Consider the following 68264-nt stretch of genomic DNA (forward strand, 5'->3'; position numbering starts at 1 on the left):
CGAAGGATATGGGATATCCATACATGACAAACAAGCACTTACATGCAACATAAAAACCAAAGAACCGCGCTTTTATACATAACAGTGAGGCTTTCAATCCGGACTCTCACTTCACTGCAAGTTAACGTTCCCTGGCACAGGCTTGAGTTTTATTTCATTCTTAAATTTGTTGTAAAATTATTATTTATACATCTGTGCACTGTTTCTTATAGTAACTTATTATTTTCAAAGTGAAAAAATGTAGAGCTATTTACATGTATATCAATGTCACGTCTTTGAGATAGGGAAACCAATTTGGTATAATTGCAAAATAAGGTACATGTGTTATTGATTTAAAAATAAAATGAACTATTTCAAGCGATGTAAGAACATGTAATTGATTAAATGGCCATGGACAACTTAAATACTTTTGTAATATTCTTGGCGTATTAATTTTTTCAATAGTATTTTAATTTATTTATATTTACTACAAAAGGTTTTGAAAATGTATTTATTGGTAATGATAAATTTGGAGTGCGTTAGTGGAGCTCCGTCCAACATGAGGATATCTACTTCATTGTAGTATATTCACAAAGCTGAGTCTATTTAATATTTATGAATGTCGTATATCAATTTTATGCTAATGTTGGGAAAACACATTATAAAATAGTGAGTGTTGAATTCTACTTACAGAAATGTCTTCCTGTAAGTTGTCGCAAATGTTATGGCCCATGTGTCCCTGTATACTCTTTGTATTGACACTGTAATACTAGAAAGAGTGTGGTTTGGTCATTACAGGGTGATTGCAGATACTTAATTTATAGAAGCTGACTTATTTTGGCGTAAACATATTACTGCTACAGGCGTTCGCCTTTTAAGTTAATAACTTTATTATTTATTGAAAACACAAAGGAGCTTTGTTAATATAAAAATTATGAGATGTGATATGATCACCAATGAAACAAACTATCCACCAACAAAATCAACAAAATGTAGGCCTTCATCAACGAGTAATGAAAAGTTCTATAACGAGCTATAAAAGACAGCGAAATGACAAATTTAATACATTTCAAACGAAACGAAAAAAAAAAAAAAAAAAGATACAGCCTGATTGGTGTTCAAAAAAATGAACGATAAACAAATATGATATACATGAAAAAACGAAAACAACTGAATTAGAAGCACCTGACATGGCCCAGACACATACAGAATGTGGCGGGGTTATATACAAAATATAAGTTTGCTTGCGCAAATCCTTTCCTGACCATATATATATTTATGTTTAATTCGAAATAAGATACACTTCATTGTAAGCCGAGATTTCCACCACCTTTTGATATTTATAAAATTAATATTATTAACATTGATATGAAATAATACTTTTTTTTAAAGAACATATGATATAAAACAACTATATCTAATAAGTTTTTTTAGTGGCTTGTAGTAACCAAATGCACTAAAGATATTTCGTGTTGTTGTAAAAAAGGTTTTATTGGTATAAATAGATAAAAGTTATTTCTTATTCTATTGTTTAAAAAACCCACACCAACAATATTAATCATATCAATTGAAAAGGAATGATTTAAATAGATAATTCAATGGCCGCAGCTGGTAAAAAAAGTGAGAAAATTAGGCAGCACACTTTCTTATTAAATTTTTCTACTTACTCCTCTTTGATACAGTTGAAAATTGATACATTTAATAATCAGTGCCCTCCCACCACCACCACCCCCACCCCCTAAAAAAGAACATATTTTTACAGTTCACAAGCAGTGGTTTATAACTTAAAAGAAAGGAGTACAGAAAATCCCCAAAACCGAATTGATCACGTGTTCCCCCCACATGCATACGAGTTCTGGCACACTCCGTGTTACTCAATTGGATTGCACAATTATTTCAAGAATGTAAGAAGACGGAAGAAACCCTTCTACACATAATTAATCTGTGATTTGTAGATGACGAGAATAAATGCGTTTCTAGATTGCTTATTTTCTTCTTTGTATACTTTATAAGATAACTACATGAACAGTCTACCAAGGCGGACAGTAAACTAAATAACGCAGAAGACTTCTAATAGCTATTCAAATTTAGTAAAGTATTCTCTAATTAAAAGGGTTTTTTAATTAGTTTTGATACACCTTAGTTGTATCCTAGTTGAAAACTGGTCATATTTCTATACCAGTTTTAACGAAAGCCTTTAACTTCAATTTTAGTAAGTACTGTCATAGCAATTCTTTGTAGAAAACATATACATTGAATGGTCACCCATTGATAACACTTGACTATAAACACAGGCACCAATAACATAAGTGCATCAATTACCTAAAGCCAGTAATCATTATACTGCATGATCTGGATAAATAGAGATACTGAACTTAAGTAGACATACCTTACTAAGTTGATTAAACAGGCCACTACCATGAACGTCATTATCAGTAGGTAACGCCTCTAATCCGCAAACAATTAAAAATAACATTCCAACGCTAAAATGGAAATGAAGCATTTTATGGTGTATTATCAAAACTTTCTTGTACATAAACCGTGCCTGTAAAAGTCATAAACTGAGGCCGTGTCTTGCCTTTATTGTCTTTTTATAGTGACAAATTCCTGCGCAATATTTCTTGCGTGTGACTGTCATCCAGACAATCTTCACGTTTCTCCAAGTAATTAATTAAGAACCATAAATCCCACAATTTATAATAAATCTTTATAAGCCTATTGTTTAATAATTGAAGCATTTCTAATAAGTTTGAGGGAACGGTGCGTTGAATCTAGCCTCTACTTCAGACTCCCTTACGGAAACAATTAGCAAAGTTTAGTAAACTAGTTGGCAGAAATATCTTTTGATTTCCCCCGAGGACTATTTTTTATCTTTAATAATCTTTGTAATGTCATTTGAAACGTGGCAAGCATATTTTCGGGATTTCGTGTATGCTTACAGTACACTAAGGTTTAAGAGTAAAACTTGTTTTCAAATTTTTAATTTAGCTTTAAAATGTTTTGAAATCTGTTAGTCCGAAACATAATAATATTATTTTAAATAATTGTATACAATCAAAGTTTAACGACGAATTAATGGAGATAAGTCTGTCAATTACAGATCAATATTTTAGTTCTGATTTTTTTTTATCTAAAAACTGTGGCAGACTAAAAAGAAAACAAGATATACAATCAAATTATTTTCAATTTGACGAAATGCGTCTTCAATTTACTAAATTAGAGTCGACCGAAAAATACTAAATGTTTTCAAGTTATAATCCCAAATACTCTGTGATCTATGTATTTTAAGTGAAATATTTATTTGAAGAAAAAAAAATTATAAGCGATATTTGGACGTAAAACAAAAATAACAGAAAAAAAATAAAAAATCAAATGGGACCTTTTTCATTATCTTTCTTCAATTGTTCTTTAAATATTGTATATATATTATAGAACTATAGCCTTTGTATGAGGTCGATACAAGGAAATATTTACTGAGGACGAAGTCCGAGGTCGATATTTTTCTTTGGGTCGATATATCCTGTATTGACATCATAAATAGGCTATAATTGTTATATTATTAATTTCCGACCATATGTGTATCAAAATCGTCTTTTGATTTTGTTGGAATTTTATAGATATCATATTGTCTCCTAGACAATAACAACATATTAGTTGTATTTCATTTACTATTTTTGTTGTTTGTTTTTTTTTTTTTTTTTTTTTTACATCTTGTGTAATTTGAATAAGATATTTTTTTATAAAACTTTTAACATTATCACGAAATTCATTTCATGACGTCACAAAGTATATCGGTTTTTAGATATTCTAAAATTAACCGTGCAATATGCTTTTTGATGTGCAATATGCTTTTTGCTATCCGCCGTTTTCTATCTACTTTCGAAAATATAGTTTAACATGTGACTATCCCTGAACGAATCAAATTAGTTAAAATATACGATTTGATAATATTATTCTGTACACTATTACGTTTTGATATGCATTATGGTATTTAATTAATGATTCCTTAACTATCTATGAATTTTTTCATATAGTTCCTATTCAGATTCATCTTGGCTTTGAATATTTTTACTGAATACACTAACTTAAAATTTAATTATAAAAAACACAGCTGTCATTCTAATAAATGAGATATCTGCACTTTATCATCAATTTTAGGATTGAGAGTAATTACAAAAATCCTGATTTTTCAGTTGTTCATCAAATTTAAATTAGCACTGTATCACCAAGGATATGTTTTCCTCTAAACAATAATTGAATTTACATACGTGACACCTGAATGCATGTAGTTTTTAATAATGTTCAACTAATGAAGTTCCAAATGTTAAATCAAATTTACACAGCATTCAATTCTTTATTCCAACACTTCAATATTGCATTGTGTTATGATGTCAAGGTTGGATTACAAAAAAGTTTAAATACTTTATCATATAAGTTTTTCGTGTATTGTTGTTAGTCTTTTTGTCTCTTTTACTTTTTTTGCCATGGCATTGTCAGTTTTTCTACGTTTGAGTTTGACTATCCATTAGGTATGCTTAACCTTTATATTATTCCTCCTTTTCAAATGACTTAAATGTTTTTGACTTCACTGTTACTAAAACCAGCATCAATTGACATTTTTACCCCCCATCTGAACCTTGATGTTTAATTTCTCATGATAATCTGCAAAATAATATATATGAAATTTGAAAAAATGGACAACTTTTTTCTCAGCTGCCTCTTATCAAGTGAACATAACTCAAAAGGTAGTGTATGTACCTATCGATATTGGATTATGAGTATTTAGTCTAATCGTTACAGGAAGTTATGATGATCTGAAAAAACTGATACGGACAATAAAATAAACACTTTCAGAGTTCAACCTTTTTTGGGGGAAGTTGATGCAAGCATACAATCTGTATTGTTTCTTATACTGTAAAGGGCATATAATGTTTAAAAAACATATCATATTAATGTGTTAAAACTATTGTTACCAAAGTTCCAAATGGTGAAGTTGAAATTATCGGACGCCATCACGAGTTTGTTGAATATTGTGTAAAATCCGTTTCAAAGATGATATCGGATATGTTCCTTATGCCGTAACTACAATCCTGTTTCCTTTCACGAATATGACCTGTCGTATCAGACAATCTACCGGATTTGTAATAACATGAGAAACACGACGGTGCCACATTTGAAGCAGGATATGACTACCCTTCCAGAGCACTTAAAATTCCTCTTGGTGGGGTTCGTGTTACTTAGTCTTTAGTTTTTTTATGTTGCACCTTGTGTACTATTATTTGTCTGTTTGTCTGTTTTCCTTTTTAACCTTGGCGTTGTGAAGGTTCATCATAATAAATGGACAAATATGGCCGTTTTTTCACCTCAAAAACTTCTCTGTGTACAGACTTACCTGTAAAGTTTGGAAAGTTTTAATGCCTAGCATCAACTAGATATATAAAAGTTAAATGCATTTTGTGTTAAGAAAAATCAAGTAAAATTACAAAGATAACGAACTCCAAGGAAAATTTCAAAACGAAAAATCTCTTTTCAAATGGCAAACTCAAATGCTCACACACATCAAACGTATCAAAACCAACTGTCATATTCCTGACTTGGTACAGACATTTCTTGCAATAGAAAATGGTGGATTAAACCTGGTTTTATAGTTTGCCGCATCTCTCACTTGAATTCATATTTCAATTTAGGAAAAGGCACGCGTTTTGCTCTCGCTATAATTTTCTTTGTTGTTACATGTATGGCTTCCGTTTTCTCTAATTTACATTTGTTACATTTGACTATTTAACATCAAGTTTGTTTTTATCAATAGTTTGATATGTCTAGAACATAACAATTTTCATTCAGTCGTGATAAGAAAAAGACAAAAATGTACATGCACTGTAAGTTTACTAAGTAAACCTTCTTTAGTCGTATTCCCTATTGTAACTTTAAGGTACTCAACTTAATGTAAACTAAAGAAAATAATTGTGTTGTTTGTACAAATAATCCCAGACTGAGACTTTTTATAACTTTTATTACGTTGTTTCATGCAATTGCTTTAAAGTACAACAGTATATAAACGAGGGTTCAGAAAGCTTTATTTCGTGTCAGCAGATTAAATTTTACGAATTTGCGTTCAGGTTTTGCGAAAATTCGCTATAAAATTGTGTGTTGAAGTAATTGTTTTACACCATTATTATGATACGTATAACTTGTCAATCTTTTGTTGTACGTATTTTTTATATGTTATTTTTTATTGCACTGCCCCGGACTAAAACTGATAGATTAATGATTTACAAATGGAATATCTTGGTAAATAATAGATAAACAACGGGTATACATGTATCTGTTTAATTACTAGTGGTTGTCTCATGTAATATCTTTATGTTCTTGGGAAATGAGAACAACCACATCCTAATATGATTTTTGATCGTGTTTATAACTATCACCGACATATCATTTATAATTAATTAAAAAATAAATTATCAAAATCAACTACATCTTTTAAAGCCAATGCATCTATAGTATCATCAGCAAAACCATGGATTCAAAAATATACTAATAGAAAATTGTACATTACTTAAGATATACATCAGAGAAAACAAATGAAATCGAACAAAATCGCAAGATTCATTAAAGGTGTTTAATATAATGCATATAACAAGTTAAGGAATCATATGTCTGCCAAAATTTTAAATTCAAATACCTCATTTTGAGAATTTGTTTTACAATATTTAGTTTGCTTTCGTGATACGATTTAATCAAGAAAAGGTTACAATTGGAACCATCAGTTTTTATTTGAAGACAAATCGCTCGATTAGAATTGAAAACAATTCTACTGGCACTGAAAACCAGATGTACAGCCGATTACCTAAACATCTTTAATCATCATAAACGGTAAAGGTTTAGTGATAATATTATTAACTGCCCCAAAGACGTAACGATGACTTGCGAAATGTGTTAGAAGTCTACAACCAATATTTAATTTTGATAATACAAATTTCTTGGTATTAGATGTATTGTTTATTCATATTTACCTAAATTTAAAACAAGTTACTGTATCTGAATAAGATAAAACTCAAGTTTTAAGCGTCAAATTATTTTATGAATTTAATTACACTCCATTTTCGAACACCTAAACAAGAGTTATAATACTAAAGCTGATATTGCAACATCTTAAACCAAAGTTTGCATTGGACTCTGTTACGATCCTCGTATGATCGGAAGTAAACTTCATTTTGTTTTCACCTAAATTATCATGAACTGATTTTTTTATTACACGAAACTAAATAAAGGCAACAGTAGTATACCGCTGTTCAAAATTCATAAATCGATAAAGAAAAAACAAATCCGGGTTACAAACTAAAACTAAGGGAAACGTATCAAATATAAGAGAACTACGACACAACAGAGACACAACAACGAAATTTAACACACACAGAAACGAGCTATAATATAACAATGGCCATTTTCCTGACTTGGTACAGGTCATTTTATGGATAAATTGGGGGTTGAACCTGGTTTTGTGGCATGCCAATCCTCCCGCTTTAATGGCAGTGTTAATTATAAAATTAAAATGACAACATTACACGACAGGGTTACAATAAATAAACAGATAAATGGGAGAAAATATAGATCAGAGAAGCAAACGAATAATTTGACTAAACACGACAAATTGTTCATAACTTTTTACCAGTTCTAAGTTTTGAAAATAGAAAATAAATCAAAACAATTTGTTATATCTTACCAAAATTATCATGATATTTTGGTTATGTTTACGGTGAACCATGTAAATAAAACACAAGTAACACATTTTAATGTAGGATATTACTTGGACTGTTTCAGAAACTTTGGTAATGGTAGTGTGACAGTTATGTATTTAAGATATTTACAATACAAATATGACATGATTCTACTGTCTTTAGATCTTAGGACGATCAGACCATCGGCGAACTTCATATAGATATGTCGTAATACCTGATATATTTATTTTATATATTAATGAAAATTAGAAATAATAGTAAGAAGACAAAAGTTGAAACAACAGCAGACATAGCTTGCTTTAAATGTATGGCTTGCTGTTTGGTGTGAGCCAAGGTTTTAGCGTTGAAGGCTGTACTTTCACTTATAATGGTTTACTTTTATAAATTGTGACTTGGATAGAGAGTTGTCTCGTTGGAACTCATACCACAGCTCCATATATCTATATTATGCTTGATTTTTTTTATCCTTTTTACGGTGTACCTTTTCTTGTCTTTTATAAGACTATAAAATATCAGAAAACTATGATGAATACTACTGTCGATGATTCAAATCTTCAAGATTGCATTTTTATACAATTTTACAATTTATGAAAACAATTGTTTTACCGCAAATTTACGACTAGTGCAAACAAATTTAATATAAACATATACAAATTTAAAAAATCACAATCTCTCTATGCAATTAGTAATTGGTCAAATTGATTCTTTCAATCTACTTACATTAAATTATAGAACAATTGAGGAAAATTATCATGATTATCAGTATATGCTTATAAAACATCACTAGTGTAATTGGGGCAGTTATTTCTACCCAATATTGATCACGTGGTTTTGATATTTATGACCATTCGTTATGTGGGTAGTTAAAAAATCACCATCACAACAAATGAATGAGTCTAGCCTAATGAGAAATGTTTTGGATATTGTTAAGACAATTAGCATTTTAAACGAAGAAATAGTTGACATGAAATTCAATTTCAACATGTTAATTACATTTTTACAAGATATAATCTGTTTATCAACATTCATTCTTGTGGATGACTATTAGATTATAAGGGCATGAAATAAATTCAAATCTGAAAACATTGAACAAACAAGTATAGTTTTAAACGATGAAACTCATATAACCACAAATCTGGTAAATTTGGCAAATACGGTTAGATTTGCACAGCCGTCAACATTACTGGTCTCACGTGGTTATTTGCATGACAAATATATATCTCGCCATTACCATGATTACTGTCCTAAAATATGCATATCTTTTTATTTATATTGAACGAATTAAAAACAATATTTTTACAGTGTATTGTTCTTTTGTATACACTAACGTACAATGCTTGTTGTATTTCAAAGGGAATGAGAACCAAATGTATTTCTTTAACGTTCAGTCATATGAAAGTAAACGCAATTCGATTACCAGAAAATATCGCAAAATAACACCCCGGTTTAAGTTTGTATATAGTAAGGTACAACAGACCTGTGTTAAGTCTACATAATTCTATCTAGACTCCTTTGAAAAACAGCTAAAGCCTTAATTAAACTTGTAGTTAAAAAGCCCCAAAAACGAACAATCCGAAAAGTTATGACAAATACAACTAACGTTATAGATGCCAGCTGGTGTTGAAAATCTTAGTGTTTCGTAAATTTCAGGTTTATCACAACAGTCACTATATTCGATATATATGTATATTAATAGTAATTTCGGATGACTAATAGAATAGTGATGCACTCGAGGACGAAACGTTGACCAGCTGTGAAATAACTAGCATATGAATTTGTTTTTGTGTCCTGCTTATAAAGTCCGTATAATACGGACAGACTCGAGAGAACTGTGTCAATTTAGATATGTAAACAGCATTAAATTGAACAGAGAGTATGTTTCTGCTGAGAAAATGAAAGCGGACAATTGGAAAATTTAAATGATCAAATTTGTCATGTATTTGAAGATGAAGTCTTCATTAGTGGCCAATATCGAGAAAAACATATATTAAGCAGTTTATCGTGCGGTTTTAGCCTTTATCTCAAATACACCATACAAATGTTTTAGGTTTATATTGCTTCACAATCAATGCTTCTATTGAGGAAATATTATATTGTTCATACAGAGATATGAAAAAGAAGATATGGTAGGATTGCCAAGGATACAACTCTCAACAAGAGACCAAAATGACACAGAAATTAACATTATAGGCTATCGTGCGGCCTTCAGCAATGAACAAGGTCCATACCGCAAAGTCAGCTATAAAAGGCCTCGAAATGATCATGTAAAACAATTCAAACGAGAAAACTTACGACCTAATGGAAGAACAAAAAATGAAAAAAAAAACAAGTATATAACACATCAATAAACGAAAACCACTGAATTACAGGCTCCTGACTTGGGACAGCCACATTCATAGAGAATGTGGAGGGGTTAAATATGTTAGCGGGATCTAAACCTTCCCATAACCTAGGACAGTAGTGTAACAGAACAACATAAGAACGAACTATGAAAATCAGTTGGAAAAGGCTTAACTGATCAGATGGATTCAAATACAAATATACTACACAAGTGGACGTAGTTGTTTTGTTTACGTTCTGGTTACCAAATATTATCTCTGTGTTTCATCTCATAGAAAAATAACTAAGGAATGTTACAAGTATATATACACATGGTTTGATGCGAATTTTGAGTTCTGATGGTCATCAAAGTGTATGGAGGGATACAGAGTTTTAAGTATAAGAAAGTTCGGGTCATATAAATGAAGAAAGTATGTCACATCGTCCTATGTTTTGATCTTTGAATAAAATAGTAGTATATATCAACTTTAAATTCTACACAAATTTCATAGTAAAAGTGGCACAGTTTTAGCTGTATAAAAAGGAGTTCATATGGGAAATTGCAATATATATTTTCAGAAATACAACCTTAAGTGTGTTTCCCTCGGTTTTATCTTATAACCAGGATTTGCTTTCTCTCATTCGATTTATGACTTTTGAACAACGGTATACTACTGTTGCCATTATTTAACAAAATCAAACGTCTTGAAGTTTTTTTAAATAGACATTATTCATTACAAATTAGTAAAATGAAAACACAGAAAGAATTTGATTATTAATCATTCAAGACAAAATTGAATATCATTTTTTAAATCAGTAATACATTTACTTGATATAACATTATACATTAGTTCCTTGGTTGAAATGAATTATTTTACATCGATTGTTAAATATGTTCCTTACGTCGTAACTACCACCCGTCTTCCCTTTTCATGAATGTGACCTACCGATTAGACCATTTACCGGGTTTGTAATAACATTAGCAACACGACGTGTGCCACATGGAGAGCAGGATCTGCTTACCCTTCCGGAGCACCTGAAATAACCCCTAGTTTTTGGTGGAGTTTGTGTTGCTTAGTCTTTAGTTTTATGTGTTGTGTCATGTGTACTGTTGTTTGTCTGTTCGCCATGACGTTGTCATTTTATTTCGATCTATGAGTTTGAATGTCCCTCTGGTATCTTTCGCCCCTCTTTTTGAAGCTTTTTGTACCTGTAAATTCTTCAAAGATATTTACTGAAAGAGTAATAAATATGTATCAATGTAGCTTATTGAAGTTCTAGTTTACTATGTTATACTGTCATAACCATTCAATATCCAGAATCGTATGTTTACTAGTGAAATATTTAATACTTTAGGTATAAACCTAGTTTTTGACACCCCTACAACCATTCACGAATGCTAAAAGGTTGCACATTTGGACGCAGACTTTTAATGACGCGTACGTTTTTTTATTTCACATTTACAATGTATATATATATTCCTCAGTTATATTTATTCTTTAAATTGAAAATTGTAAAGATGTTTATTGTGGAATTTGATGGACGTATCTTTAAATAGATAATTGGCAACCAGATGTCATTTATTATACCCCTGCATCAATTAGAGATTACCCATTAGAACCAAGTGGGAGGGTTTAACGTCATGAAAGATAGTTAAAACCACGTCATTACAGAAACATGGAGTTGTTATTCATTTTTCAGATCAGTTAATATGATAAGTATATTACTATCATAAATACTACTATGACCTTGATTATATTTCAGAATTATATGTTGGAATATTTTTTGCAATGGTACCGAAGAGATATGAGCTTACTGTATATGTACATGAAGAGTTAGATATGACTTAAATAAAGAAAGATTTTACCACGCTTAACAACCAAAAAATAGTGTTTTCGTCTAATCATGATCCATCAAACTACAGGGGCATTACTATTGCAGATAACATAGGCAAGTTATTTAATTTATTACGGCAACCACTCATAATTTCCAACTCATAATTATGTTTTAGCAGTATTCATATATTGCTTTAACTAGAGCAATTATAAATAAAATCTAGACCCCCTATATCACATGTGTATGGCACTCTGCCTTGTTCTTATAAAGAGCAGTACTTAAAACATAATTGCAACAATGAATAATCCGTAACATGTATATCGTAAAAATTAATTTCGAATTACGACGATGATTTTTATCATTAGTTAATACTGTAGCATAATGATTTTCCATCTACTAGCGGGATATTTTAACCCAATTCATACGCCAAAGTTGAAACAAATTGCTTATCATCCAACAACAATCGAAATTAAACATACTAAAGCTACAATAAAATTATTAAACACATACATAAAAAACGACAAATGATACACGATTTAATCAGTAAAATAGTGATAACCACCTGGTTGTTTGATCATGAAATTCTCTTGTTGTTCATGCTTCTTTTAAGTGTTGTTTTTGTCAATTTTAATGTTGTTTTTTTTTGTATTTACCGGAAACTGAATTGACTGTCCTTTGTCATGAAACACATGTCAAGGTTTAGGGTAAAACCATTTACCTGACAAATGGTTAACAAATCTAATGATGTCTCAGTGTTGGATGACCAAACGTCTATTGGCTTATAACTTGATATATCATCTCAAAATGTGTTATTAAAGCACACAAGATGAGTGTCACATGTGACGTATAATCATTCTTAACCTTTCTGAGCCCATGAAAAAAATAAAGTTAAATCACAAAAATACTGAACTCCGAGGAAAATTCAGCCCCGGTTTTTTATATGCTACACAGACAAAATTTGCTCAAAAGAATTTCACATGAATCTCACATGAAATTTACATGAAAATTACAATTGAGATTCACCTCAAACGATCTTATAATAAAATGTTCATGTGAATTTCATGTGAACAAAATGCATGTGATTTAGTTAAACGCATACAAACTGATTTCACGTGAGTTTCACGTATAAGCTCGTTTGCGATGAAATTCACGTGAATATAAATTCACGTGCAATTGATGTGAATGAAATATGTCTGTGTATTTTGGTAAACTTTTGTTAGTATGGTCGTTTTTTGTTTCTTTTTCATGACATTGTCAGTTCAGCTTTTGGCTTGAGATTGAATATTCTTTTGGTATTTTCAGTCCGTCATTTGCATACCGACATTCTGTAAAATTATAATTGTGAAACATACAAAACAAAAACACCAAACTGTCTGTTTCTATAAACTGTTCTAAACTGTTGTAAATACTATATTTGTCATATTTGTTACGTTGATTTTTTGTCTTGTTTGCATTGACATTTATAAGTGGTTTTATTATGTAATTCAGAAGCATTTGTTTTTAATTTTTTAACCGAACCCATCTAAGGTAAATTAAACCTGAGTATTGCATTTTGACTAGTCATGCACAATCTGATATTTGCTAAAGTTGTGTTCTGTGTGTCATATAATTACTTGATTTACAGGATTGCTATTTGAGAACACCTACGAATGAGCGTGTAAATATTATCTTTAGTTAAATTTGCGAGATATATCAACTTTGCTCTTTTGTACAAGGAAGAAAGAATAATGAATTTAATTGACAAAAAAGCTCTATCTGATTATCAAATGAGGAATGGGCTCAATTGGTTGCGCGTCACGCTTCTTTTTGTGGTCGCATAAAATAAAACAACCTACATTGTAAGCATCTGATATACTTAAATCTATGTTGCTTGAAGAGGGATTGGGTATAATTGTCACATATCCTCTCAAATCATTGATAATCGTTACTTATTCAATTTAAGACTTAACTGTTTAATGAATTGACGAATTGACGAATTCCAATGGGGACTAACTGTGCACCACTTATTGCGGACCTGTTTTTGTATTGTTATGAGTTACAATTTATGACAAAAATAAGCAAAGACCCATCGAAACAACATCTGATAAACAAATTTAATAATACTTTTAGATATTTGGATGATATTTTGGCTCTCAATAATGACGAATTCAGTATGTATATTAATGAAATTTATCCTGTTGAACTTACTTTAAATAAAGCTAATACTAACAATGACCACTGCCCTTTTCTCGATCTTGATATCTATATCACTAATGGAAAGCTGAATACTAAAATTTATGATAAAAGGGATGATTTTTCATTTCCTATCGTTAATTATCCGTTTTTAGATGGTGACGTTCCCTTGTCACCATCTTACGGTGTTTATATATCCCAACTTGTACGATTCGCTCGTGTATGTAACAATGTTTTAGATTTTAACGAGAGAAATTTATGTATTACTGAAAAATTATTACACCAGGGTTTTCGATATCACAAACTAGTCAAAACATTTACTAAATTTTATCATCGGTATAAAGACATCATTCGTAAACATAGCTCAACATGCAGACTTCTAATACGTTCAGGTATTTCACATCCAATTTTTTATGGAAATATTCTTTATAAAGCACAAAGGTGTCAGTATTCACCTCAGAAACTTACAAAACCTTTGAATAGACTTATTAAGAAGGGATATAATTACGATACTGTTGTCAAGTCATTAAAGATTGCATATTTTGGCGTTAATATTGACTCACTGATAAGGTCTTTGCATCGGAACTAAACACAATTATTCTAAAAACAGTTGTTGGCATGACACGGGTTATGTTCTTCTCATATATGTTATGATGGTATGATACTAAACCCCTAACGGTAAGGATTGTGCCTGATGTTCATATGATGAAATCATAATCTTTCAGTCAGTTTAATTGAAGTCTGGAGCTGGCATGTCAGTTAACTGCTAGTAGTCTGTTGTTATTTATGTATTATTGTCATTTTGTTTATTTTCTTTGGTTACATCTTCTGACATCAGACTCGGACTTCTCTTGAACTGAATTTTAATGTGCGTATTGTTATGCGTTTACTTTTCTACATTGGTTAGAGGTATAGGGGGAGGGTTGAGATCTCACAAACATGATTAACCCCGCTGCATTTTTGCGCCTGTCCCAAGTCAGGAGCCTCTGGCCTTTGTTAGTCTTGTATTGTTTTAATTTTGGTTTCTTGTGTACAATTTGGAAATTAGTATGGCGTTCATTATCACTGGACTAGTATATATTTGTTGATGGGCCAGCTGAAGGACGCCTCCGGGTGCGGGAATTTCTCGCTACATTGAAGACCTGTTGGTGACCCTCTGCTGTTGTTTTTTATTTTTGGACGGGTTGTTGTCTCTTTGACACATTCGCCATTTCCATTCTCAATTTTACGTTGACGATATATATAAATGTAACTGGTATCTTTGTCAAATTTCTTAGGTTTAACGGATTCATAATGCATACCACCTTATATCTTATTTACGGATATCTATAAGATCCGTGATATTTAAATAGGGTTCGTGTTGTTCAGTTTTTGTTTTTTTTGTTGTGTTTTGTGTAATATTATTTTTTTAAGCGATAGCGTTTAAAGTTTATCTTCCATTAGGAGTTCGAATTTCCATCTGATATCTTTTCACTAACATCAAAGACAAACATAATTTTTTCGTTGATATTGCCAAACTTCTACTAGGGCAACCCCTAGGGAAAATATGCCTTTTTTACATTAATATAGAAATTGTATTTGTTGAAACAGTAATTGTTGTTTTAGTGATGAAAATTATATTACAATGTAAACTGGTGACTCAAACTTTAGACGTTTTGACCTTTTATGTCTATTTATTTTACTCACACATTGTTGTCTTTATAATTGAATTCAATGCAAATCAGATGTTTCGCTAGCTATATAAACTGCATACGTTAGATGTGTTTGAACTTTTTATTTTGTAGTTTTATTAAGGACTTCTGAATTTGCATTGCAGTTCGGTATTTTGTCAATATTTTTTTTATGACCGATATCGTATATGAATTAGAAATTAAGAGTTGGACGATAAATACAGTAAAATAAAATTCAGTGTTCTGTACTTTTTAAAATAACACTCAGGTTACCTTACTTTTGAGTTCAGATTCCGATTCCTATGAAACTTCCGTCTTCTACTTCTTTTACCTTCTAATCAATAACAACACACATACTTCTCAAGAAGGTAAATACAGACAAATTAATGTTTCTTTAATCAGAGTCTTTTTCCTAGATTGGAAAGGTTTCTTTTCGTCGTGCTGTTTTACTACAGAAATTAATTTTTTGACATTTCTCATTATTAAACCATCAGTCTTGAGATTAATAGTTTTGTTTTCCTGATAAATATAAACGACATTATTTTAATTCTCCTGATTTTAACCCTAAGGTTATCCTTATATTTATATTTTAAAAATTAAAAAAATAACAATCTGTTTCAATATTGAAATAAAATGATACCTCGCCATAAATTTTGAAAAGTAATGTTGAAAGTATGTATTTTACATTTTTAACAATAAATTATTCACTCATTTTCAGTCCGTCTATATGGTATTGCTGTGTAATTGGGTTTTGTTTATACATGGTTATAAATATAAAATGTTTTCCAGTCATAATTTATTGGTTGTTACAGCAATTTGGTTTTTTTCTTATTTCTCATGCGGGTTATGAATCTTAATACTTGTGACATAAACGTGATGTTTAGGTTTGTCTTATGATTTATACATTTTATACATTGTAGTACGAGATATTGAACTTTTCAATAACAAATATAGTGTGCAAAACATTTTTTGTTGAAAAATGTATGATTCTATTCATAATCAGGCTCTAAATTGTGGTGATTTAGCCAAAAATTATATTTTTGAGCATTATTCATTTACTACTTCTACAAGGCAAATTTAAGATAAAACCGTAAACCTTCATGCATTGCACTCTGCTTGGTTCTTACAAAGAGCTGAACTTAAAACGTTTTACTAATAGATGTTCTTTAATTTGTTTGTTTACAAATACATGTATATTATTTAAAAGGAAGCTTTCCCGTTAACTTTTCATATGCTGTCCAAATTGGACGTCATTTGACATATATAAATTATTTTGTTAACTGGAGATTTATTCAAGTTCATGTTAAATTCATACATAGTTTAACATAATGTAATATATCGATTGACATATGTAAACGACACATTACGTTTATATTGCTGCTATTACATGGACATCTCACTATCAGAATGTTGAAATAATCACACAAGTACAAGTGAGTAAGCTAATCTTCTAGTTTTGGTAGTATCTTGAATATCAAAATCAATGCAACTTGTGACAGAACAATGCTAGTAACAAAATATCTAAAAGCGAAATGAAAAAAACAATTTGGACAACTCATGTTTTTTTTTATATAAATAAAACGTTCCTTAGTAAAGTTGCACAATTAGTACCTATTGAAATATTGTCTGACTGATGCACTATCAAGCAATGAATTGTTGCAAATATGTTGTCAGTCAAAAGGTTAAGAATTTTATCAACAGTATCCTCTGTGTATTTGCTGTTGGAATGAATACGTTCTTTAAAGAACAAGTTTTGCACTACCTTATAACATAAATTAGTATCTATGAATCTCATGTTTTGTAGAAAACGTTTTGTTTAAGTGAAGATACACACCATCTTTCATTTTGAAATTTTAGGACCGGGAATAGAATTGTGAAGAGTAGAATTTTATATAACATTTTAATTGAAGATTTTGTAGTTAGTTTGTGTGATATACCGTATCAGAAATTTCCCGCAAACGATATGTAAATGTAAACTAAATAGTGAACAACATCAAAAAAAGATGTTAGGGACTACCCGAAGGTATACCGTTCATTATAAGGATTATATATGACGGCTATGTATCAAATAAACATTTAGGCATTACTATAAAAAGAAGATGTGGTAGGATTGTCAACGAGACAACTCTCCACAAGAGACCAAATGGCACAGAAATTAACAACTTTAGCTCACTATTCGCCCTTCAACAATGAGCAAAGCCAATATCGCATGGTTAGCTACTAAAATCCTATAATAGTTTATCGATGCTCAAAATTAGAAAAAAAGGTGATAAAAAAAGAAACAAAACTGTCTATGGACATGAAATCCCATGGGAGCGAGACCTGATGCGTCGGATTGGTTAGTATCTCTTGTAATATTATATGCCATCAGAATCTCATAATAAGTCAAAATCTTACAATAAAAAATATTAGAAATTACATATCAGACTATTAATGGGGGTATCCAAAAACCCTAAATCTAAGAAAATCTAAGAAAACTGGTTTTAGGATGTTAGGATACAGTCATATTTATTATACCATATTTACAATAGATTTGTGATTTTCTTTAATCCTCAGTTCCATTTATAATGTATGGATTTCCCAGTTTTGCTATGAATTTCTAGTTTTATTGTTAAACATACCATATAATGACACAAAAATTGCATTTTAAGACTACAAATAAAAATATCATTTTGCAAGTTTATATGTGTACTGGGTTCTTCATGAACTAAAAATTGTATTTACGTTATTACTCCATAATCTAAGTCTTGACTACTCGTCCAAGAAACAATGTATCAGTATAGGTTGCACTTTGTAAATATAGCTGTATCTCAAAACACGCCTTTTTTGGGGAGATCTTGAATATTCATAGAAAATTAATTTTGTTTACATACTGGTTCCCAGTTATGCTCTCTGAGTTCCATCTCACAGAGACATAACTTAGGAATGTTACCAGTAAATATACATGTGCATATTGTTTACATTGAAATCTGTGGTGATCTTTCATTCGAGGTAGGGGTAGTTAAACAATTAGTTTTAGTTTAAACTGTGAGAAGTTCAGGGTATATAAGCGTTGAAAATATGCCGCAAGCCCTATGTCTTGACCTTTGAAAAAAATGTGGTGCATATGAATTTTCAATTCTGGGATAAGATTTTTTTTTTCAAAACTTCATAGTAAAAGTAGTACAGTTTTAGCCGTAAAAGGAGTTCCTATTGGAAATTACCTTGTCATTATTTACAGAAATACAACGTATAGAGTAATGAGATAAGGTAATGGGGAAGTGTCAAAGCGACAACAACCCGACCATAGAGCAGACAACAGCAGAAGGCCACCAATGGGTCTTCAATATAGCGAGAATTCCCGCGTTTTTATTAAATTCTTTCATTTAATTTTTCCGCATAAAGATGTAAATTCCTAATTTTTATCAAATTGTATCACTATTTGAAGATGTCGAACAATACGGAGATTAAAAGAAGACCTTGTGTGATACATTGTTATTATAATTTTGACAAAAAGGATGATACACACTTTATTTTACATTTTTTTCCGTTATTTACCAATACTACAATGGCGAGTTCTCCTTGTTTTATTGGAGCTATTTTTCAAAGATACCCGATACAAAACCTTCGATAATCGAATTATTCATTGTTTTTTTCTAACATAGACATAATTTCCTATTAAGGTATACGTGACTGAGTTAATTTAAGCTACGTTGTTTTACCCTAAAGGGTGTCTAGTATAACATTTGTAGGTGGGTAGTATTACATTGGTGGGTGGTTTGTAGTAGATGGTTACCAACATTAATACACTCAATCATCTTTTTCTCAAACACGTTTAAGATATCAGACCTTTGGGATCATAACATACAATATCCTGTTGAGTGATTGATATTATATATCTGTTTTTTAGTAAAATTTGTCTGGTACTAATCGTTGGCTTTCAGTAGTATTGCTCTTGTACATTTAAAAAGTAAAAGTATTTACGATTTATCGCTTTCAAGCTTATTTACGACCGTTCATAGTATAAATAGTGAAAGTTAGATACACGAATCTTACTGATAGACACTGTTTGTGGTGCACAGACCTATCATTAAAACGTAATATGTATATTGATTTCAATGACTCGCGAAATTGAAGTTATTGAGAATGAAAACTGGGAATGTGTCGATGAGACAACAACACACGACTTTTCATAAATTGTGACTTGGATAGAGAGTTGTGTAACTGGCACTCATACCATTTAAACCTGGTACCCTTTGTTAGCTATTATTCGTTTGTTTCTCTGTCCTTTATGTTCTCCCATTGATTTGTAATGTAGTCATGTCCTGTAATGTTGTCATTGACATGTTATATTCAACATTTCCATAAAATCGGGAGGTTTGGCATGCCACAAAACCATGTTCAACCAACCATTTGTTTTCGTAAAATTTCCTGTACCAAGTCAGGAAAATCGCTATTGTTATATAGTGGTTCGTTTCTCTGCGTGTTAAATTTTAATTTTGTGTCTTCGTTGTGTAGTAGTTCTTCTCTTATACTTGGTGTGTTTCCCTCAGTTTTAGTTTGTAACCTGGATTTTTTTCTAAATCGATTTATGAATTTCGAACATCGGTATGCTACTGTTACCTTTATTTCCTATTTCTACAAACATCAAAAACAACTAACCCAGGGTCACCAATTCGCTTTCAACAGATCTAAGAAAAAATCCCACACCTGAAGTTATACTAAAGTTGTTACCAAAAGATCGAAGTCCAAGTATTCTTTCAGATACACGAAAACGATTTTCTACTATTATATAAAATATATAGGAATGTTAACGTTTGGGTACAAATCTCGAACCAACAGTGTTTACCCGATGTTTAGATGATAGAAAACTGTTTAGAAGTTCGAATCAAGGGTAATACAAAACCTCAGGGAAACGAATGAAATAAAAAAGAGAGGGAATATCTGGTTCCTCGAAAAAAAGCGCCTCCTACTATGATTTAATTTTCTACAATGCTACTCTCCTAAAGGTCTATATCGAGAAGAGGACAAAACCGGTAAATCTGCAGGTAGAACGAATTCCTGGTATCATAAGTTCTAAACAACGAAACTGTGTTTTGTGTTGTGTGTTGTTTGAGCCAGAGACACATCTTCAAAACAATTCGCAATGGTGATCATTAAACTTTTAAGTTTACCTTTCGACTGATGAAACTATTTTGGAAAGGAAGTGAAAATGACAGAAACTCTAAGAATATTACAGTACATTGGTCAAGTCCTTCAAATAACGAAACGATGACCACAACATTAATTGGATGAGAATTATCATATGAATAAGAAAGTCCGCAGATAATTAAAAATGCTTTAGCAACGAATTAAAAAAATGGTATTTAAGGTATTACAGAACACTTAGTGAGTTATTCTTTTAAAGTCTGCTAAGCGTTTTAATCACATACTATCAGTAATGATAAATCAAGCTTTTCAACGATCAGGACTAGTGTTTGTGAAACTGCTATATAGCCAACCAAATCATTCCTGTGAATTGTGCAGATCAAATATGTAGAAATATTCATATTTTTGCTTCATGAAAATAAAACGATTTGACCAATTTATCGCTATGGTAAAAAGGGTGCGACTATCAATTAATGTGTCCTAGTATTGCGTGGGTGTCGTTAGCAAAAGATATACAATAACTGTTTTTTTTTACTGTTATAATCTATATTTCAGATCGTTCAGTGTATTGTTTTACTATTTACATCGATAAGTAGGAACATGATAAAGGTTATGGCCCTTTTGTGACCTTCATAGGAAATTTGAAATGTTTCTAATATATATACACCATACAAATTGACATTTAATTTTATCTTAGTTTACAAGAGTTACAATAAAACTGGAGTTAATTCATTGCGAAAAGAGTATTTACCCTGATAAATCCGATTTATCATTTCAGTAAATGCATTATTTGCCGTAATAACTTCAGTTCAGATATATAATAATTAATGTTATGCACAAGGTGTCGTTAGATCGAATAATTTTGTACAAAATGCATATAAACTATTTTCTAAACAACATTGCATTTGTAATTCTAATTCCTAAGAGTACACGGATATATCTTTCACAATGGGAATTATTCATTCATGTTAACAAATACATTCTCAATGTTATAATATGTAGCACATCTACAAATACTTAAATCATGCAAGCTATAAAAATTGAGTGAAGAAATGACATTTCAAGATTTTTACATAAGTATCGTTGTTTTTTTTTTTTATATAAGGATGATTTGAATGTAAGAACAAAATCAGCAGCTAACAATAACGCAGATTTATTGCAATTAGAAACGCTTAATGTGGGCTATGATATCCATGCATCAATTTCAACAGACATACTGTAAAAAAAGATCATATGTTTTACCTGTGTTAATGTTTTACAGGAATCCACATAATTTTCACGGATAAAAAAAGGGGGGTAGCTTCTTTTTTTGCATAATTCCCAAAGTTACTGGGAGCCTGATGGATTAAAAGTAATAAGAAGTGGTATGGTTGCCAAAGAGACAACGATCAACTAGAGACCAAACGTAGATATAAGCAACTAAATGTCCCAGTATCACATTCAACGCTTAGCAAAGATTGTATCGTATGTCATGCTTTTAAAAAGAACTCAAATTACAAAATATAAAACAATTCAATCGACATAAACAAACGGCCTTAGTAATATATAAAAAAAAAATCCCAAATAAAACCGACATAAACAAACGGCCTTAGTTATAAAAATATAAAAAATCCCAAATAAAACCAACATAAACAAACAGCCTTAGTAATATATATATATAAATCCCAAATAAACCCGACATAACAAAGAGAGGAAATTACGACACCATTGAATCAACGCTAAGTACAACTAACAGATACATCATATATTTTATACTAGATCTGGACTAGATGGAGTCATTTAAACCAGACTTCTTAAAAATAAATAGCTTAAAGAAAACAAAGAATACTTTTTATTCATATCAAATGTTCAAATGATTTATGCAAAACATAATATGAAACAAACCTAACAGTAATTTCCTCGTGATCTTATGATATCTGATTTTTGATTATTCTCATTTACGTAAAGACTTAACTATAATTTATATTTCAACACACTATCAAAATCTTAATAACTCACTTTGAAATATAAATTATCCTATTTCAAACATCAAACATGAACTTGCCTTTTAGAACAACACCCTTAATCTGGATATTGTAAAGTAATAAATTCGAATCACGCATTAGCTCTGACAATAATCTTACTATTGATATTGTTGAAATATTGCATTTCATTACCATTCGGAATACATTGTTTTAATCAGTTAATTAATATGCCCATCCGATCATAGCCATTCGAAGAAACACAGAAAGAAATACTTCATTAAAAAAACATTTTTTTTGTGTTTGCTGTACGTTTAGAAGTCATATCAATAAAAACTAAAAAATCGTTTGATAATCTTTTTTTTTATGTTTGAATAATCTTAGGTTCATGAATAATGAATAAAACCTCGACTTCTTTCAATCTCTATCAATAAAATTGCTAAGCTGAATAATTTTGATTTTAAAAATTTCTTAAAAACACAGATGATTTTATTTTAAACATGTCTTTGATCGTCCTTGATCGTCATTTTCTCATTTTCGATTTAGTGATCATGATAAAATTCACTTACAATGATTAGAAGCAAATCAAACAGCAACACGACAAAAACTAATGTCAATCTAAAACTTACTACAAAAAAGAACACCAGCAGCCCCAGTAAAACAGAGTTAAAGTCATATTTTACAATTCTACATTTAACCTTTGCTACATGATGTTTCTGAGTATTAGTAATTCTCAATTTTATTGTATTTTGGAAAGCCACATACACAGGCAGTCTTCGCTATATAATATATATAGATGTCACCACATATAGTTGTATAAGATTATTTTTTTTATAACCACGTGATATATTGTGTATGTAGGAAAAGAAAGTTTAAAAAAAAAAATTGAATCATTCGTCTGATGATTGAAAATTGTTCATTAACTTTGTTACCTTTATATCAAGGTTTATTATAAACTTGTTTTGTTTAATATTTGTTTTATTCGGATCGTTCAGACACTTATCAAAAACAAAAGACAAAAATAAGCCAGATTATTTAATCTCACATTCAAATATATTAATGATAGTCTTTTCATTAACAGTCCATACGTTTCTCATTGTCTACTTTAGAATTTTACCCATAATTTGACAGAAGCGTTGTTTTCAGAACCAGCGACAATGACAAACGAGACGATTCTAATTTTGAAATTATTACTTCCCACGCACCACCGCCGTAAGTATTAATATGCCAACCGCACTTGCATATTTGATATATATTTCTGAACTCATTTGGTATTCAATAGCGTCCAGCTCTACTCAGATTTTGAAAAATTTTACCAGTGTCTGCTCAGAAGGTTGATAAAAGAAAAACCAAGAAACAAACTCAAGTTAAATTAAAGAACATCTCACCTTTTTTTTTAAAACTGTTCATCGGACGATACCAATACCGTATGAATAAATATTTCGTACCAACTTCAAAAATACACAATGGGTAGTGACGTTGTTTATTATCCTTATTACGTGTTATATTGTTCTTTTATTTGTCTTTGAAAAGTATTACTTTAACTGCTCAATCATATATTTTTAAATATACGTTTGACATGGCCTTGTATTATAATATTGTACTATAGTAAAAAATTGTCTTTCGAATTTTTTAGCTAATGTGTTTTGTCTATATCACTTTGTGTATTTCGCTGCTGACATATTTGGTTTTTTTTATAGTGATTTACATTATATCACAATGTTGACTGCTGTACCCTTGTGTATACCTATTATGTTTGTTTAATTTGTTTACAAATATAATGGAAATATTATGCGACAGTCATACAAAAGAGAGTTTTATCTAGCTATAAAACTAGGTTAAAGTCACTATGTATTACAAATTTAATTTCAGTAACAAGCACAAATTATGATAGCTGTTAACAATTTATTTGGTGTTTTAAGATTTTAATTTTGCCTTTCAATTAGGAATTTTTCGTTTTGAATATTCCTCAGAGTTCGTTTTTCTTTGGTGATTGTTTTCTTTTGTATCTGGGTTTATTTACTAAATCAAGCTCTAAAGTCAGGCAATGGTATTCTGACAATTGAAAGCAGGAACACATTTTTTTTACATTAATGTGAAAACTATTCATTTATATTTTATGATTTTAAGACAGAATCTGTTGATTCCAAACTTAAGAAAAAAAAAACACTTAAGAAAGGACTGCTCAGATGATTCAATTTTATAAAGAAATGAACAGTACTTGTGTCTAATTTTCGTAAAATGAAATGTACGGTGACCTTATTTTTTTTTTTCATTTTCTCAAAGCATTTTCACATATTTGATTTTAAGTTTTGTAACTAAGATAGCTTTCTATTTACATAAATAACATTTCGTACTTATAACCTTAACAAATTTGTACATTTTTTAAAAGCTTTAATTTAAAACCAGCTTTGTGACGTTGAATTGATATTGTATGTTTGATAACAATACGACATACTGTGAATTCATTACTTTTTCGTTGGATACCAATTTTCATGGATATCGTGGGTACAAGTAAACTACGAAATTGTAAGTTTAACAATTTTCTATGGTTTGTACGCGGACCTGAGCCAAACCAAAAGATTAGATATTCACGAGCACATAAGTTTTTCTTTATCCACGGAAATTGGTACCCATGAATATAAATGAATCCAGGTTACTATTCACTAACATGTCGGTAAAGTGTGGCATTTTCAAGCTTTTAATATTAAAATACGGATATGTGGAATATTGGCAACGAGACAACTATTTACACAAGTTTCAATGTTGTGGATACAAGCATTTATAGTCAACTGTATGACCTTCGACTAATATGAAATACTCATACCGTATAGTCATATTCAAATGTACATATCTGTATTTCAATATTGGAAATTTGTGTGTTTGATGAAAGTATGATATCCTCAGAAAGATGCACTTGCTATAATACTTGTCTAGATTTTTTCCCCCGTGAATAGTACTCTTTCAACAAACACATTTCACATAGCAGAATTATATGATAAACATGGAAAGGCGATTTTATTTAAAGCTTTTTCCACAGGAACAACGATATATCAAAGGCAATATGATACAGAAGCAGGGGCAGATAATAACGTTTCAAAAACTGTACCTGTAGTTTTCGCGACGTTGTTAATCAGAACATTGTAATTTCGCGATTTTTTCTATAAAAACGACATCAGTTCGCGACGTCGAGTTAATTGTTGTAAGATTTGCGTAACGTCAACTTGCTTTTGGATTTTATGACCTAAAACGATCTTTCGTCGATCCAAATATACATAAACTATCTACTCACCTACAATATAACACGTAATAAAGATAATACTTATTAGATTAGCCAAACATTGCAAATTTAATAAAATCATTAGAACTTATTAGATTAAATCGTTAGCTTTTGACGTTATCTCTTTAAAGATGTTCTCTGCTAGAAAAAACAATTTTGATTTGAGAAGAAAATGTGTTACAAAGCCAAACATGATAGCAAAACAGTTTCTCTAGATGACTCTGAAAAGATTGAGATGTTTTTCAGTGACCTTGAATCCCAGCTCAATTACATCTATATACACGCAACGTGTAGAATGAATTAACGCTATCGTAAAGTTCTAACTATGGCAGCTAAAAAGTAAGCATGAAGAGACTTCAACCACAACACGCAATGATCAAGACACACAAGTGTACACCATCATTAGGCAGGCGACAATGAATGTCATATTACATTGACGAAGACGATACAAAGTATTGTAACACAACCATAAAACGGAGGAAATCACTGAAGAATGCGTCGAAAAAATTAAAGTTTTTTGCTATACATGAATCACCCGTATCACAGATAAATGCACAGTTAAAACATCACAATTGTAAATAGAAAACAACAAGTAAAATAATGGTATCTATAGATAAAAGACCGTTAGTGCGCTGAGATAAAGACACAACACCCATGTCGGCCAATTCAAGGTGGTTACATAAAGACTTCATAGCTATTTGAGCTTAAGATCTATTCATAAAATTCGTTTTTGTTATGTCTGAGAATAGATTTATTCAACAGTTTGAATTCAAAACACCATTTAATGTTTATGAAATGGTGCGGATTCAAAACAAACATTGTTGCCGTACATTGACCTATAATGGTTTACATTTTTTAAAATGGTTATCTGGATGGAGAGTTGTCTCATTGGCACTCACACCACATCTTCCTATCTCTATTGCATATCTATTATATAATCATTTTATAAAATTTACTGTTTGCAAAAGTATGAATTTTCTAAATAATAAGAATGTCTTTATTTCATATAGAAAACCTTAGCCGTATTGGTCAAAATTTTTTGGAACTTTTGGTCTTCGGTGCTCTTCAACTTTGTACTTTGCCCACGTCGATCCGTCCCCAAGTCGATCCGGCCCCATAATAAAATATGAATAAACTATATTCACTATATGGAGGAATTTGTGACAACTTTGAACAGTATAAACGGAATTTGCAAAAAGTGTCGATGATGGATGACAACAGGTAAGTGAAGCATTGGAGTATACTAGTTAAAGAACTATTTTTAATCAATACGAAACTGAGTGTTATTGTAAAATTGAGAATGGAAATGGGGAATGTGTCAAAGAGACAACAAACCGACCAAATAAAAAAACAACAGCAGAGGGTGACCAACAGGTCTTCAATGTAGCGAGAAATTCCCGCACCCGGAGGCGTCCTTCAGCTGGCCCCTAAACAAATATATACTAGTTCAGTGTTAATGAACGTGTGTCTGTTTGTATAGCAGCTCTGTCCCCCTCCAGCTCTAACATATTTTAAATGTGAAGATATTTTCCATGTTTAACTTTTTTTTCTTTTCTTTTTTTAATGATCACTCAGACTGAAGGGTATGGAAGACAATTTTAAAAATCACAATATGACTTAACTTATAATTAATACAGTGATATGATTAGTATATATAGTATTAATAATTAATAGTTGTTAAAGAGGGATGCACATATATGCATAGAAAGAAGCTGGGTTTAGGCTTTACTTATTAACGGATGTCTAGTGAGTTAACAATAGCTATATTTAACTGACCAATAATTAGGAAAAAAAATTTCAAAAAAATTATTGGGATGCAGGTCTCAACCTTCCTTCTCATGTTGGTGGAATTGGTATATGTGGCCAAAATTATGTCATCATTATGGTGTTAAGAGTATGAATTAAACCACCTGAATTGATAACATAACCAGAGACATATAATACAATCTCTGACATAACTAATTTGATAAATTGAATAAACATATGCATACATTGATGGGAATAGTTCCTGTGGTATATTAAATAACAAACAGTTTAATTCATTTAAAACAAAAGTTTCATCATTTATTTCTATTCTAATGAAATCATTTGTATATTTTCGGAATAGTCTTAATTTTTTACAATGTAGCAGTAAATGATTTAGGGTTTCATTTTTCCGAGTTACAGAAATAGCATATTGGAAAAACATTACTATAATTTAGTCTATTTTTATTATCTATAGTAGGAAGAGCACTATGCACAACTCTGTAAATTAAATCTTGCTGGTAATTGTTTAACTCATCATAATGTCTTGTTTAACCAAATCATTAGTCTAGAATTGGTTTGTTTATTCAACAATTGTCTGATGATTGTGAACTAAGGTATTGCCACTCGTAATCACTTAATTCAATCAAATCCTGATTAATTACAGTTACGTAATCAACAAGTTCTTTGTAGTTTGGTCTTTTCGTTTGGTGTATATAATAATAATTAATTGTATTTTTTCAGGTAACACCAGAGGCTTCTATAACACTTGGTTTTTTCTTTATAATATCGAATACAGTCAATATATTTTTCTTAACGTTGACAATATTTTGAAAAGTTGTGTGTAGATTAAAAAAACAACAATATCAAGTTATATGAGTATCCAATATTCTGTATCTGTAGATATAATTCATTTTATTATGTTTCCAAACTTCAGTAATCAATAATTTATTTTGAAAGTGAAAGTTACATTTACTAAACGTATTCTGTCTTCTCTTTTATAGAAAGGATTCGGCATATAATATATATCTTTATTTTTATTCCTTATAAATATATTTTTTATTGGGGCCGGATCGACCTTACATATGGGCCGGATTGACGTGGGGCCGGATCGACGTAGGACGGATCGACTTGGGCCGGATCGACGTGGGGCCGGATCGACCCGAAAGCCTTGTTTTGGCTTTCGAAATTTTTTTCATCTGAGCGTCACTGGTTGGTCTTGTCTGGACGAAACGCACGTCTGGTGTATTAAATTTTTAACCTGATACCTTTTATTAGCTATTATTCGTGTGTTTCTCTGTCCTATATTTTCAGCGGTTTACTACTGCTGCCTTTATTGTTATTCGATAAGACAAAACGTTCATCTTATGTGGTTATTGTGTCCAAGGAAAACTTCTAGGAAGAAACAAAATCTACCAAGTAATAAGCCAGTCTATTACCAAATAATGAGTATAAAACATAAACACTTTCTGTTCGACCTCTCATTTTCATCTAGATAACTTTGACTCTAAGCACGTTTATAACGAGGTAAATTTGCATAAACGACATTCTCATACATTAGGACGCAAACGTTCAATAATACTATACATATCGTTCAAAAGTAGATAAAATCTTAAACGAGATGACCAGGCCTTCTTTTTTCAAATTGTGTCTAATAGAGTCATGTTGGAGCCTGTTTATGGTTTATTATTATAACTTATGTTGACGGAAGGTGAACCATAATTAATGATACTGAAGGTATTTGGATAGTTGTCTCATTGCCCATCACAATCCTCCTTTATGTTGCATGTCTGTAAAAATGGACGGATATAATTGTACCAACTAAAACGTTTTGAAAATATCATATCCTAGAATGGAAAGTTCATATGCACTACTGTTTTTTCAAATGTCAAAATATAGGGCTGTGCGGCATATTTTCAACGTTTATATGCCCCTTACGTCTAAGACTTTAATCTAACACTTAATTTCTTAACTATCCCTTCCTTAATTATATGATTACAACAGATTTCAATATGAACAATATGCATATTTATATTTACTGGTAACATTCCCAAGTTATGTCTCTATGAGATGAAACATAAAGATCAGAACTCGGATCCAGTTTGTAAACATAATCAAATTTCTATGAGTATTATTTATCTCCCCCAAAAGAGGCGTGGTTTGAGAAACAGCTGTATTTACAAAGTGCAACCTTTATCTTATATTGCATTATTAATTATTTAGTTATTGAAACCTTGGAGTGACAAGATTGCTTTCAGATATCAACATTTATTTAGTAATTGCAAGCGGTTTCGTCTATCATGTAAAGGTTATTTCTATTATAAAACTTGTCTAAAACCCCTACACATATTACCAAATCAAGTGAGTAACATAAAAAAAAAGGGAAAAAAAGGCATTTACAAAATTTAATCTTGATATATCTATGTGTATGTAAATCCGCATAAAATCTTTCATTTACACATTGAAAATGAGCCATGCAGATAATTTTGAAAAGCATTTTCATATAAGAAAGTGAAACTGAGCAGCGAAGGCCGTCTTTTGTAAATGGTAAAATAAAGTTTTAATCCTAATATGTTTGCTACATTTCTACATTTCGGCTACGCTGATGCCTTGTTTTTGGTGTTATTGAACTGTTTATCACTAAATTATTGGTCTTTATTTGTTGAATTATGACTATAATGTTCCGTGTTTTTCTATGATAATGTTCTAGTCGTCAAACTTTCTTTGACCTTTACGTTTCTATTCCCCTATTTTCTTTCTTAAGAAAGATTACCTACGGGTGGAATAACGAAAGAGAACTTATTATATAATTTCCAGGTACTGTTTGTTTTGGGCCGAAAGCGAGAAAAGCAATCGAGTTGAGATGACCAATGATAATCTGTTTATCGCTATTTTACCTATGACGACGTTGTCAATATCATGTCAATTTTATTAGCAAAGCCATGTGCGTCCTTAGTTTCTAGCGATAATTTTCCATCGCGAGCGAGTAGCATGATATGAAAAATTATCACACAAAAAGATCAAAGGAAAAATGCACAAAATAGCGATAAATTCATTTATTAGCTTTAGTAAGATAAAAGAGTCACGATTGAAACGATATTAACTTATAGAAGGTAACACATCGGACATAATGTGTTGATATGAAATATTTCAAATCATTCTCCTTGTGATACTAAAGAATAATTGATTACAAAATACAACGAAATAAATAAAACAAATGTGGACAATACAACAAAAATCGTAATTAACAAATTTTAAACTAATTTAAAATCTGAAATTAGTAATCTATCTACTAAATCATCATTGTTTTAATTGAAATACATTTTGATTATTTATTTTTCAAAGGTTGTGACATTAATCTATATTCATGATTACTATTACCTTCCTACTGAGCAATGGAAGGCTGGCCAGTAATTTCGACATATTATTCTCACTACCTCATTTAATCCGTTAAATTATTAACAGCTTTGTTTAATTCGAGTATCTTTACTACACCCGCGAGATACGTCTGCACTGTATCGCATTACACGCTTCATTGATTTTTTTTAAAACAACGCACGCCGCTCGGATTTGACTACCCACTTTAAGTCTTCATAAAAGCTGGAAAAAAGGCGTAAATTAAGAACATTAGTCAAAGTGGTTAAACTGTTGATACTAGCTCATTTACTTTAAAAGTGGCCAGAGTTGTATGTTTAGATATTTTTTTGCCTCTGGAAACGTTAATTACGCTTTAAGTATACTTGAGAAGAGAAGATCTTTGTGAGCCTTATTAACTTATCATTACTGTGTGATGACTCTTCCACCACTTATGATTTTACAATTTATAATTATCTTGTGCCTTGGGTATGCAGAGGCAGTTCGACTGGACTTCGACCCGGATGTTTTATTTCAACTTCAGGTAATGTATAAATTTCTTTTTACGCTTTTCTTTTCGTAAATATTTAAAAGCTATGTAAATATTAATTTCATTTACCTAAGGAGTAGTTCATTAAACAATTTTTTTTTTAAATTTGAGAATGAAGATATATTATAATTATCAAACAATGTATGTTTTTTCTTCTATATGTTAATACCGATTCAATTGGGCTCTTTTACTAACGCTAATAAGGGAATGTTTTAGATTTTTTTTACACTTTCAAAAAAATAGTAATTTTTAATGATATATACAAGATAAAAACCAAAATTTTGGCTTAGTTACGTTTCATTTTACCGTATTTGCTTGCTTATTAGTTTTGTTAATTAATAACAACAGCATAGAATTTTCAAGTTCATTAGACAACTCTTATTATCGAAAAAACGTGTAAAAACTACAAAGTTGTGCGAAAGGATGTTTATATTTATGCAAATATATTAATACTATGCTAATGATTACCAAAGTGTTATCATTGAAAAAGGGGATGTAAAGAAAAATATCAAGAATAAAATAAAATATATATGTTCATGTAAAAAAATAACACCAGTTAAGCTATACCTCTAAAATAAAGGACGGGGTAGAGTAATCATCTTTTCAAACTGCTTGCAATAATAGCTTGATTTGGCAAAACTTTAATGAATTTTGGTTCTCAATGCTCTTCAACTTCGTACTCTATTTGGCCATTTTAATTTTTTGGAATCGAGCGTCACTGATGAGTCTTTTGTAGACGAAACGCGCGTCTGGCGTATGTACAAAATTCAGTCCGGGTATCTATGATGAGTTTATTTATGAGACAAAAATAATTTAATTATATATTATATTTTTTTAATAATAATAATAATAATAATAATGATAATAATAATAATTATAATAATAATGATAATAATAATAACACTCAGAACTATATATAACAAATAAATATCAGGATATTTGTAAATGATTAATAAAAAAAGACTGAACTATTTGTCCCTCTGAAGCGCGTTCAGTTTACAAAAGACTAAACACTGACGTTCGAGTCAGAAAGTTGTATGGCTGATTAAGGTATGACAATGAAGAGCATAGAAACCCCAAATAATCAAAAAGTTTTTGGAAGCAGCAGCTAAAAATGAACATCTTTAATTTTTGGAACAATTAAAAGTTTTATAAATATTTTTTCTAATATTTGTTCTTATATGAAGTCGTCGTATTACTCATTATGAATTCCTTGTTTTTGTTTCAATTTGTCAGTAGGTGCATTTTCTGTATTTAAAACATTATTTTCTTAATCAAACACATCGTTATCATTCATGTCTAATCGTTAGTGTTCAGTTTCATTTTGATATGTTTTAATAGATTTTCAAAAGAAACAAAATCAAAAACGTGAAACATGGTACGGCACACATTCAAACTATTTAGTGTAAAAAATTATTAACAATCTGATAAAGGCATGGCATTGTGTAATGCCAAAATAAAGGTAGACAGTATTGGTAGGATAATGAGAATGTAACAAAAGCACGCATTTAACTATTCTTTCAACTTAAAATACAAAACCAATGCCTATTACCGATTAAACATTAATTTATGACTCTTCTGCGATGCTCAATTGACTATCCTTAAACGTGTCCACTAGGCAGTCATTTCAGAAACCAATGATATCTATACATCAAATTAGCAATCAGTACGTATTGATAATACATCAAATAGTACAACTTATCCTAAGTGACAATTAAAATGCTCTTTATAAAGCTGGTCAACAATCAAGTACTGTGAATTAGGAATAATGATCGATGTGAACAAAGCGGGTTTCTAGATCATATACACATACGTATCCTGCAGTTTACGTGTTAATTTCAAATGTTTCGCAGTTTTGATTTATACAAAGGTGACCATAGATCGAACCTGTTTTATTGTATACATAAGTAGGAATTTTGTGGTTAAATTTGCAATGTGACACCTTTCCGCAAATGAACAAACGCAATGCATAAAAACTGATGCCAGTCATAATAACACAAACACCCAATACCATAAAGTAGGCTAGAACGGATGGTTCGGATGCAACTCAGACTCATTTGATTGTTAATTGACGTCTAATATACCTGGTGAAGTAGGGTTTGCGAGGAGTTTAGAGAATACAGAATAATGAATCAAAACTGCACGAAAAATGGAAAAACAAATAAAAAATAGAGAAAAAATGATAAAAATGACGAATACAGATTATTTGGTCAAACCCCGAAAAAATGGCTTATCGATTTAAGACTAAAGAAATAAAGAACCTTTAATTCTGAACCATATAAAGGTTATTCTTAAATACAATTGCTAATACAATTTGTGATTACACGTGTTGCGGAATCTCAGTGTTGACGACTTCAAGTCTTTAAATCTTAACCTCCTAATTGCATCCTTGGTAGTTCCTCATTCATATATATAGAATATATTAGCGGTTTATTGAAATCTCCTATAAAAAGTTTTTAATTGCTGTACGATATATATATGTTCATATAATCCGACTGGCTGCGTTATTACTGGTGATCAAAACATAGATGATAACACTTAATTGTGAATATGCAAACGCCCCTAAATTCGTGAGTTCTTATCCATCATTTAAACAAAGTACTGAGTAGATTATGCAGAAACGAGTAGGAAAAACGTAAATATTTTTTCCGGAAGGATTAAGGCTGTAGAGTCGTCGGTACAAATCAGAATTTAAAAACAAACTAAATTAATCTATGAGTACACAATAATCTTTACGGAAACAAATGTTTCAAAATACATGTCTTATCTTTATAACAATAAAATTGAGAATGGAAATGGGGAATGTGTCAAAGAGACAACAACCCGACCAAATAAAAAACAACAGCAGAGGGTCACCAACAGGTCTTCAATGTAGCGAGAAATTCCCGCACCCGGAGGCGTCCTTCAGCTGGCCCCTAAACAAATATATACTAGTCCAGTGATAATGAACGCCATACTAATTTCCAAATTGTACACAAGAAACTAAAATTAAAATAATACAAGACTAACAAAGGCCAGAGGCTCCTGACTTGGGACAGGCGCAAAAATGCGGCGGGGTTAAACATGTTTGTGAGATCTCAACCCTCCCCCTATACATCTAACCAATGTAGAAAAGTAAACGCATAACAATACGCACATTAAAATTCAGTTCAAGAGAAGTCCGAGTCTGATGTCAGAAGATGTAACTAAAGAAAATCAACAAAATGACAATAATACATAAATAACAACAGACTACTAGCAGTTAACTGACATGCCAGCTCCAGACTTCAATTAAACTGACTGAAAGATTATGATTTCATCATATGAACATCAGGTACAATCCTTCCTGTTAGGGGTTTAGTATCATACCATCATAACATATATGAGAAGAACATAACCCGTGTCATGCCAACAACTGTTTTAAGAATAAATGTGTTTAGTTCCGATGCAAAGACCTTATCAGTGACTCAATATTAACGCCAAAATATGCAATCTTTAATGACTTGACAACAGTATCGTAATTATATACCTTCTTAATAAGTCTGTTCAAAGGTTTTGTAAGTTTCTGAGGTGAATACTGACACCTTTGTGCTTTATAAGGAATATTTCCATAAAAAATTGGATGTGAAATACCTGAACGTATTAGAAGTCTGCATGTTGAACTATATTTACGAATGATGTCTTTATACCGATGATACAATTTAGTAAATGTTTTGACTAGTTTGTGATATCTTAAACCCTGGTGTAATAATTTTGTCAGTAATACATAAATTTCTCTCGTTAAAATCTAAAACATTGTTACATACACGAGCGAATCGTACAAGTTGAGATATATAAACACCGTAACATGGTGACAAGGGAACGTCACCATCTAAAAACGGATAATTAACGATAGGAAATGAAAAATCATCCCTTTTATCATAAATTTTAGTATTCAGCTTTCCATTAGTGATATAGATATCAAGATCAAGAAAAGGGCAGTGGTCATTGTTAGTATTAGCTTTATTTAAAGTAAGTTCAACAGGATAAATTTCATTAATATACATACTGAAGTCGTCATTATTGAGAGCCAAAATATCATCCAAATATCTAAAAGTATTATTAAATTTGTTTATCAGATGTTGTTTCGATGGGTCTTTGCTTAGTTTTGTCATAAATTGTAACTCATAACAATACAAAAACAGGTCCGCAATAAGTGGTGCACAGTTAGTTCCCATTGGAATTCCGATAATCTGACGATATACGGAATCCCCAAAGCGAACAAAAATGTTATCTAGTAAAAATTCAAGGGCATATATAGTATCAAAGCATGTCCAATTAACATAGTTTTTTTGTTTATTGTTACTAAGAAATGACCTAAAAGAGTTTGAACATATATATTCACATTCTGATTTTTTGAATGCCCATTTAATTAGGTGTGTGAATTTTTTCTTAATGAGAATGTGAGGCAATGGTGTATACAGGGTAGAAAAATCAGAACTTTGAACAGATTCAAAATCACCAATATAAGCATGCAATTTATCAAGTACTTCCAACGAGTTCTTGACACTCCAAAAGTAATTTATTCCACTATTTTCGAAGGCCTTATTTGAACAATTTATTATCAGGTTTTTAATTGTACCAAGTGTGCTGGTAGAAGAATAGACAATTTAGTAGTTGAACAATGGCTTGAAGACGAAATAAATCTATATTTGTAAGGGGTTTTGTGTAGCTTCAGAAGCCAATACATAGCTGGGACTTTCATTGTATTTGGCTCTGCTTGTAAAGCGGTGGCTAAAAGTTTATGTTTGTTACAGATTTCGTTTTCTGAAAATGGAGTCAGTTGGAATGTTGGTGAATTGGTGATTTCTTTTTTCAGAACCTCAATGTAAAATTTACGTCAAACAATAATAATATTATTAGCAGCTTTATGTTTTTGTCCCCGTAGATAAATCCTAATAAACCTATCGAATCTCACCATATACAACGACGACATTTACCAAGAAGGACATCTTGGATTTGTTATATGTTACTTTTAAAGTTTTAACCTAAGATAAAGAACTGGATCTTCCTTTACTGTATGAGATATATAAAGTACCTAGGTGTCCTTGAAAAAAATGTTATACTGGTTGGTCTTGCAAGTGATCCACGACACTACTTTCTGAATTATTAATATCAATTTTGTCAGAAATCCAAGTCGAGCTTCAATGTTATTCTGAAATTATCTGTTCTAGAGATGGCGTGAAACAAATATATGTTGATACTATACAATTCCAAAAATATTTTATAAGAGTACCTTCTAACTAAGACTCTTTCATCTTATAATTGTATTAAAACATTTGATTTTGCTACACTTTACATAAGTACCCATTCGAAATAAAAAGACAAACAAAAAAGTTGGTCCTTCTTTGTTTCATGAAGAGGATTTGACTAACGTAGATACAAGCTTCTTGTCTTAGGGAGGAATAATAATTTTTTTGTTAAAAAAACAAACCTAAGTCCGATTCAAACAATATACTCTCTGAAACTGTTCTGATCAATATGATTTGTTATATCAAATACTCAGATTACCAAGGTAACTAACTGGGATCATCTTGTTCATTTACTCATTCAAGGCTGTTTTATGCAGAACCTTCCTTAAACGACATAAGTCAGCATTATCCTCAGATTCGAGGCTTGGTGACTATATCAAAGGCATCTACTTCATTTAACTCAACAAGGGTCGGTAATCAACAACAATTTACGACAAAACTATAAATCGTTTCGCATATCATGATATATAAAAAATGATACTTAATTCAACATATAATCAAAGACATGTTTATTTGAGGCGATTTGTAGTTTTAAAAAAATCAATGTTTTACAATATTTCCGTTAGATATTTTTTATTCAAATGATTACACGTAAAACACGAATGCATGACTAAACTTTTACATTTATCTCTGGTCCCAGGTGCATATGAATGAATGATAAAAATGATTAAAATGACTCTATCGTAACTATCAAATGTATTCAATTTATTCATTAAATAATTTATGTACTTCAAAGTAATTTCATGTTAACTGCTTGGAAAATAAAGTGGTTTATTTCGAACTATTTTGTTTTTATATTGTCTTTCATCAAAATTCATTTCTGGCATTCATCAATTCAAATATCTGTTTAATATTTCAATAATACATGCGAAATTGTCTGGAACTTGTATATTAACGACATGATAAACGAAAACGAGTAGCTATTATTTTAAAATAACTATTTAACGCCTAAATGGATTAATAAACAATAAACTTATTATTAATGTTTCAAATAATAATTGGAAATTTGAGATATATTGAGTGAAATATTTCAAAATTACGGTTCATTATTATAACGGAGTATTGTTATCATAACGATAAATACGTTTACTAACTGATTTATACAGCATACCTTTTACAATAATATTTCGGGAGTATCTATATCTAGCTATATAGTTTTACCGTAAATCTACCTGAAATGACCAACAAATAATTCTGGAAAGTGTAATTTAGGGGCACTTATATTGAGACTTTTATTCATTTTCCTTTGTTTAAAAATTAAATAGTATTGCTTACGTTTAAATGCCAGATTTGGTTGTTTGACACGTTTGAGATAAATTATTTAAACCCATGTCTTATTCTCTATTACTCTTCACGGAGACGCTTGATCAATTGGGTGCTTTATTTAATATGGTTAGTAATAAAAGAATACTTAGCTGAGAGGTTCATATGATCAATGTGTAACCCCTTGACAAAACTTTAACACGCAAGGCAGCGAATATGAACGGTAGATAGAAAACATATTTTCAGCCATGGTGTGACAATATGCTGGGCTTCAATATATATATACATGTAAATATATTTAAATATTCTTAAGATGTTTAATAAAATTCATTGAATAAAATAACACAGGAAATATCCATCGAGAACATTATACAAATAAGTTTTAGACTGATTGTTTAATTCAAGGTTAAAGCAAATCTAAATATAGGAACATGTGCACATGAATGCCATATGCTGACATGCTGTAATAACAATTAGTTAATGAACTGGACATACGTAATTATCACGACTATACATTGTCCAGATTGGTTAAAACATGTTAATTAAAGTCAGCTTGATAGTTATTCATCTGTGTATCTTTAGAAGAAAAAGCATTATTGTCAAAATAATAGAAATTTTGATAAACTGTTATATTCATATGAAATGTATATAAACTATTGCTTGTACTGTTATAGGGGTCCGTCCACTATGGACACTGGTCCAGACTGGCTTAAATAAATTTTTGTTTCAAATAACCGTGTGTTGTGTTACATTGGCTTCGGTTGCAAACCACGTTTTCTCGGGGTAACAATCTGTTTTATCGTACTCTAAGCTTTATTTTATTTCTATAATATCGTTTGGCGTAGAGGAAAACGGAACTGATTAATCACCAATATGGAAATAGAAGATAAACATTAAAATGATCAACATTTTAATCTTACTTGGCTTCGGAAGCTGTAAAATGAGCCTCAATTAAAAGGTTATGTATACTCATGCAATCCGTAGGGACTTAATGTGAACTTGATTGAAAAATGGTATCATATAATCTCTCGATTAAAATATATACAATAGAATGCTCTCATAGCTACTAAAAATCTAAAGATACAATTGTTCCAAATCATTCAGTATTCAAAATTCTTCGTCAAAGCTGGAAAATTTAACAATTAAGCAAAACATTATCATTGCAGGCTTTATGAATGGTTTACAAATTTCTTGCTTGTTTTACGTGTGTACTTTAATAATATGGATATATGCAAATAGCTGTAAAAATCATTTTGTATAATGGCATTAATATAGAATACAAAATATTTAGTTCATTCAAATAAGATATGCATTCAATCATCCAGGTTAACCTTTTCATGAGCCCCTATACATTTTTTTTTTATTTTAGGGAAAGGAGTCCGGTAAGGATCGATTTTGGCCTCAAACTTCCGGTTTATCTGATTACACATTTTGGACATTCTTTAAACACCTAAGTGTCTATATCAGTCGATTATATTAGTTTATGTGAAAGATTTTGACTGATAAAGTCATCAAAGACGCTCAAATTCAAGCTTAAATATGAATATCAAATATGCCATAATATGTCACTTTTGAGATCGTTCTTGTCAAAAATGAAAGTGGCCGCAACTGTGTTCATTCTCAACCGTAATGTTTGTTATGTATTTTAATCAAATACAACCTACATTTAAATATTAAGAAGGAACACAAATGCAGTCACTTCCATTTAAGACAGAAACCGACTACTAATTAACTCAAAGTATATTTTACTTTTGCTACGTGATCAATCAATTACAATAAGAAACGATATTTACATTTACCCTGGAATATATTTAAGTATAGTATCACCAGCCCAGTAGTCAGCACTTCGGAATTGACATGAATATCAATTTTGTGGTCATTTTTATAAATTTTCTGTTTACAAAGCTTTGAATTTTTCGAACAGCTAAGGATTTTCTTGTTCCAGGAAGAGATTACTAAATTATAATCCTGGTACTTTTGATAACTATTTACTTTTGTTACGTGTTTATTCAATTACAATTTTCATTCATCAACATATCAAATGGTACATTAATGTATCAGTGCTATGGAATATAGATGGTGACGATAACTGCTCTATTTCAAATACTATAAGTTAACAGGTGGCTGTAACCTAATCCACGAGCCCCGTCAATGGTTGGTTATGTCATTTACAGAATTAATTTTTTATAGTATATCGTTGATAAAGCATCATAAAGGATTAATTAACCTCATAACCGGACAACTTTCTGTTTCATTGTCATGTAAGAATTCGTTTGTATAGCTGTGTTTCAACTTTACAAAAATAAAACAGTAAAGGCAGAAAACTTATAGTAACATTTAAATTCCACTTGTTTATTTGATATATAAAGAAAATGAAAACATCTATTTGGAATAGGAGTATTCATTGTTATTCAGAGTTGAAAACTAAAGAAATTGATTAAACAAAACAAAAACAACAGGTTTAATCTTTCTTTTTTTCTACATATAAATACAACTGTAGTATACCGGTGTTCAAGAATCATCAATCGATTGAAAAAAAACAAATCCGGGTTAGGGACGACATCAAAACATCAATAAGGATGAAAAAACTTAATTCAAATATAGTTTGGGGGTTGAGGGTAGGGTACAAAATTGCTGCAAGTTTTGTTTAATTGACATCGATTTTAAATATATCCGTATTGGTCAATCAAATGTTTCTCAAATTAAGTCAAGAGGGGGGGGGGGGGTAGGGGGTCAGTGAAAAAAAAAACTAAATGATTTTTTTTTTTTAATCCTACATTGAACTTTTGATGTCGACCCTTACAAACTTAAACCGAGGAAACACATCAACTATCAGAGGAAAATAATGGAACAACAGGAACACTGAAGCGCATATAGAAAAAATTAACAATTCGTTCCATTAATTGATATTGTCGAACGTTTGATTTTGTAAGTGTTTTGCGCTTTCCTTTTTTTTACTTTCCTTTTGAGTACGTTAATTTTGTAAATACTATTTTGTCTATGAGACAAGTAATGTAGTTGAGACATTTAAAAGGAAACGTAAAGAAATATGGGATATGTTCCTTACTTTGTAACTAAAACCCCCTTCCCTTTTGATGAATGTGACCTACCGATTTAGACTATTTACCGGGTTTGTAATAACATGAGAAACAAGACGGGTGCCATATGTGGAGCAGGATCTGTCTACCCTTCCGGATCACATGAGATCACCCCCATTTTTTGTGGGGTTCGTGTTGCTTTGTCTTTCGTTTCTATGTTATGTCTTCTGTACTATTATTTGTCTATTTGTCTTTATCTTTTTTAAGCCATGGCGTTGTCAGTTTATTTTCGATCTATGAGTTCCACTGTTATGGTATCGTTCGCCCCTCTATTGTTGCCCATTCGTTTAATGTGTTTGATATTTTTATTTTGACATTTGGTTTGGGGCTCTCTGTTTTGAATTTTCCTCGGAGTTTAGTATTTTTGAGATAATTGTTACATGATACTATTTTAGTAGTTTATTCGGCACATGACTTTATGTTGTAATACATGCACCAATGTTGGATCCTCGTCAGGCATCTTGACTTAAGCTTTGTTAGACTTTCTTTTCAGGTCGCACTACAGTGCTCCAGCATACATGATAGATTTGTGATTGATGTCACACGTTCATAGACCTATTACTTTATGATAAGGGTGTAAATAAACGCATCATATACCAGGATGTAGACAATAATAAAACTGCATGGAAATAACTGTACATAGTATTCAATGATAACAACGTATAATAGTATCTAATAATGAGTACCTTCAGATAAATAATAAAAACAGAAAACTTTGAAGTCTTTTAATTTAAATTAATATTTAAATAACGCAATCAAGTATATATGTATCAGTACCGACAAATCACATTCTGAAAGAAAAACAACATTATTCTATAGTTGTCAGCTTAATCATAATCGTAATCTGATGGTCCATGAATTGTTGCATAATAGATAAATTAGATAACTAATGCAAATTTTGTTTTGAATTTATTTCTGTTATAACTAAAACAAATTAAAATGAAATAAATACAATACCAAACCTGAGGGATAGCCGTACATGGCAAATGTGTTATTTTTTCTGTTCATTGTTAACATAAATGCATGCATATTTATCATTTAGATATGATCTGAGTCTGATTTATAAAAATGACTCACATATAATTGGAACAGTAAATTTAATGAAAAATATTTTTAATTATGCAAATCAATAGACCGTTATATGATCTTTCAAACAACTGATTTTAAAACAGATTTTAGTTAAAATAAAAAAATTATGAAATACCAGAAAATTACTTCCATCATGCAAGTTATTGAAACCGCTTCCTACCAAGTTATTTAGCTGGAAACTGCATTCATAAGCCAAAATGAGGCAACAACAAATGTTCGTTTGGTTAACAAAGTATAATAGGTATTTTGAGTTATACTTAACCAAAACCAACACAACTACAAGCCGAAACAAATGTAAAATTTACTTTGGAGCAAAACTATTAATCAAAGTTACCATACGATATCTGAAGCCAAATACATAAAGGAGTCATTCATGACGTCAATAGCCCCATGACGCAAGTAGCAATATACATGTAAGAAAGGTCATAACATGACATCAGAAGCGAAACATGTACATGACGGAATACACCAACTGACGTCAGTACAGAAGACATGCTAAAATAAAGTCAACCCATTATGTCAGTAGCAAAATAAATCCTAAAATAAATCAAGCCATGATGTCTTTTGATTTCGGTAGCGATTACACACGCTGTATAGGTGACAGTAGAAAAACACTGTTAAGAAATTTGAAATGACTTTTTATGAAACACTTGGTACGAAAGTAAAAAAACAAACCAATATCCTAAATGTCATGAACACGGTCAAAGCCACACAGCAAGAAGAAAAGAGCAACATGTCGAATCACACATTCGTTTTTAGATGTTTAAAATAATTTGCCAATTGTATTTTCAATTCATTTTAAACTTCTCTTTATAATCCGATATAATCTGTGCCTCCCCTTACCCCTATCACAGGGTCCGTCTGGTTAACCCTATTTAAAATGTTTAGTACACTGGGTTCGTTAACCTGCTGATGTTTTATCCCTATTTTAAAATTAGAAACTAATGCAGTCAGATAATTATCGAAAAAGAATCAAATTCATCGGTTTTACCTCAATCTGATAATCAACGCTAAATCAACTATAAGCTGTATCTTTAAGTGCCATAAGCAATTTTGTTAATTAATGAATATTCCGAACTAACAACAAGTAAACCTTATATACCACCCATGAGACTAATGCAAAACATAAAAAGTGAAAAATCGTACAATATTAATAAAATGAGATATGGAATTTACTAATACAATATAGAAACCAGGCGACCAGCGATAGTAAAAAAATACTTCTATAGGTCATCGTTCGCCCCTTGACGAAGAGCATGATATGAATATTGCAATCGTGCATTAATTCAACACTGCATTGAAACTAGGATTCAAATAACAATACCTGAAGATCTAATAAGTCAAGTTTATTTTAGTTCAAATTCAGATTTTGTATTTTGTTGCGACGGTTTGTTGATTGATTATCAAATGATTAACGTTGTTTTGTTCATTGATTGATTGTTAATTGATTCTTTCGTAATCAAGTAGAAGTTTATCTCATATAACTATGATCAACTTCACAAACAGTTTTATATCAATAGGTATTGGAAGATGTTGTATGAGTGCCAATGAGACAACTCTCCATCCAAGTAACAACTAATAAAAGTGAACCATTCTAGGTTTAAAGTACGGCCTTCAACACGGAGCTTTGGCTCACACAGAACAGCAAGATTTAAAAGGCCCCACAAATTACTAGTGTAAACCATACTAACGGGAAAACCAACGGTTTAATCTATATAAAAACGACAAATGAGAAGCACCAATGAAACACATAAACAGACAACAATTACGATCAGCTCACAATACCATGTCTAACATCACCGAATAAAAAGATCACGAAGTAGGAAAAAGCCCAACACGCGAAACAAGGAATGTGTTTTTTTAATTTGATAGATGCTTTTTGTGTTTTTGTACATGTTTGTTTGTTTTGAGATTGTAACACAGTGATGACTGCTGTAACCATATTTTGACTATTTTACCGATTATGTCTGTTTTATTCACGTATCGTTGTATTAATAGGGGGAAATTAATGCGACTGTCATAAAAGTGAGAGATTTAGCACTAAAAAACCAGGGTCAATTTACCTTTTTCTACATTTGAAAATGCCTGTACCCTCTCAGGAGTATGACAGTTGTTGTCCATTTGTTTGATGTGTTTTATCCTTTGATTTTACCATTTGATTCTGGACTGTCCGTTTTGAATTTGTACTCGGAGGTCAGTATTTTTGTGACTAATTTTTTCTTTCAATTTTTGATAAGTTAGGGTATTTGAATTTGCTTACCTTTCTTAATAAATCATATAACCATTTGTTTCAGAATCTTTTAACAACAAGTAGGGTATGTTGATATTGTTATTTTGGTTTTCAATCGGTATCATTTAAATTGCTAGATCAGATCAATTATTTTTAAATCTAATGATCACCTAATGAAAGTAAAAAGTTTGAACAAAGTTTTAAATACATTGTTTAAAATGGCCTGTAATCGCAATGAACCAAAGCCTTTTTTCCATGTCATCAGTTTAAGAATAAAATCGTATAGTTGCTCTGTGATCTAATATTAAAGATTAGCCCAATTTATACAAATAAATAAATATTTCAAACAGATACGTCAACTATTATTGGTTCCTTTTGACTTTTGTGTAATGGTACACATGAATTGTTTCTGTAAATTATCTTGTTTTGACAATGACAAACAATATATATAAACTGGTTTCCTTGATTACACTATGGTAAACCGTTGTTTAACAAACTCAAATGATTGATCACATGCAATTATTGATTTTCAAATTAACAGTTTTGAGTCAATTTAAAGTTTTGTTTCATTCATGTAATTAGCCATGGGTTACCTAATGAGATTGATTTAATTTTAATTTGAATGAAGCACTGGTGCAGAAGGTGACATTTTGTACTAATTTGTTTTGAATTCACATAGAATAATGCGGGGTCTTAAAACAAATGGGGTTATGTAGAATGAAAAGATGAATTGTGTTATAATTGTAACTAGGAAAAGGTCTGATTTTTATTTAGAATTATCAATAATACTATTGTAAACTGTTGCTGAAACCTTCTACAAGGTGACACATAATTCTTAGGAAACAAAGAAAAGTTTACAAAAAAATCAAATCTGATGAATCATTCAAAGTAACAACGATATCGAGGCGTATCTTGTCTAAATAATTCAAAAAAACTAAAGATAAATAGATAAATAGATAAATAAACCTTTTCGAATATGTTCAACTTTGTTCTTTTTTTTTAAAACTATTTTAATCTGAGAGTCACTGCTGATTATTCATATGTAGACGAAACGCGCGTCTTGCGTATCAAATTATAAGCCAGGTACATTTGATAACTATATGTGACTGTAAAAAAATGTTTTATGGAAAAACTACTGCAATAATGAATTTTAAGAAAAATCATTTTGATTTTGACATGTGATTATGGACTTTCCGATTAGATTTTCCTCTGAGTGCAGTATTTTTGGGATTTTACTTTTTAGTTCCGCCTAGTAGCTTAATATAACTAATCAACATGTTTTATAGGGATGCATGATGTGTGGCACAATGAAGCTACATCTGATAACGCTTTCAAAGCACACATGAACACCCCTGAACTAGTGGGGTTCGTTTTGCTTAGTCTGTATTTTTGTATGTTTTTTTTTTGGCAGTTAGGTGTTTGTCTCTTTGTTGTTTTTCGTATTTTGTCTTCGATATTTGTGAGTTTAGTTTCCCTTTGGTTTCGTGCGCCTCTACTTGACATTCACTGACATATAAGAAAGGGAATATATGGCGTATCCTGAATGAATTATCTATAATACTAAAATAACGATGTCAAACTTGTCCGCCGTCATCGGGTAAAAACGACAAATCAAAGAATTCAACTTTATATATAGCTAATATAGGACAATGGTGTAGATTAAAAATTACACCACTCCAGACCTTTTTGTGTTCCACACAATTACTATTGCCAATAATTAAAAAGTTCCGGTTCGAATCAGATACCGATATCAATAGTATATTCACCTGTTACCTATTATCTTATCTGTACGTTCCGCATCTGACAGGCTCATCACCAAAGTTTAACGGTGTATTTAGGATTTTGCTATCACAGGGTTGACACTACTAAATTCAATCATTGTCAAATTGTTCCCTATTGTAGTATTTTAATCAGTAAGACTTTCTAAGATAACAATACAAATACTAAATATCTGGACTTAAAATAAGGCGTATAGGTACAGTTTTCAATTTGTTAGCGAGCATGAGGTAAAACATCGAATCAAAGAAGTTCCAGGTCGAGCCCCCCCCCCCCCCTTTTTGGAGAAAGTTTGGTTGCTTATATAAGGAGTAACTGAAGCGTGACTGAAGCGGGCCCCCTCTTAGGCAGTCAGTGGGCCCCCACTTATGAAAATTTCTTGCTCCGCCATTGGGGTTAACACAGAAAGAGTTTGAAAGCAGTGAACTCTGTGTATCTTATAATCGACATGACTTTATCAGATGACAATACCAATAGGTCCAATACTAAAATAAGGCTTAGGCATAGTTATATACTTTAATTCAGTCACGAACCCGCGATATCACGGGTGTGTTCTAGTAGTAATAAAGAATACAATGTTGTAATTTCAAAAGACAAAAAACAAAGAAGTTAATACAAATAAATATATCATTCGTTACTTGTTTCCAAGGTGTTATTTCATTTACAGTTAATATATATGGTAAATGAAAATAAAATCAAAATTGTCTTTAAATTGTTTCTGTATTCACGGTTAGATTGACTAACAGTTTTTTGTTTAGGCGTATTTACGGGATATAATTCTTTCTTTGTTAATAATAACATTCAGCATGATCTTTAACCGTGAAGTATAATGAAATTTGTAGCTACAGGTTTACGATAACTTTGACATGACGAACAGCAATATCATTTCAGTTCCTTTCTTTTAATATTAAAAATAAGATGTGGTATGATTGCCAATGAGACAATTCTCCACAAGAGACCAAATGACACAGCAATTAACAATCATAAGTCACTGTACGGCCTTTAAACTTATTTTTAAGTGCGCATTGTGATTCTATGTCATGATCTGATATGTCATTTCTTTTAATGTATATACATCGTGTTGACCTTTACATCTATAAATATAACAATTTTGAACAGATATAACCTGAAATGTATGTTTAATTTCCCTGAATATCAATACAAGTGTTTAAGTTAAACATGCGAACGTAAATTCTAATGCAATTTGGATGTAACAATTTTTTTCATTGGCTAAAAGTTGCCGTCAAATCCACAGATGACCAGGCGTTACTAAGGAGGGACCCGCCATTTTGAATAGTTGAATCAACAAATGTTCGATTACTACTATATAATCGAAAATAAACAACACCTATCTCGAATTCGCCGTTTTGATGTATTTTATCCGAATTTGAAGCGTACAGGTAACGTAATAACCTCCAGTTTGTAAGTTTTCATTCGTATGACGTCACGTTTAGCCATGACGTCTTTGTGCCAAAAGCATTCATGAAGTTGCGAGGATTTTTTTTCTATTTGTCAAATTTAGACAATTTTTCAAGTTTTTTTCTTATGTTTTCTTCTTGTAATGCATCAGAATCGGAATAACAGTACTGTAGTTGAAGAGTTGCCACCGTCAATTTTGATTTGACGGTAGCAAATCTCCGTTTTTAAAACTGCATTTGCGACCATCAAATCTACAATTGACGGTGGCAACTCTTCAACTACAGTACTGTTATTCCTAATTCTATTATCATTTCGCCATGAGACACTGGTAAAGTAACCGCATTTGAAATGTAATGGTAAATCAATACAACTAAAACTACTATTAAATAAAGATCGAGATGCTTAGACTTTTTAATGACTAACATGAATTTTGAAATTGACGGTCATATGTTAATCAAATATTAACATTGATGAATTTCACAGTCAAAGATGAACTAAGTTAATTTATAAAAAAAAAAAGATATATATGTCATATATATAACCAAGCAGATATGCGTTAAGGGGAAACGATACAGTTACAGGGGATGTAATGACGTTGATAACGTAAAATGTTGTTACCGCGACGTCAAACTGTGACATATCGGAAAAGGAAGCATTTTTCGACTGATTTTTATTATTCACACAATTTTTACTTTTAAACGAGTTCATTTTTAAAGGACGTTCGGGTTATTCAAGTCTGAAGACTATTTGTACAAATTTTCTTGAAAAAGTCAATAACTTTTATGTATTTTTTTTTTTTATTTGACGTTTTTTTTTCTACATGGATAAATATTTAATAAATTCAAGTTATTTCCAAATTGAAAAATTTCATATATTTATATGATACTTATACATACTTATATATAAAATCATTTAACAAAAAATAGCTTGTGTTTATCTTTTAAAACAAAAAAAAGTTTATTTCTGTTGGAAGGAAAACGACGTCCACAAAACCGAAGATTGAGAAACTATCTGCAATTTCGACCTCATTTTACTCAAAAAGTAACACATGAAAGTATATTTTGTTTTATTACATATTTGATTTAAGCAGGTATCAACATTTCAATATGGAATCAAAACTGTATGGTAAGCTCCCTTGAAACAGTGCACTGTCACAAGATCAATTCATGAGATTACAAGGTTTTTAATCAATGCACAGCCAATAGAGCTGTTTAGTAAATGATGAAAAGGATTAATTTATATAATAACGTGTTTACAAATTGATCACCATCATCATAGTTTTAATAACAATATCACTTTACATTTCCTAAGTAATTATCACGAATCATCCTCCATTCAGGTTGCTACAGTTTTTCTTCGAAAGGTGTCATAGTACATCTTTTTTTGGGGGAAAAAAGTGGCTACATGGATGTTGAATAACCATAAAAGAGTATTTATTGGATTAAATGATAGAGAATAATATGCTTTTTTTTATTTGAATAACTATCTATATACTCGTCTTTAACACAAAATTATATTAAAAAAATAGCCAGTGGCAAAAAAAAATGGATGTTACCCTTGTGTTCTTTCATGGTTGGTTACTTAGTATACGTGTGTATTGTTAAACTTTGATGGTAATTCTATGTTATTTGGTTAGACCGAGCATTAATATATTTACTTAAGTGCAATAATGAAGCTTATCCGTAAATGGTTAAAATACTGATACTCTTTGTGAAATATCCAGGCAAAGAGAGCAAAAAAGGCATATCCGTGTGCAATATTGAAAATCTAAGTCATGATGAATCACCCCTATTCGTAAGATTTGTTGTTCATAGTAATTCATAAGATTTCTGTCGATTATAACATGTATAGGCCATAAGATCAGAGCATGTACTTTTTATCCGTATCGCTACCAAACAAAGATTACAAGAAAGGTAAAACAAAATAAACAATATCTGTAATCAAATTGTACCGGTTTTTTTTTTAGTGTAACATTAAAAAAGAAGATCAATCAATTTCATTTGAATGAGAAATGTGTTTGAAATTAGTTTGATGTAGTTAATTGGGTTCTGAAGTTGGTTTTTTTAAATTTCACAGTAAAACTTGAACTAAGTTAACTTATTCAAATATAGATAGATGTAGTCTATAGATAGTATAGATTATAGTCAGCACTTCGATGTTGCCATGAATATCAATTATATGGTCATTTTTATAAACTTTCTGTTTACAAAACTTTGCATTTTTCGAAAAACTAAGTAATTTCTTATCCAAGGAATAGATAACCTGAGCCGTATTTGGCACAACCTTTGGGAATTTTGGGTCCTCAATGCTCTTCAACTTTGTACTTGTTTGGCTTTATAACTATTTTGATCTGAGCGTCACTGATGAGTCTTATGTAGACGAAACGCGCGTCTGGCGTATTAAATTATAATCCTGGTACCTTTGATAGCGTTTTATAGGCTATATGTTCAAAAACTGTTTTTGTTTGTTTAATAAATTCATAGTAATACTACAGTTTTGTCAAATATAGATGTAAAAGAGGGACGAAAGATACCAAAGGGACAGTCAAACTCATAAATCTAAAACAAACTGACAACGCCATCACGTTTCCTAGACATCATCGCAGTTGTCAGCTCATAAATAAAGTGATCAAGTTACTTAAGAACGTGTTAAAATTTAGAACGCCATTGTCAGCTTTCTATATGATATGTTTCTTGTCAGATATATATAACAAATCCTTGTATAATCAAGTTGATCGAATTTCCTTTCGCAAGTTATCATAGTTCCTATATTTGTGTTAATAAAGTAATCATATGGAAGATAAATGACCACAACTAAAAGATGTGTTACACAAAGATATTTTTCTATGAAAATCCTAGGTTTCGGTTTTCATTAAAAAAAATATATATATCATTATTATGACCTTGATTGAACGCAATCTTTCCATTGGGGCATTTCATAACATAATAAAACGATTGCGTTACATCAAGGTGTTAAGAACAAACCATGTTTTTCGTTTTTTGGAATCTAGGACTTTAATAGTAGGACATGTATATAAACATCATTGTGAAAACGAAGTATATACACTTCCTAATTTTGAGACACAAAATTTTTTTCAAAATTAGCAAGTGGCATTTTCAGTACTAGATATTGCTATTACAATAAAATGAAAACTTACTATTTTGTTCACTCGTGCATAGCTACCGTTATCTAGTACACAGGAAAAGTATGTACTATGAAACTCGCTAAGAATAGGAGTTGTAAATATGCACTGAAAAACAATGACCTAAAATATCTCTGAAGGGTAAACACAACATTGCCTTTTTGTCAAATATCTAGACAAGGATAATAATAAAGGAACATCCGTGTGTGATATTAAAATTATTAAATACATCATACTTCAATACATTGGTTGTACATAATACTTTCTATGATTTATATCGCGTGTTACCAACGATATCATTATCCGTACTGAAAAGTCGTTCAAATTAATTGGGAGAGTAATCAAATGAAACTTCAATTGATTTAAAATACTTTACTCGGATTTTTTTTGTATTATGACGTTTAAAATACCATTGTTGGTTGTCTTTTGTATGGCGTTCTCGTTTCTGGTGGCAAATGTCGTGAATTTGATCTCAGATTGTATCAAATCATAGATTTTAAAATTGGTTTTGGATGTTTCGCAAATCAGCACGTGATACATGTATGTTGGAGTAAGCGGAAAGATTTGTCGGAATAAAGAGTCAGATAAAATGCTTTCAGTGACTGTAAAAAACAAATCAAGTGTGTTGGTCTTAAATAAAATATCATCAACTGTTGATGTAAATAAAAAAAAAAGATACGAATTTGGTTTTGATCACACGAAACTGCATTTCGTTTACAGTAAAAATAGATTTAATGAACGAAAGTGTTCAGCCTTTCCTCATAAAAAAACTGTATGTTTACTACTTGATTACTACTAGGTCTGATGAATTGTGAAATAGTACACATGGTTCGTCCAATGGCTCCTATTCATGTCTTAATTACTCCCTTGACTTCAGCTAATTTTTACGATTGTTAAATAAATGTCATCAATATGCATGATATCTCTAATGGGACAGAAGTATTCCACTATTCGTCACTTTGATAACATTATAATCCGTCAAATTAACACTAATTGTATTGGAATTGACTAGATTATTTATGGTTTAATTCAATCAAAGGTTGGCAGGAATATGCCCTGAAGCATTACAACTGTTTATTAACATCATGCCTTGTCACTTATTTTAGTTTATGCCATTTTGAATTAAAGTTATAATGCAGTTGATTCATGATTTTGATTATTTACGGATATAAGCATTAGAAAATAAATACCCTAGGAGAAACAATAAACCACACACAAATCAAACAAAAAGTTACTGAATTATGTTTTATTTCAACAACAACAAAAAATACTGTGATAATTGTTGAATGACGATTTATGCTCTATTTTGGCTACGTTATTTTGATAGTTTTTTTAACCTGTTTTTTTATTTTCGATGCTCGAAAACACATGGTGATATCTTTCAATCTCCAAAAGTTCCGTCCAATGCATTGATAATGGTTGGCTTCAATGTTACAAATATATAGTTTTGTCATATAAAAAATCATTTTGATTCTTGACGGTGCTAATTGAAATAATGTCAAAAGCAGTTGATATGATGTACAACTAATGAGATGTGTGACAAAGTATTACTGTTAATACGAGAACTATTCATCAACCCCAAATGACAAAGATATCTTAAATGAATGATAGATAAATGATCCTCGTACAAAATTAAACATAGAATCGAGAAGGGCTTATGATTGATTCCTTGATGATTTTTTTTTCTCATCCATTTATGCTATATGAATACCGTTTAACTAATGTTGAATTCTCACAACACATGTGGGAACCGTACCCCCTCCCCCACCGAAAATAATAACAACAACAAAAAACAAAACAAAAATTAGATAAAAAAGATAGTGATGTACTTGAGAGATTTTACTAAGCACTTTCCAAGTTGTATAATCTCTAAACAAAAATTTCATGACAATTAATACATTAAAAACATAAGCCGGATGTTATTATGTTCACAAATTTTGTAATAGATAACACTCCGAACACTTTGACACTGACATATCTTTAAATTAGAAACTTTAATAAACAAGGTTTAAATGTTAAAATGAAATAAATGGTGTCAATGCTATATTAAATCCAACAAAATGTCATAAAGCATTCCTAATGCACAATTTATTCTGAATTGAAGTCAACCAACCAAATTAAAAGATACCCCGGTGACCTCGATTTTATTTCGATTATATGATATCGTTACTAGTTTGTATACTATGTTGTTTCAAAATTGAAATATTTTATTTATCATCTAATCCGGTCATAGTTCAACTATCTATATATTGTCTTTTTAATAAAATCTGAAGACCCATTGGCCGTCGTCTACTATCAGCTTTGTGGATCGAGTTTTTTTTTTTATCTTTGACATATTCCAGCTTTCATTTCTCAATTTTATACTATTGGTGACTTGCTAAAGTGTTATTTGAACAATGATACAAGTATGCGTATTAATTGAATGCAGTGACAAGCAATAATATTAACGATTTTGATTTTATTTAAACGTAGACTCAAAACATAAAATTGCCATTTTTAAGAACAATTACATGTTTAATGTTATATTAAGTAATTACTTTCGGAAAACCAAGCAGGGTATGATTTACATTTAATTTTCTGTAATTTTCTATTTTATTGCTTATTTGCTATATTTGTGAATTTATCAGATTATTAAACAATGCAAATTGTGCACTTGCTACTTATCAGTTGTGCACAAATTGTCGCATGAATAAGGATTTAATAACAAAATTAATCTATAATGCTAATATTCAATAAACGATGAAATTTTATTTATTTAGTCGATAGTTTTTTGTTACATTCAAAAACACTCTGCTTTGGTTCACTCAATTAAACTGCAAATAACACGATATCATACAGATATAGTAACATGATTTAGTTCTCCCAGTTTACCGACTCTAACGGAAAATAGTATAAATGAGAAAAAAAAACACAAGATACGACATTGAGGCCTCCATATCACATGGAATCATCTTTTAGCAGATTATTAGATATATATGAAGTACCATTTTTCCGCGTTAAAATATAAGATATATGTCGTAATACAGTTTAACGTCCGTCAATGTTTGTGGTAATGAAAAATATTTCTTGCATCTAATTAACTATCGTAATAGTTAAAGTAATGCGTTGCGGTTTGAATCTGCATGCCATTAAGTGGTATACTTTATGCGACTTCCTCACGAAGCGTTTTCAACTATTCCAGTGTATCACAGTAAACGCAATTCCATCCCAAATTTCTATGATTGTTTTGTGTATACGTAAGCTGTTTCTGTGACAACTATTAAAGAATGCAGAGATTCACATTTTGAAATTTAAACGTATATGCTAATGTACAGATTGTGTACTTTCTGTGGTTTGTAAACACTTTTAAGTAACATTGCAAATATTGTTTTACTCAAATTAACCCAAATGACATATATATTAAACAAAATTACATCGGTTTCTTGTCAGTTCTAGACATTAAAGTTGAAAATTGTTATCTTGGAAATCTTACTTTGAAATGATCTTTAACTTCCAGGTTGCAAAACGTTTGACGTTCATGACACACCTTCAAATTTGTGTATTTAAAGTGGATATCACAGTTATGAACATTGATATACCTTTTTGTTGCCTCGTTATCATGTAACATATATACTTATTTTAAAAGAGAATAAAATAAATCGTTGATTGATGGATAACTATTTCACGCCGCATCATCATATTTCTAAATCAAATGGTTCAAATCTGTACAAAATGAAAATATATTTTGTCAATTGATGTTTAGATAGACAATAAATAATCAACAGTGAAAGTAATACTGTAACAAATATGTTAAGAGGTATTCACGGCTTTTATACCGTTTCAAATATTCCATGTTCACCATCATTTTTCTACCATTGCATTAAAAGAGATAATCAGCAACATCTTGAATGCAAAATCCAGTCTTTAACATTAGGCAGGTGTCCATACAATTTTTCGAGCTTTTAATCGTCTTTGGTTTTTAAAAAGTTGTGAATTAATTTCAAGGAAACGATCATATATTTGCAATCCGCACCAATTTCCAAACGAACGACAACTATCAAAAATAAGAATATAACATTTCACACTTCGAACAAGTACATGGAAATGTTATGGGTCTAACTCTTTCTTTAAATTTCAACCCTTTCAAATTGCTTATCAGTATACTAAACAATACTTACATAAAACAACATTCTTTTGTTTGTTTTTTTGACTGCTTTCTATTAGAGGTTAACTAACTGTCTTAATTCGCTGAAAATTAAAGGTTAACATTAAATGCTAAACATTCTTATCTGTTTTTATTTTCAGGAACCTTCAGCAGAAGAAGATTTACCAGTTGACTTTGCAGACAATCTTGGTGTAAATCCGTCAATGGACAGACCACTCAGGATAAACAACAAGCCCAGTCTAATCAAACTGTTATTAGAAGATCGGGACGATTTAATGAATTACATTCGGAACAACCAGAAAGTTAAACGCACTAGACAGTGTTATTGGTCAGCAGTGTCATGTTTCTAAAAACAGACACAATATTGAGCGTTTATTAAAATAACACGTGTCTAAATTAATTATCATTGTCTTTCTATTGTTATTTAGAAATGGTAGAAGCTACAACTAATTTTGAGAACGTTTTATTTAATTTGACAACTTATTTTTCAGTTAAAATTGTTTTTATTCTCTTTTTTTTTTGTATAATTTTACGTAAAAAAGAATAATTTTCCTCCAGACGTCTCTTTTGTTGTTACTTATTTTGATTGCTTCGTTTTTCCGTTTTTGTATATTAAATTGACAAAGGGATTTTACAGAATACAGCCACCCAAATTACAGGCTGTTTTCAAATGTTTTTAATGTTGGGATCTTATTAACCCAACTATATGACATGGGTTTATCTCATTGTTAAAGGTCGCGCAATGGTTATTACTAACATCAATATTATATGAACTCAGATGGATAGATTGTATCATCGGTGATCATGCCACACCTCTGTCTTTTTACATTTGTATTCAAGAACAGTAAATTATTAAAAAATGCTAACAAGTGTACATCAAAACCTAAAGGTCAACAAAACACAGATAACACCGTTGACAAGAGAATCAAGACAAACAACCATTCACAGAATACTTCACAGATGCCAACTTCAAATTCAGAAGGCAAAGTGTCAATTACATTATTTTGATTTTATATTTTTATATAATTTCGATTTGGCGACGAACTATTTTGGAACAAGGTGCACACTGATTAATCTTAATAGACTTTGTACTGATTTGTAGATTTATTCTATCTAAGTTATTGTGGTGTAATACCACCATTGATTTTTCCCTATTAGTCTTTGTTAAATTGGCACTCTTAAAAAAATTGTATAGTATTTACCATTATTTCAACCAAAGAAATACTTTGCATGTATAAAGTTTAATCCTTTCTAGTGATACAGTGAAAATTGCACACTACATTTCATTGCATATAAGAAAGTAACCAGCACCGGAAGTAAACAACCCAATTTTTACACTGTTATTTACTGGTTACCTGCTTTGGTAACTATGTAACCTTAACGCTCCAAAATATTTTATAAGACCATCAAATAAAAAAAGAATGCTGCTTTCAGACACCTAACATACATATTTACGACTCAGAAAAATTTAAGTGCACTGAAATGCAGGGTTAATTTTCTACAACTGTCAATTCAAGGGAATATTTTTTTAGGCCTACTTTCGTATGCAACCGGATGTGACGTACCATGATTTGGTGGTATTACACCTTGTATATGTTTAGCTAGCTTTTAAACCAGGTATAAACCACCATTTTCTACATAAGATAAATTAAATGCATGTACAAGTCAGTCATATGGCATTTGTTATTTATTCGTTCGATGCGTTTGAGCTTTTGATTTTGCCATTTGATTAGGAACTCTCCTTTTTAGCTCACCTTGCCCGAAGGGTCAAGTTAGCTTTTCTCATCACTTGGCGCCCGTCCATCGTCCGGTGTCGTCCGTTGTCGTCGTTCGTTGTCGCCTTCGTTAAATTTTACATTTTGAAATTATTCTAGTGAACCACTGAATGGAATGAAACCAAACATGGCATGAATGTTCCTTATGAGATACTGACCAAGTATTTTTACTTTGTAGCCGATCCATTATCCAAGATGGCCGCTAGCCGGGGGACTTAGTTTAACATAGGATCCTATTAGAAAATGCATACAAATGACTTATCTTAGAGAATCACTAAATGGAATGAAACCAAACATAGCATGAATGTTCCTATGAGGTGCTGACCAAGTGTTTTTACTTTGTAGTCGATCCATCATCCAGGATGGCCGACAGCGGGGGACTTAGTTTAACATAGGACCCTATGGGAAATGCATACAAATGACTTCTTTTAGAGAACCACTGGATAGAATGAAACAAAGCATATGAGGAATGTTCCTTCTTAGATGCTGACCAAGTGTTGTTACCTTGTAGCCGATCCATCATCCAAGATGGCCGCAAGCGAGTGACTTAGTTTAACATAGGACCATATGGGAAATACATACAAAAGTCTTCTTTAAGAGAACCACTGAATGGAATGAAATCAAACATAGCATGAATGTTCTATATGAGATCTGACCAAGTGTTGTTACTTTGTCACCCATCCAACATCCCAGATTGCCGCCAGTTGTGGGACTTTATTTTAAAATAGGACCGTATAGACAAATGCATACAAATGACTTTTTTAACGAACCACTGAATGGAACAAAACCAAACAAAGCATGAATGTTCCTTATGAGGTTCTGACCAAGTGTTGTTACTTTGTAGCCAATCCATCATCCACGATGGCCGTCAGCGGGAGACTTGTTTTAACATGAGACCCTATGGGGAATACATACAAATATCTTTTTTTTAGAGAACCACTGAATGGAATGAAACCAAACATAGCATGAATGTTCCTTATAAGATATTGGCCAAGTGTTGTTACTTTGTCGCCGATTCAACATCCCAGATGGCCGCCAGTGAGGAGACTTAGTTTAACATACGACCCTATGGGAAATATATACAAATTTCTTCTTTTAGAGAACCACTGAATGGGATGAAACCTAACATTGCATGAATGTTTCTTATGAGATGCCGACCAAGTGTTGTTACTTTTTAGCCGATCCTCCATTCAAGAAGCCTGCCAGCAGGGGGCTTAGTTTAACAAAGGACCCTATGGAAATGCATACAAAAGTCTTCTTCTAGAGAACCACCAAACTGAATGAAACCAAACATAGCATGAATGTTCCTTTCCTTCTGAGATGCTGGCCAAGTGTTGTTACTTTGCAGCCAAATTTTATGTTTTTTTTTATATGATTTCAAAAACACAAGTAGAGTCAGGTTAGCGATACAAGCTCTTGAGAGCCTCTAGTTGAATTTTCCTCGGAGTCCCGTATTTTTGTGATATTACTTTTTTCAATGATATTCTGATTATACCTTTTCTAGTAATGGAATGAACTAGATGTGTATACTATAAAATTTCAAACATATATAAGAGTACATTAAATATAAGACACATTCATATTGCAATAGTATCAACACGTTTTACACAAGTATGAAATTCGAAATTAAAAGACAAATAAAAAAGAGTTGGTCCTTCATTGTTTCATGAAAAGGATTTGGCCACAGTATATACAAGCATCTTGTCTATAAAAAAAAAGGCGACAGAAGTTTACCGCTGTTCGAAAGTCCTAAATCAATAATATTGAGAGGAAACAACTCCAGGTTACAAACTAAAACCGAAGGAAACACATCAAGTATAAGAGGAAAGTGAAGAATACTACGTTTTTTTTGTTAAAAACAATCACTCTGATTTAGACAATATACTCTCTGAAATTGATGATTAAAAAATATAAAGAATAGGCATTACCAAGGTAACCAACTGAAATCACCTTGTTCCTTTATTCATATAAGGCTGACTTTATACATAACACCCCTTAGACGACAGAAGTTAGCATGATCCTTAGATTCGAAACTTGGTGACTATATTGAAGACATCTACTCAATCGAACCTAAGATACAATAGTTACAGGTAAGTCTGTCCCTCAGTGTCATAATTGCAATCAAGAATTTAACAATTAGGCTTAGGCTCGATTGTAAAAAAAACTTTACCACAAATGAAATGCCAGCTTTCCAATTATGAACTTGCTATTTCTATAATATATCATCATTACAGCAGCGATGGCAAATGAAGTACATAACGACCTGTTAAACCTATTTCCATATTTCCTTTCATTGATTTCTTGATAAAGAGTTCCTGCTCACGAATAAGTTATCATACCAAAAGTTCCATGTGATCAAGTTGAAATCATCCCTTCGTAAACTTTACGGATGCATTAACGAGTTTATAGATCATTATTGAATATTAATTTCGAAAATGACTACGGATATGTTATTACTGTCGTAGCCATCATCCGTCCTCTTTCGTCCGATTTATCACCAGATATGAACTTGTTGGAATCGTGTGGTTTTGTTTTATTTTTCTTTGATAAGACTCATCAGCGACGCTCAAATCAAAATAGTTATAAAGCCAAACAAGTACAAAGTTGAAGAGCATTGACGACCCCAAAATTTCAAAACGTTGTGCCACAAACGGCTAAGGTAATCTATGTCTGGGATAAAAAAAAATCCTTTTTTTTCGAAAAATTCTTAAGTTTTGTAAGGAAATTTATAAAAACGACCACATAATAAGTTTTAGAACGAATAAAATCATAAAAAGCTAATATGCACATCTAAACCTGTCCCCCCTTAGGGTTTGAAAAGCTTGATCTGCTTTAATAACTGTTGCCTCCCTTTCCCAAAACTATAAAATTTGTAAAGTTGGAAATATTTTAAAATTCACTGTTGTAAATATCGAATTAAGATGTTCTTCAGGTTCTGTCAACATTGTAATTATACATCCTTGGATTTGTTTGTTTACTTTTGTTGGTCTTTCGGTCCATCTTATTATTTTTTTTGCCACAGCCATGTCTCTTGATTTTCGACCTAAGAGTTTGAATGTCCCATTTTGTTATACTATGAATTTGCCTCCTCCACCTCCATTAAAAAAAGAAAAATAAATTGCCATATACTAAAGGTTACCAAACAAAACTGCATACTTAAACAATGTTAAAGACATATAAACGTCAAAATACGGTTGGTCATTACTTGACAGTTATCTATACAATCATGCAAACTATAGATAAACTCATCATAGATACCAGGACTAAATTTTGTATATACGCCAGACGCGCGTTTTGTCTACAAAAGACTCATCAGTGACGCTCGAATCAAAAAAAGTTAAAAAGGCCAAATTAAGTACGAAGTTGAAGAGCATTGAGGACCAAAATTCCTAAAAGTTTTGCCAAATACAGCTAGGGTAATTTATGCCTGAGTTAGAAAAGCCTTAGTATTTCAAAAATTTTGTTTCAAAAAAGATCGTTCAGCATCTAAAAAATGTTACTTAATTTAACATAGAATCAAAGATAGTCCAAAATGTGGATATGTGGTTATTTTGGGCAATTTATAATTAAAATTTCAACTTTTATTATGTTTCCGTTAGATATGATTGATTCAAATGATTGCACGTAAAACATGAAGGGTTTATGCACGATAAAACTAATACATGTACTAGTCCCAGGTGAATTTGAATGAACGAGAGTACATTAAAATAACTCTATCGTAACTGTTAAATGTATTCAATTTATTCATAAAACAATAATGAACTTTAAAATAAATTTTCATGTTAGCAGCTTGCAAAATAAAGTGGTTATTTCGAACTCTTTTTTCTGTAAATTTTCTTTCATCTTAATTCATAATTCTGGCATTAATGAATTCAAATAATTAATATTTTAATAATGTATGAAAAATTGTCTGGAACTTGCATATTTACAAAACGATAAACGAAAACAAGTAGAAATCATTTTAAAACAACTTTTCAACGACAAATGGATTAATAAATAATAAACTTACATAATGCTTCAAACAATAATTAAATGTGAAATTTTAGAACAATTGAGTGTAAATAGTCAAATTTCTGTCCATATTTATAACGGCGTAAAGTTTTTTTCTAATATAATGATAACTACATTTGCTAACTGATTTATACAGCATACCTCTTTTAATAATTCGTTTGGGAGAATTTAGATCTAGTTTAACAGTTACTCTACATAAAATGACCAACACATAATTCTGGAAAGTGTAATTCAGTCGCACTACTCACAATATTTATGAAATTTGGACAATAAATTAGTTTTCATTGTTTAAACCTTTAACTGTTATTGCTCACGTTTAATTGTTAATTTGATTGCTTGACACAATGGAGATATTATACTCTTACCCATTACTTATTATCTTGTACTCATCACAAAGACGCCTTCATTTGATAGACATCCGTGTAAATCTGGGTATATTATACATATTCGTGCTTAAAAATGTAGGAGATCATATTTTGGTTGCATTGGACAGAAAATAATACCTTGTTAGACGATGCTGACAATCCTAGAATACCAACTTTCACCACGTTGTTAACATGACATCATGTTGCCTCATATGTACATTTGTTGTAATCATTGTAAATTTGTTGACACTCTAATCGTTTTCAAACGTGCCTCATAATTCGTTTATTCGTCCGTTGGTTTCAAACCTGTTGAAGAGAAAGCAAATCATAACATACCAGCTACGAAGCGTTATTATTATGTAACCTTTGAATAGATGCAAATGTTATCAAGAGGACAATTAAACTCATTATATATATAACAAAAAGTGGTATGAGTGCCAATAAAATACCTCTCAATCCATTCACATTTTGTAAAAGTAAACCACTACCAGGTCAGAATACGGAGCTGTATTATTATAAGTCGATAATAACAACAATTGACAACGCCATGGCTAAAGAAAAAACAAACAGACTTACTACAGTCTACGTTACACAAAATATATCACTAAAGACTGAGTAACACGAACTCCACCAAAAACTTGGTTTGATCGCAGGTACTCCTGAAGGGTAAGCAGATCCTGCTCCACATGTGGCATCCTTCGTGTTGTTCGGTGATAGAACATCATTTATAAATCAGTTGGAGGACAGTTGTTTCCCATGTAGATGTTGAAAAAGACGTCTTCTTTCCGTTAGCAATATATACGATATAGAAATATAAAACCATGAACACGGATCTTCATAAGAATGAAACAGACAAACACTAATGTTTCTTTCGAAAAAGTGTTTATCTTAAACACCCGTAGCATCCCTTGGTCGATGTCTCTATTGGTGAACATTTTGTCATGAAGGACACCATTCGCCAAAGAATAACAACACATAACAAACAAGTCAATTTATATGGTTTGTTTAAAATATACTTGAACTATTAATGAAAGCAGGAGTATCAATACAACTATACCTGATCACAGTTTTCTTTCTAAAAAAACCGGAGGGATAAAACTTTATATATAAGGTTTGTTTTAGGCCGATAAACCCAAAGTTTGATGCCAAGGATGTATAAATTCTTTAAATTTTATCAGCTATTTGACCACAAAGGGAAAAAGAGAATTGCAGAATTCACTAGTTTTCATAAATATATCTCCAAATTTTCTACGGAATTTTTTAGGTTAGATTTTAGGGTTTAAATGTTAATTGTATTAGTATTACTAGTAACTGATTCATGTCAAAAAACCATTAGACAATTGTGAATGAAAATACACTCAATTTGAAATATTTTGTGTAAATAAAGATCTTCACACAACATTGATTTGAAAGAACTTAAGAACAGAAACATAATGTTAGTGATTAGTTTGTTGTTGTAATTCGTCCAACAAAAGTAAACAACATGATATCTACGAGTAGATCAGAGGTGATTGTGTCGAAGAGATATTCAGCTAATAAAGCAAAAAAAACTGATAATGACAGAATACAAAATTTAAAGCGACGAATAGATTGAATGTGAATTCAATATGTATAAATCAAATTACAGAAAATGCATACGAAGTGTATTCTGGTAAACACAAGGGAAATAATTCAAAAATTGATTTTGGCTATTAGTAATTCAATATTTCAAATACAACATATATGAAAAAAAATTGCATTATACAGATTTTAACTCAATATCGCCATGGTATGGTGTTGCTTAAATACAAAAACAAATAGCCTTAACAATCGAGTTTTGAATTCGGTTTCACTTTGAACACGATTTAGATTCAGGATGCAATAATTGGTCTTTTGTGCACGAAATGCTCCAGTAGCCTCCCACATTTTCAGGTTTATAGTACTTAGTAGCTGACATTAGGTTTGATTTAAGAATATTTTATGGCAAAAAAACATGCGATAGGACGGAATATAACATATGTATAAGTAATATGTATATGCCATTTGGTCTCTTGGGTAGAGGTGTCTCATTAGCAATCAAATAACATCTTCCTTTTCATGTGTGACCCGGCATGACATTTCCAGGCTTACGGGGGCAAAATGTCAACGTAAGAAAATAGTAGTTGCTTTCAACGTTAAGTTAAATCCTTAATTAGGACATACATTTATAGTATTTGGAGTGTTGATGCTTTATAGCATCAAATATGAAACTTGTCAATTAGTTATATCCAACAATTCAACGTCTGGGTTATTTATTCTGCATATTGTCCTGTTTTACATTTGTCTAAAAAATGGGTAAGTTTTAGCATCTTTTTTTGTATTCATCCTATAAATATCTATTAAAGTACTTTGTACATTATATACTTGTATGAACATTTTTATTAATACCAATAATCCCATACTATTGACTTTTTCCCAATTCTGTATCTATACTAGTGTTTCTTCAATTATGGTAAACTGTTTGCTATCAAATATTTAAGTGACATATGTCGCTAGCATTTATAGGCATTCAATTATTCTATCATTTACGTAAATCTATTAGATTGCAATACATTGAACTGATAAATTCTTTTATTTTTTTTTTTTTTTTTAATATCACTGTCATACATGTGATATCAATCAAATATTAACGGTCCATGCAAACATTATTTTACCTAAGTATCCACAAGTCCGGTAAGGACCAATTTTGGCCTCCAATTTCAGGTTCATCTGATGAAAGATTTTCAAACACTTAAGTGTGTACTTCAGTCGATTCAATTATTGTATGTTAACGATTTGATCTGATTAAGTTATAAAACGCTCCAATTCAAGCTTAAATATGACAAATCTATCAAATATGCCATAATATGTCACTTTTCAGATGGTTTTTATCAAAACTGAAAGTGGCCGCATGCGTGTGCACTCTCAACTTTTATATATGTTATGTATTATCATCAAATACAACTTACATTAAAATATGTAGAATGAACACAAATGCGACCACTTCCATTTAAAGCGGAAACCGTCTCAAATTTACTTCAAACGCTAAAATTTGTGAAGATTTCAGTAATTTAGCATGACTTAATGATGCAACTTGAAGTACCCGATATATGTTCATTGTATTGTCAACAAGAATGTGTCCATAGTACACGGATGCCCCACTCGCACTATAATTTTCCATGTTCAGTGGACCGTGAAATTGGAGTCAAAACTAAATTTGGAATTAAAATTAGAAAGATCATATCATAGGGAACATGTGTACTAAGTTTCAATTAGTTGTGACTTTAACTTCATCAAAAACTACCTTGACCAAAAACTTTAACCTGAACTTCGCACTTTCATTTTCTATGTTCAGTTGACCATGAAATTGGGGTCAAAACTATAATTTGGCATTAAAATTAGAAAGATCATATCATGGGGAACATGTGTACTAAGTTTCAATTAGTTGTGACTTTAACTTCATCAAAAACTTTAACCTGAACTTCGCACTTTCATTTTCTATGTTCAGTTGACCATGACATTGGGGTCAAAACTATAATTTGGCATTACAATTAGAAAGATCATATCATGGGGAACATATGTACTAAGTTTCAAGTGGATTGGACTTCAACTTCATCAAAAACTACCTTGACCAAAAACTTTAACCTGAAGTCGGACGAACGAACGAACGAACGGACGAACGAACGGAGGCACAGACCAGAAAACATAATGCCCCTCTACTATCGTAGGTGGGGCATAAAAACAGCCCATATTTAGAAATAAACTAACATGTAACTTTACATAATTACACGAAACCTTGCGAGATAAACTTTTTTCTCATATTGACGCTGTACCCTATCAAGCAACGAAATGTCATGGTGGATTACAGCAAAACATATGAATGATAAAGCATTAGTAATAGGAAACACAGGAAGGATTCACACTTTCCTTCGAATAAAAAAATGGACGACAAGAACTCTCAATAATTGAACAAGACAACACTGATGCAATGCAATATTAACTTTTTAATGACGAGATTATCAATGATGTTGGATTAGCTTTTGCATTGATATGCAATTTTACCAATCAATAAAATTTCAATATCAATAGGTTTTACGATCATTGACTATTCATATTTTGTTTCATTCAATGAGCATGATAGGGGGAACATTTGTAATAGAAATAAAACAGTAGAAATTGTTACTACAATTAATTTATTAAGGTCAGTATTTCGGGAACAATGATTTTGCCTTGATGTACTAGCCTTGTTATAGATATTTGAACAAACTATCCCTTTTTGTATAAAAATACGTATCCTACAAATATAACCACAGATCAAAAATCAAAGACCGGAATATAAATCTGTTTTTTGTTTTGTTTTATATAATTTCGTATCATTTGCTTAGCTGGTTTTATTTTTCAAATTAATATAATGGCATTATGACTGCACTAATAATTAACATTTAGAAAGTTTAGAAATATAATGTATAGTTGTCCTTCTTACTATGCATTCAATTATTTCATAAACACAAAGAATAAATGTATTGAATTATTGTCTTCAAAATTCGGAGATAACTTTTCAATCTGCAGTAAACGCAAATACCAGACCTCTCTTTAGTACTTCGACAAAGACAAGGTGCAACTGCAAATGCGATTGAAAGCCCGTAATGGAAGAACATGCTTATACATCTTCGGATTTCAAAAGTTTTTTGGGCGTTCCTGATGACGGTAAATCCAAAAATCCGCTTCGGAAGCAAAACAATTATTAAACGTGTTGTTTTCATTTTTCTTTACATCACTGGGTCGATACCTCTGCTGGTGGACTATCACTTATACTAAACAATTCATTTTAAATTTTAGGTTTAAGTATATTCTTACATGCGCAGTCATTGATGCTTAAAATGTTTAATTTCATTGTGCATAAGCATACAATATGGAAATACTAGGTAAGTTTAAATTATCATTTACAATTTATTGTGTGGACTCTATAAAGCAATTCGACCAGGGTGAATATCAGCAAATGTGTGTGTGTGTGGGATCGGGGAGGGGGTCAAGACAATCCGGGTATTATGAATACAATCAATATTGTTGTCGTGTAATAGTTGATAAAGGTTAACTTAGAACTATTTGAATGGTTACAAAACATGAAGAAAGCTTTTTAATTTCCCTGGAAAGTTTACGATTCAAAGAAACTGGAACCTATTTTCTTGTCAATACTATATTCAAGCTGCCAAAAGTGTTTGAAAGAAATGAAATATATTGATCTATAGTAACACCGACACCTTAAATGAGTGAAACCTGGCATATTATTACAAATACTAATTTGCAAATAAATGGTTCGTGTATATGAAATGATATTAAAGATTGCTCCATTCAAACATAAGATTTTTAAATTGAGATTATCAGAAACATAAGAAATCTACCGAATTTGCTAGATTGCATGTCTATTTGAAATTTCAAATTTAAAAATAATACTCAAAATCATCGTTGACTTTCTGACAATATTAAGTTCATTGCTATCCTTTTTTTTTTAACTAGATATAGGAAGATGTGGTGTGAGTGCAAATGAGACAACTCTCCATCCAAATAAAAATTTATAAAAGTAAAATTATAGGTACACTTACGAAAATAATGTTAGAAACACCTGTTACTGATTTATAAGCAAAATGGTAAAATTCGTATAGGCATAAGAACGTATAAATTTAATTTAGCCGACGGAAGAGGTCTAATTTTCAGCCTTTTATTGCTCTGCCTCGATATGAAAAATATAAACCCAATTATCGCGCTAACTTTGTTCCTGAAGTTTGGTATGTATGAACCTGTCAAAATTTTAAAATGTCTAAGTTGTGCATGCATGGTGCGTGGGTCAAAATGTAGAAAAACCCTTCCAAATTATATATTTTTGTTTATATTCCTGATTATGACGTCATTGGCACCATTGTGACGTCATAAAACTTTTTTGTGTTAGATAAAAACAGTGGTTTTCAATCATTGACTCATCTTTTAATAATTTACAGAGAAAAATCTGCTCTGTTTGAATTTTTATTATTTTGTAAATCTGGTGTCATTTTAGGCCATTATAGCTCTTACTCCTTTGCAGTGTAATATATTGATTTTTAAGTTTGTTTGAATAGTATATAGATGATCAATAACATCAATAAAGTTACTAAAATAAAACCGCTTGAATGATTATTCTTTGCATGCGACAAGACTTTTAAACGCATAGTGCTTAACTGTTTATTAAAGGCAACAGTAGTATACCGCTGTTCGAAAGTCATAAATCGATTGAGAGAAAACAAATTCGGGTTACACTAAAACCAAGGGAAACTATAAGAGAAAAGCACGTATTAAAAAGACCTGGAAAAGTGCAATGATATGGTAATCCACGTTTCCCGTCCAAACGTGAAATAATGAAGTTTATAGATTTCTCTAAGCATATTGTCAGCTAACACGATGTAATTTGCTTGTAAAATTGATCAAACTGTGCACTTGTTTGGCTTTATAACTATTTTAATATGAGCGTCTCTGATGAGTATCATGTAGACGCGCGTCTAGCGTACTTAATTATATTCCTGGCACTTTTGATAACTATTATGTATTTATAATTAGGTCTTTCCACTTTTACATGTAAAGACCTATTGCTTTTGTTCTGATGCTCTTTTTTTTTCTTCCGTCTAATACACATTATGATTGTTTCACAAGATGTCTTGATATTAAGCATTTGATATCGAACAGTTTATGCGCTTTTGAAAATGACCGTGTTCAACTGAACACTTTTCTCGTGTGACCAGTACTCCTTTGCAACCGAGAAAATACTGACAAATATATGTTCAAATTGCTCGTTATATATTCGCAGAATGTTGAGTTGAGTATTGACCGTAGCATTCCGGACAATATTGAAAACTAGAGGTGACTGGTATAACTGAGAAGTTTCAGGAATGACTAGCATTAACTAATTGCATCAGGAATTACA

General features: G+C 31.0%; 2 long non-coding RNA genes across 2 annotated transcripts in view; one reads left to right on the forward strand and one right to left on the reverse strand.

Moving 5' to 3' along the window:
• LOC139501683 (uncharacterized) overlaps positions 1 to 2537 on the reverse strand; it is a 4537-nt gene extending 2000 nt beyond the window's left edge. The window contains exon 1 of the long non-coding RNA XR_011658629.1: positions 2369 to 2537. This is a non-coding gene — a long non-coding RNA (uncharacterized lncRNA). The remainder of the gene's footprint in view (positions 1 to 2368) is intronic.
• Positions 2538 to 31226: 28689 nt separating this feature from the next.
• Positions 31227 to 55564, forward strand: LOC139500019 (uncharacterized). Its single transcript, XR_011658290.1, has 2 exons — positions 31227 to 31727; positions 55305 to 55564. It is a non-coding gene; the product is annotated as an uncharacterized lncRNA (long non-coding RNA).
• The last annotated feature ends 12700 nt before the right edge of the window (positions 55565 to 68264 follow it).

This window comes from Mytilus edulis, chromosome 13 (assembly GCF_963676685.1).
Source record: "Mytilus edulis chromosome 13, xbMytEdul2.2, whole genome shotgun sequence".
Lineage (NCBI taxonomy): Eukaryota > Metazoa > Mollusca > Bivalvia > Mytilida > Mytilidae > Mytilus > Mytilus edulis.